The 72,089-nt window shown below is 39.4% G+C and overlaps 1 protein-coding gene across 5 annotated transcripts; it reads left to right on the top strand.

Moving 5' to 3' along the window:
• The first annotated feature begins 11,839 nt into the window (after positions 1-11,839).
• On the top strand, positions 11,840-67,960 carry LOC144244655 (uncharacterized). 5 transcript variants are annotated; one of them, XM_077780026.1, is made up of 6 exons: positions 11,840-11,956; positions 16,975-17,050; positions 44,181-44,286; positions 55,304-55,373; positions 64,394-64,460; positions 67,576-67,960. In XM_077780026.1, exons 2-6 carry the CDS (start codon positions 17,033-17,035, stop codon positions 67,603-67,605), a joined length of 291 nt encoding a protein of 96 aa, XP_077636152.1. In that variant the 5' UTR covers positions 11,840-11,956; positions 16,975-17,032; the 3' UTR covers positions 67,606-67,960. The 5 variants fall into 5 exon arrangements, 1 of the variants encoding a protein (XP_077636152.1); XR_013339015.1 differs by lacking the exons at positions 11,840-11,956; positions 16,975-17,050; positions 44,181-44,286 and adding exons at positions 51,482-51,544; positions 52,526-52,663 and having other exon boundaries at positions 64,368-64,460; XR_013339014.1 differs by lacking the exons at positions 11,840-11,956; positions 16,975-17,050; positions 44,181-44,286; positions 64,394-64,460 and adding exons at positions 51,482-51,544; positions 52,569-52,663.
• The last annotated feature ends 4,129 nt before the right edge of the window (positions 67,961-72,089 follow it).

Genomic DNA, 72,089 nt, shown 5'->3' with positions numbered 1-72,089 from the left:
AGATATTCTATGAGCTTGAAGTCTGACTCTGCAAGCCTGTAGAGATATCATTTCATTAATATGTATATAAGTGAACTATTTAGTAACTAGAGTTATCATGAGTGGAGTAAAACTCCTTGAGCCATAAGGTCCTATTTAAACAAAATGGCTGCTGCCAGAAGGTGAGGCCCATCTGAAACCTGTCAGTTTTGACATCTGATCCAACTGATAAGAAAGAGAAGCTTTCTTTCAAGTTCCGTACAGCTGCCCTGTGGAGGCTGGTGCCCTAAACATTGTTTCCTTGGGAGTGCTAGATATGCAGAGACTTGGGACATGGGAGTGAACAGGAAAGCACTATGGGGGTCGGACCTGTCTCTTTAATGGAAACTCTTTATTTCATTATGAAACTACTGCCTCATTTGGCACAAGTTGAGTACATGCTGGGAATAGCAGGGTAATTGCAGGTCATGATGATCTAGAAGGATTAGTTAGTTTGTATAAACATGTTCCAAGTCCAGCTATGTTTCAGTTAAGCTTCACACAGAGAAATACCAAAGCAGGCCAGTCTTGGTTCAGTGTCACAAACTGTTTATTTGTACAAGAGATCCCTAGAAGTCTACTAATCCAGGAGACAGCCATTTTAGGGAATTAATGGGACCTTCTCTGTAGTGGTTATTTTAAAACCAGATTAGACCAGACCCTTGAAAAAGCAGCATAGAAAATAATTGCATGTGGACTCCTGTTGTGAAGCAGGGACAGTGGATCTTTTGAAAGAACTTGCCTATCACAAATGTCTATTGATTTAGTTTATTCTAGAGGGATGTGAACCATTAAGGGTACGAAGTTGTGGCTTACACATTTATGAGGAATGATATTTATGTGGGGCACTCTTTCTGTGTCGAAAGTGCTTTTCTTCTTCCCTGTTGAGAAAGAACTGTAAATTTCCTGAGGTTCGAGCAGGAATTCAAGGAGCTCCTTTTGCATTTTGATGCTTCTAATGAAAACCACAAATGGAAGCTATACTGGTCATTGTTCACTAAACATTTACTGAGCATTTCCTGTGGCCAGGGACTGGGTTCAGGAGGGGATACATAGATGATAGTCATAGATAACAGGACAAACAATGTAACATCTTCAAGAAAGTTACAGTCTGGGTCTGGAGGGAGGGAGGAGGGAAGAGACAGATATGTCAGCAAACCATAACTGTATGGTGAGGTAAGTGGTGAAACAAAGCTAAGGATGAAGTGCTGGGTAGGTTCAAACTCCACAGGAAAGGAAGCAACTCACTTTGTCTGGGGAGACAAAAAAAAAGCCTTCTTAGGAGAGGTGATTTTGAGGTAGGTCTTAAAGGATGGGTTGGAGTTGGGTCAAGGTCACAAGCACCAGTGGAAGAACAGATAGGTAGAGAGATCAACAGGAAAAGGAACTTGTCCAAATGGGCTCAGTAGGATTGACTTTTGAGCGCCACCCTTTCTATCTTCTATTTAAAGAATACTTTGGTTTCTGTCTTTATTTTTCTGACACGCTGCTTCTCATTTGTTTCCTTTTTTAAAAACTTTTTTTAGTGTTTTTTTAAAAAAATTTTTAAATGTTTTATTTATTTCTGAGAGAGAGAGACAGCATGAGCAGGGGAGGGTCAGACAGAGAGGGAGACACAGAATCTGAAACAGGCTCCAGGCTCAGAGCTGGCTGTCAGCACAGAGCCCGATGTGGGGCTCAAAACCATGAACTGTGAGATCATGACCTGAGCCGAAGTTGGACGCTTAACTGACTGAGCCACCCAGGTGCCCCTCTTTCTTTGACTTTTTTATTATATCTAATCTCCTTTGGCAATCTTGATTAGATTCAATTAATCATTTATTGACATCTTATAATTGTCAACTCTGTATTAGCCCCGTTGGAGACAAAAGAGGTGGAAAACCTTGTCCCAGTACCCCCCAGAGCATGTTCCCCAAGGCTTGGGTGAACATGGCTTTCGTGCCCTCAGTATAGCACTTTGGAAGCAGGTGAATGAAGATTGTCTTCTAGTTCTTAAAAGCCATCCCAATTGACAGTTGATGGCCCAGCCTTGTCTCATTTAGGAGCAGAGTGAAAATGTCTCCAAATATGCTAGGCATGAATGTTGAAGTTTTTGATGTAAACTGTAACTGGAGCTGAAGATGGTGCAATATAAATCCTTTCTCATGACAAACACAATCCCCAGGAGTTGGACCACAAGCTGATTCATTTATCTTTCGTATGTTTTAGGACAAGCACAATTTTTCCAAACTCTAAAATTGTCTATTCTAGGAATATATGCCTGAGGGAGATTTAAATGAAGATATTCCTGGCACTAACATCTCCTGAACTATGAGGGTAAGGATCCGTAAGATAGAACACTAAAAACTGACATTGTTGCATGGCTTTTCTCCATACCTCTTTTATTTTATTGGCAGATCAAGGGAAGGGAAGCACTAACTTAGTTATTAGTTTGACTCAATAATTGTCCGAGGAAACAAGTGACATGAATGATAATAGAATAAATTCATGCTGGCACCCACTGCTCTGCTCTGAGGAATAAAAACTATATTTTGTGTTTTTAAGTATTTATATTATGTATGCCTGGAAAATCTTATCAAATAGAGAGGAAAAGTTCAGGCCACCGCAGTTAAGGTCAAGAGTGATTACAGTGGGTTTGTCAGTACCAGGATGGAAGGGATCTTGTCACCTGCTCAGGACACCAAAGTTGGACCCTTCATATCATAAAAGCTTGGTAAACCCAGACTTTTCCTGCAGCACATGCTGTTCAAAATGTTCAAATTGACTTCCAGCATTCTCCAAGTTACTGGGAGGAAGGATACCACCCAGTGAACTTCCAGCTAAACACTTTCTTGAATTCTAGTGTTTTTTTCCTACCCACTCTATTCCCAGGAATCCAACTGAGTTCACCAGAAAATATCAAACTATTTAAGAAGTCATGTGATTAAACTTTGATACTGACTATAAAAACAAGAGGCCTAACCTCTTGGATTCATTTGTTTGGGAGGGGGGTGGTTTTCGTTGTTTTGCATTCCAGTCATTTTGGCATTTTGCAAGTGACTAATACTTTTTGGTAATATCAGTTTATGCCGAACCCAGGACCTTTCTTTCAGGCCAGGCATGGTCATGATGATTCAGGTATTTCTGTGAGGTTAGCTGGCCCAATCAAAGTTCGGTATGGTCTACAAAATATTTCCTCATTTGTTTTCTTGTTTGATCCTTAAACCTGACTGATGAGGTGGATTGAAAAGGTTTGAGTATTTACATTCCCCAGTTGGGGAAAGTAAGTCCAGAGAGGCTAATTTAGACCCAATTGTACTAATTTAAGCCTTAATAATAGCAAAGCTGAGGCTTACAACTAAGTTTCCCCTCTCCAAGTTCAGACAAAGAAATCGTAGGCTGGGTGTGAATCTTCACCCTGTCAATGGCCTGCTGCCTAACCTGGTTATTTCACCAGAGGAGTCAGTGGCCCAGCCAGGACGATGACCAGCTTCCCCTCAAGTTGATGATCTCTGAATATTTACCTTTACTTAGCGAGGGTGTAGATAAACTATTTTCTGCTAACGAAAATTCAGTATATCTTTGTCTTGAACAATATGCCCATCCCCTTGTCCTATAGCTCTGGCTCCTTCAAGTCAAAAGTGTTAATGGGCCATGTAGAATTCATTAAAGACTAGGTAGAGGAGCATAAGGAGAAGGTCCATACTGCAGAGTACACAGCACGTTACTTGAGAAAGCCTCTTTGGATATCCCCCTCTCACAAGCCTCTTCTCTCCCACCCTGACTTTTTGGTGCCATCCTCTCCAGCTCTGACACCAGTTCACAGGTCTTCTGCCTCCTGAAATCTTTCTCCCTTTCTTTGGAGAGTAACTTAACTTTGTCTCACTGCTTTCTCTCTAAACTTGCATCCTCCTTCTACAGAATAATAGAAATCTTCAATTATGTCAAAGATCATTTTACTGGGAGTAAATACTTCTTTGAACTCAACAAACCAAAGAACCAGGGCTCAGTACCAGACTCTATCTAGTGAAGAATAAGGCAGTAAGGAAATTGTTAAAATATGTATATAAATTTTGTATTGTTATTTGATTAAATTCAAATGAGGGATTAATACATGTGCTAAGCAGAAGTGGGACCAATTTTACATTTCATCAGTTATATAAGAAACCATAGGATAAAACTATTGTGAGTTAACCGATACCATGTCCTCAATCAATTTCAAAATGTTTAAATTCCTTTCCTTATGTTTTTTCAACTCTTTTAGAAGATTGAGTAATTCTAAAATTACCTCAAAATATATGAGGCAAAATTCATAGGATTATAGGGAGAAATATAAAAATGCAATATATCTACTGGATTTCAATACATCTTCCCAATTATTTGAAGGTCAAACAAATACAGAATATTTGAGTGACATAAATAATATACATGATCTAATACACGTATATGCAGAGTCTGCTCCCAATAATTAGAGACTATACATCTTTCTTAAGCACAGATAGAATGTTTTTCAAAACAAAACCAAAGAATTAATATAAAACAATGAAAAAGGAAGAGATGCTGAGTTAACGATTCTCTTTTTAAATTTTTTTCTTAATTTTGAGCATTACTAGCTCTAAGTGAGAACAATGCATGTAATCACTGTTTCTGAAGCCAAGATCACCCTTGTGAAACCCATCCATTTTTCCCATTTGCAGACCCTGCCACGAATGGAGAGGGAACGACTTGAGTCTTTGATAACATAATTGAGTTGTGTGAGCAATCTGATTCAGCTGTTCAAGTTTATGTATTTCAGTTTTATCGAGGTATAACTGACAAATAAAATTCTAAGATATTTAAAGAGTACATTGTGATAATTTGGTATACATACGCATTGTGAAAAGATTCCTCCCGTCTGGTTAATGACCATATCCATTACCTCACGTATTTGTTTTATTTTCTTTTTTGGTGAGAACATTTAAATTCTACTCTCTTAGCATATTTCAGTTATACAATAAAGTGTTACCAACTATAGTCACCATGTTATACATGAGATCCTCAGACCTTATACATCTTATAGCTAAAAGTTTGTACCCTTTTATTAACCTCTCTCCCTGTACCCCTACTCCTAGCCCCTCACAACCATTTTTCTACTCTTTCTAAGGGTTTGGCTTTTTTATTTTTTGTTTTTAGATTTATTTATTTAAGATTTTCCAAGAGTTGAGAGCCACCATTCAGTATTTGTCTTTCTCTATCTGACTTATTTCACTTAGCATCGAGGTCTAACCATGTTGTCACAAATGGCAGGGTTTCCTTCTTTGTCGTGGCTGAATAATATTCCACAGTATACATGAACCACATCTTTTCCCACTCATCCATTGAAACACATTTAGGTTATTTCCATACCTTGGCTATTGTAAATATTCTGCAATTAACAAGAGAGTGCAGATATCTCTTTGATATCCTATTTTCATTTCCTTCAGATATACTCCCAGAAGTGGGACTGCTGGGTCACATATTGTTCTATTTTTAATTTTTTGAGGAAATTTTATACTGTTTTCCATAGTGACAGTAACAACTTACATTCCCATAGTTACTTGTTAATAGTTCTTTTGGCAACTTGTCAGTTAGATCTTTGGTCTTTTGTTAAATTCTTCTCTCTCTCTTTTTTATTTAATTTTTTTTTTTTTTATTTTAGAGAGAAAGAATGTAAGTAGGGGAACAGGGCAGAGGGAGAGAGAAGAATCTCAAGCAGACCCCATGCCCAGTGGAAGGCTAACACAGGGCTTGATCTTACCACCTTGACATCATGACCTGAGTCAAAATTAAGAATTGGATACTTAACCAACTGAGCCATCCAGGCACCCATAGGCTCTTCTTCTAAACATTGGCTTCCTCATATGGAAAATAAGGATAGTATTTACATGCACTGGTTTGGTGAAAATTAAATGAGATGTCCTAATATAATGCATGTAATCACAGTGTCTATTAATGGGAAATAATATGCAAATCTTGCCCTCACCCCTACCACATATGACCACAGTACCTTTCTCTCATCACTCCAGACCCAATTCCCATTAAATATTGCAAACTTTTCTGGGGACAAGACCTTGTCTTACTCTATTACTACTACTACTACTACTACTACTACTACTACTACTACTACTACTACCATTACTGCTACTACTACTGTGATTCATCCTCCTCTTCCTCTTCTTCCTCCTCTTCTCTTACTTTTCTTCCTCACTCTCTTCCCTCTCCTCTTCCTTCTCCTCTCTCCCCTTTCTCCCCTCCTCCCTCTTCTCCCTCTCCTCCTCCTTCTCCTCCTCCTCCTTCTCCTTCTTGACTTAATTTTTAAGGTAGTTTTAGGCTCACCACAAAATTGAAAAATTAGAGATTTCTCATATACTCCCAGCCCCCATATATGCATAGCCCCCTCTATTATCAATACCCCCCAGACCCCTCAACAACACAACATCAAAGTGGTTCAATTGATGAACCTACGTTGACACATCATAATCACTCAAAGTCCATATTTTACATTACAGTTCAATCTTGATGTACATTCTTTGGATTTAGACAAATATATGATGATATGCATAATAAAATGTATAAAGACCTAACAATATTGTGTTTTTACTATCCTAAAATTCTTTTGTTTGCTTATTCATTCCTTCCTCCAACCATGACAACCATTAATATTTTTATTGTCCTCATAGTTTTACCTTTTCTAGAATGTCATGTAGTTGGAATCATAGAATATGCAAGCTTATCAGATGAGCTTCTTTCATTTAGTAATTTGCATTTAAGCTTCCTCCATGTCTTTTTATGGCTTGATTGCTCATTTCTTTTTAGCACTGAATAATAATATTCCATTACCACAGATGTTCCACAGTTTATTTATCCATTCACCAATTGAAGGATATCTTGGTTTCTTCCAAATTCTCATTTATGAATAATGCTGATATAAACATTCATGTGCAAGTTTTTGTGTGGACATGTCTTCAACTCCTTTGTATAAATACCAAGGAGCACGATTGATGGATCATATGATAAAAGTATATTAGTTATTTAATAAACCATTAAATTGTCTTCCAAAATAGCTTTGCATTCCCAGCAGCAATGAGTGAGAGTTCTTCTTGCTCCACATCCTGTCTAACATTTGGTGTTGTCAGTGTTCCAAATTTTGTCCATTCTAATAGGTGTACAGGAGTATCTCATTGTTGTTTGAAGACCTTGACTTTTCATCTCCTACGCTTAGCATAAAGTGGCAAATGGTGAATATAAAGAAGTCACTCAATAGATGTCTCTTACTTGATTTTCCAGGTTAAATAGGTTCTCTCTCTCCCTCCCTCTCTCCATTTCCACACATATATACATGTACACCCACATAAGCATGTATAGATATATATTTTAGCCTGACATTTCATTACAATTGTTAGTAACACACATTTATGTGTTATCTACAGTAAAATATTGTAGATCTCCAATGTAATCTATAATAAAAGTACTATCTTTAGAAAAGAGATAAGTCTTGGTTACTCAACGTGGCAAACCATTGATTCTTATACTGGAGAAAAAGTTAAAATGCCTATGTTCTTTGAAATTATCATATTTGTGGTAAGCAGGATCTTAGTTCTCAAGGTTCCATCTAGAAGACAAAGGCTCCTTTTCCTTACAGGAATGATAGTATCTGCCTATGAAGGATAAAGGGGTCATTTAAGTGATGGAGACCGGAAATGCTGGTTCCAAGAAGTTTTGTTGCAGTTTTTATTAATTCTTCCTCTTTGGATGGAGTATAACTCCCACAACTGACTTTGCTATCTGACTCATGTTTTATTTGACTTCATTCTTAACCCATCTATGAGTGCTTTGTAGATTAGTGTTGTGTTTTGGAAATGCAAAGAGGCTTTTAAAATACAAGTGAGGCTTTTTAAAAATTAACCATTAATTTGGTAAATAACATCTTCCTAGCAAGAATGTTTAAGTTTGGCCTTTGAATATAAACATCTTAGGAAGTATATTAACTAGTTTGCTAATTCAACTATAATTAACATCTTCTATTATTTTCTCTTACTCAAATGCTGCATAATTATTTCCCTTGAGTCTCAATTATTTCACATCTTTTTACTGTGAGCCAGTCCTCAGTCATGAAGCATCTGCTATGTGCTGTGCACTGTACTAGTGAAGAAATCAGTCCCCTAACATTTATAGAGGTTCAAGCTAGAGTACAAATGCAGGCTCACATTGACATATATCTAAATATTTCAAGGTTGCAAATGATAAAATATGATCTATCCTCTCACCATGATTAATATACATTTATAACTACCTAGAAGGCCAAGTTCAACTTTAGAACTTTCTAATTCCTTGAGGTCCCATATCCCAGCTCTCTGCCTTTCTGCCTTCTCCTCCAAATTCTTCTCTGATGTTGTCACAGAACACCTTGCATGCACACTTGTGGACAGTCTAGCCTGTTTATACAAGTTCTGTCCATATGCTTCACAAATGGCTGTGTTGGATGGTCCTTGGATCTAGGAGTGAGCACATGCCTTCATGGTCCCTTCTTGGAGGACAGACCTAGAGAAAGGGCTTGTACCATTTATAGATCAAGTGGGTAGGCAATACACTCTCTGAAAGAAGTTGCAACACAGGCTTCCAAAATTACAGATCATCCTTGTGGCCACATGTTTTCATGCTGATGAATGACTTACTTTATGTATAAAATTTAACCTACCTGATTTAATATTATTTCACAAAAAGTCAGCCTTGCCTACGGTGAATCCAGGCCCCTCTGTTTCTCCGTCTCTATATGAACCCTTCATGGGATATTCAGGAAAAACAGTGACAACCAAGAAAAACTAGCATTTCAAACTTTGGAATATGCAACTGTAGAGTTTCTAAAACCATGTACATTTATGTGTTTCAGGTCATTCTTATCCTTTATTTTCATTGATAAGGAAGAGTTGGCTGTAACTGATTTCACACGTAGTTCTCAGGTTTCACCTCCTTCCCCATCCCAGAAATAATACAAAAAATTTATAGTAGTTTAGTTCATTTCCTCTAAGAGAATAACTCAGTTTTTTTGTTCCTGCTGGTAACAATGTTTCATGTCTAATGATTAAGAATAAATAATGGGGCATAGATCTTGATGGCATTCTAGGAAAGAAATCAGTTGAAAAACTATGCCCTGAATTTCTCAACTATTCTTAAGATTGGATCAAAGTACAAGAAGAAAATAAACTTTTGTTCAAATTCTTGCCCTGCTTAGCAAAATCTCCATTTAGAGGAAGCATATTCAGAGTAAGTCCTCTAACTTGGCTTCTATTCCTATTGGCACATCATGAGATATACTAAATTGCTTAACTTTTCAATATAAGCTCTCCTATCTGCACAAGAGGCATTTGATGATGATCATCTTGTCAACAAGCATTTATTGAGCGTCTATTTCCGTGTGCCACTGTACTAGGTACTACACCAGAATGACTACCTATCAGAGATATGGCAAAGATCAACGAGATAACAAAACTAAAATGTGTTAATGTCCCTGAAAGAATAAAACTGTACCAAACCAATAGATTATGAATTTAAAGATTCATAAAGGTGAAGACTGGTCTTCACAGTTTTCATAATTTTAAATTTAGTTGACATAAAGATAAGGATTAATCCCAATAGGGAAGAGTTAGCACTGCACAGAGAGAAACTATTTCAAGGCCTGGAATATAAATACAGATAACAGGATCTCAAAGGGGATCAGAGTAGAGAGCATTCCTGGATAAATAGCTGCAAATTTTTCATGAATACCGGCAATAGATAAATAAATATTAAAACCATTGCCTATGAAAACCATTATGCTTTATATGCTCCATTTGCCCTTGTATATTAATCCTCTGCCTTTCTTCTCTTTGCTCTATGTGCGAAGCAACTAACCCCTAGGAACTCTGTCACCCAGCCTCCTTTGCCACTGCCTTCCAGTTCAGTTTGGCCAACAGGAAGCACCAGCAGATCAGAGGTGGGAGGGAGATCTTGATCAGGGTGTTTCTTTCTGGCTCCCTGTCTTCCTTGGGTGGGTCTTTGGTAGGGACTGTAGCCTCTATCAGCTTCCAAGGAAATCAAGTAGCACCATTCCCTCCCCTTGCCCTTTAGACATAACAGCGGTAATGGCTTCCCACTGTTACTGGTCTCTGGGTGCCTCAACGTCTCTCGTTTGTTCCTTTTACCTGCCCAGCCTTTGTCAGTAGTTATTTATTAAAATGTCTTCACTGTAAGCTGCTGGGGTGAATTTTGTTTCTTACCAGGATCCTGACTAATGTATGCATGTTACAAAAAATTTTTTTAAGTCCATTGTGAATCTTATGTAGATTCTAAGATATTTTTCATATGAAAAACAAAATACTTAAGTACTTGAATCAATCTCTCCACAAGATGTCCCTGAAATGTTTAGATTTCATTTCTTTGAATTTCTTGAAATACTCACTCAGGGACATTAAAATCCTCTGACAAAACCATTTTTAAGCTAAGAACTCATTGTGAGAATATCTTAGAACGGGTGAGAAACCCCAGAGAATACTTTGCACGTTGTTCTTTTTCCTTTACATAGTTGATGACGTGCATTCTAAGTCAGAAGAAAGGAAAACATTCGGTAATTTTGGCTTTTCTTAGGCAATAATGGGTTTTGCAGGTCTGGAGATAGCATTTTATCAGAGAGGCTACCCTGTGCATGGACTGAAGCTTTGTGTCACACACAGAAAACACAATGAGGTGTCAGCAATCTGCAGTCTGGGAGGAAACTTACTTGATCCAAAGTTGACCTTTTGTGACTCATTTTACCTCCCTTCTGCACTATTAACAAATCTACATACTGAGTGGGGAGCTGTAAATGAGTCCATTTCCTGCAAATAAGATTTTAATGAGACACTCCAGTTGGTCACACACCAACACAAGATGATAAAATGTTGATTATTGATTCCTTCCCTTCTGCCAATGATATAAACCCTGGTCAGTGTTCTTAAGACACACCAAATTTCATTTTAGTCTACAAAATCATAACAGAACTGAAAACTAGGTCAAAAATAAGTCTGTCTCTGGTGGCAGTGACAGGGACTTTTGCACAAAGCCAAGTGATCTCACACTAGGTGCCCATTTCTGCTTGACCTGGTGTCATGGCAAACACAACATTTTTCTAAGAGACATGAGGCATGTTTCATTTGGCAGGCCTTGGCTAATGAAGTCTTCCTGGGCTTACAAATGGTCATTAAGTTGGGTTGGAGAAAGGGGGAGTTACGTTCCAACTTTCTCTCCATGGGAGTTGGAAGGTCTATGTGAAAAAAAAAATTGTTTCCTACCCATCATTTTTCTCTATTCTTTATTTTCAGATATTGATGCGTGAGAAGGGCATGAGGGGCACAGACCTGATGAGGACCCAGAGAGGAGAAGCTGATGGAGGAAGGAGATACAGGAAGAAAAACTTTGTTTCCTCCCACTGCATTATCTTCTCTTCTCAAAGCAAAAAATTGCAAGTTCCAAAAGCCTGAACTCATAGGGACAACTTAAAAACTGCAAATGATCCTGCTCATTTGGAATTTAGCCTGTTGCTCATAACATCTCTTGTTGCTCCTAAGGTTAAAGACAATGAAGAGGATAAGAAGAAATATGAAAAAGATAGGGTTGAACAATAATATTAGCTAATCTACTTCTTTTGATGTTAAATTTATTACTCATTGATTAATTCATTCAACAAATATGTAGTAGGCACTTACTATTTGTTGGATAGTGATATGGATACTGTGGATCCAAGGACAGAACAATCCTAAGTCCCTGCCCTCAAGCAGCTTACTTTTGAGTGGGAGAAACGGACAATAAACTAAAAGACAAGTTGATATATAACATGAAGTTTGCTCTCATAAATCCTAATATGTGTGAGAGTCTACCAAGAATTTACTTACACAGAGCTCCTCTGCTTCTCACAACAGTTCAAAGGGTAAGTTTATCATCTTTATTTTCTTCTGAGAAGAAAGATTCAGTGAAGAAAAGAACTTGATCCAGGTCATCCTTGGTGGAGCTAAGCTCATGTCTGCCTGGTCTCATAATCGGGAAACAACTAGGTAGGATTGTCGGCCTCCCCTGGGCCTATTTATATCTACCTGTCCTGACAATATTTTCCCAAGCCTGTTCTCTCTGTGGCCTCAGAGCATTGCTTGCTTGCTGAACTCATTTAGCAATTAATCATGGATAGCCTTACGGCAACTGCCATCTCTTTGTATTTAGATCTATTATTAAAACATTTTATTTCTATTTGACCTGATTGTGATTAAAATTTTTGTCCCCAACTTTGCTGTAAACTCCTTGAGGACCAGAAACATTTAAAAGATGTTAATCCTTAATGGCTCTCAAGGCATTTACATCGCACCTTGCACACAATGGACAGTTAGTATGGAGTTTACTTAATTGAAAGTCTAGAAGAGGCAGTCCTGGGAATTTACTGAAGGATCTTCATCATTATCTCAAGTCACAAATGAGCTCCTTGCTCTTAATTTCTCACCTCAAGGCATCTAGTGCTAAATCTTAAACCATTTCTTCTTTTAAATGTATAGTTTGCCTTACAACACTTCTTTGGAAAGTAAAACAAACTGGTCCACAGTATTTTAGTATAGCTGTGACAGTAAGATACTCTGTACTATTAAACATCCTATTTATGGAAAAGTACAGAATTGCTAGACTTACCATTTAAACTGGGGATTAAAAAACACACAGGCACAATACAAAATAGAATGATTTGCCATTACAAACCATGTTACAGGAGAAAACATTCTTCCACACATTAGATTCAAATAGCGTCCACTACAAATTTTGCTAACCAATGTCCAGAGAAAGTAGGTCAACTTGAGTCTACTTGCATCAGAACAGGCTACTCTTTTACAAGAGGACTCATCACACACCCTCACATAAAATACCATTTCGACACTGTGTTTCTTAAGCAAGAAAGCAGAGCCAAGCAGCCAAGCAGCAAGTATATATGAAAACAAATACAGCCTTTGTGGATGTGTAAATACTCCAGCCCTGCCATTCTTTCCTCAGTTTATTGGGGCCCAGGAGACCAGAGCAGAAAAATGCTAAAATGATGTTTTCAAAGTACAATCAGGTTTTATTCACACAAATGGGATTTTTCTGAGTTGTTATATGTAGTTATCCCCTAATTTGAGAAACTAACATATATATGGATGTAAGAGCGTTTTATTGGAGTAATTACTTCAGGATGTGAGGTAGCTCCCAATTCTGCTAAGCCCACTTCCCACCCTTTTAAACATTTGCTGGGTCACTGTGCCAGTGACCTCCTCTCTTATTTTTTTTAAATGTTTATGTATTTATTTTGAGAGAGTCGGGGGAGAGAGGAAGTGAGGAGGAGAAAGAGAGAATTCCAAGCAGGCTCCATGCTGTCAGCACAAGAGCCTGACGCAGTGCTCAGTCTCAGCAACTGTGAGATCATGACCTGAGCTGAAATCAAGAGTCAGATGCTTAACCAACTGAGCCACCCAGGCACTCCTGCTCTCTTACTTTGATCACATCAGAACTGGCAGTCATAAGAGGCTCTTCTTAGGAGCAGTTTCAGCCACTTTGAGATTGAGATACTATCCTGACTCTAGAAAAGGAGCACGTATGCCATCATTTCACTGTTTGTACCATGTAAATTGACATCTTTTGGCCGGGCATATTGCCATGATGAGAAACCACAGCACCCAACTGCCATGTGTATGTCCAGTGCAGGAGAGGTGGTTCCAGATATGGCTGATGTCCTGAGTGATACCTCGGAAAACTAGGAATAAATTTGACAGAGTTAAAGACTTAGGTGCAAAATAGAGACACGTATTCAAGCCACTAGGATTAGGATGGGAGAGGATGAATAAAAATAGGGAGCAAAATAAGACACCAAGTGACTAGAGGCTGATGATCAAATTGAGTCAGGAAAATCCTTTTTTTTCTCATTCAAGAAATATTTTTTTGACATATGTCAGGCAATCGCTAGGTTATGTGACTGGAGAGATCAAAGTCAATCCCTTTTGAGGGTCTTCACAATATAGAAGTAGAGATGGATAAAGTAATAGTTTGCAGGACAGCATATTATCTTGCTAGGGCTGCTAAAATACCACAGATTGGCTGGTTTACACAATAAAAACCTATTTTTCACAGTTCCAGAGGCTAGATGTCCAAGATCACGTTGTCAGCAAATTTGGTTTCTCCTGAGGCTTCTCTTCTTGGTTTGCAGATGGCAACTTCTTGCTTTGTCCTCACATGGCCTTTCCTCTGTGTCTGTGTATCTCTGGCTTTTCTCCTCTTCTTATTCGGACACCAGTCATGCTGGATTAGGTCTCACCTTAATGTCTTCATTTTACCTTAACCACCTCTTTAAAGACCTTATTTTCAAATACAGTTACATTCTGACATACTGGAGATGGGGACTTCAACATATGAATTGGGGGGAGGGGACACAATTTAGTCCATAACAGTCTATTATAAACTGTGATAGAGGTTCCTTGGGATGCTTGGGAAGTACAGAAAAGGTGGACAGTCAGAGAAGCTTCACAGAGCATCTGAGGAATAACCAGGTCTTGCAAGATATGCAGCAATTGGCCTGAGTGTAAATGGTGGGCTCTTCCCACAGAAGGAACAGGGTATAAATTAAGAACTCCTGAGTATATAGGGCGTCTGGGTGGCTCAGTCAGTTAAGTGTCCCACTCTTGGTTTCTGCTCAGGTCATGGTCTCACAGTTTGTGAGTTTGAGCCCCGCTGACCATGCGGGACCTACTTGGGATTCTCTCTCTCCCCACCTCTCTGCCTTTCCCTCACTCACATATTCTCTTTCTCTCTCAAAATAAAATAAACTTTAGTAGAAAATTAAAAACAAAGAACTCATGAGTACATGGTGACATTATGTACTATTAGAACCACAACTTATTTTCAGTCTAAAAATTCTACAATGATGTATGTCCTTACAATATAATGACACAAAATAGGGATGTGTGCAAGTGGGAAGGATATTTACTTATTTATTTAAAATATGCTTATTTATTTAGAGACAGAGAAAGAGCACGAGCAGAGGAGGAGCAGAGAGAGAGAGAGAGAGAGAGAGAATCCCAAGCAGGCTCTGTGTCATCAGTGCAGAGCCCCATGTGGAGCTTGATCCCATGACCATGAGATCATGACCTGAGCCAAAACCAAGAATCAGATGCTTAACCAACTGAGCCACCCAGACACCCCAGTAGGAAAGATATTTAGAAACATGAATGAGCTTGAAGTTTAGTTGAAGCAATGCAATGATAGAATGTGAGGGGTGTAAACTGGGTGCAAAGGAAGAGACAGAGCCCAGGAGAGGCCTGGCCATCATCCATTTGTTTATTACCTGATCCTGGGCACTGTCTGAGTGCTTCCTGAGCCAGCAGCAATTCTATATTACAGACAGTCTTCTTCTAGCCTCCTGCCACCAGCGTCCTCTGTCTGAAGCACAAACCAATGGGACCCATGCTCCATTCCTCTATGGACTTTGTTGTTCAGCAGATAGTTTTCTCTTTGAAAGAGGCTTTAATTAATTAATTAATTTTAAATGTTTTATTTATTTTTGAGAGAGAGAGAGCACGAATTGGGGAGAGGCAGAGAGAGAGGGGAACAGAAAATCCTAAGTGGGCTCTGCACTGAAAATGGTGAGCCTGCTGCAGGGCTCAATCTCAGGAACCATGAGATCATGACCGGACCTAAAGTCAGGTGTTCAACTGACTGAGCTACCCAGGTGTCCCTGAAAGAGGCTTTTAGAAGCCAAAGGTTTCTGGATTGGCAGTCTATGGAACAATGTTGAAACTGTGTTGAATTAATAAAGTTGTAGTTTGTAGTAGAGAACTAAAGAAATGAGGAATCTCTCAGTTTATATTTGTGTAACATCTCCGTGATGGATCACAAAAAAACCGCCCTCCATTTTCGCAGCTCAGAATCTGTGACAGTAATAATGATTTGAATTTAAAACTAAAATTGGATAATTTGGGGGTTGGAGAATGGAGGAAATTATGGGTTAAATCAAAGAGTTATATTCCTCAGAGGAAGCTGCAGGTGGGTAAAACAATTCATTTGAGTTTGGTTTTGAGGATTAAAAGGGGAAAATTCTTTTTCAGAGGCACTGAAAAATGTAAGCAGTATGTGATTCAAAGATGTCCACCATATGGATTTGAATGGATCAGCTTTCAGAGAACAGTGACATCAGAGAACAATTCTCAACTTCTGAGGCCCTGTGAGCCCAGGAAGCTGGGGGAACTTAAAATGCCCTGAAATTAATTCTCCTGCTTTTATGATTTTAGCCAGTGTTTCCATTTTAGTATTGATACCCAGAAGCAGTTTCTCAAAGGACCCATTTTTAAAAATCGCATCAAATAAGCAAATGACACTATTCATTTACTTGAATAACTAGAATACAAATTTTAAAAATTGCTGAATTGTGTCAAGTTCAAATGACCAAGATCAAATTTACATACATTCAAGTCTATGAGGGGATTTACTCAAAACTATTACAACTTTGAAATGTGCATTTAAATAAGCTGTAGAAGGAAACAGTGGTAAACCCTGGAATTAAAAGTATGTAAATGTTTTACTTTGTTTTCATTTTTGTCCCTAAATTTCTTTGAGCTTCTGATAATTCTTTGTTTGACTCAGTTTGTCCATTTTTAATTTTTATTATTAAATTTATAAGCACTAACCACATTCAGCATAATGCCACAACAATGCAAAGTTCTATGAATTTTGATATACATGTGAACTTCAATCACAGTCCCAGCAGGAAAATTTCACATTATCTGGTCCATTCATCTCAGTTGTCAAGAAGAAATCTCAGGCATGAAAAGGGGAAAAACATTTCTCACTAACACAAAGTGATTTAGCATCAGAAATGAGCCTCAACAGCTACCACTGCTGGGTCCTCTAGTCTAGCACTTTCTCCCACCTCTCCTCTTCTTCCCACAGTTTGCCTTCCCCGATGTCTGGAGTCTTCTTGGGTCTCCTCCCAGCCAGGACCTGATCAATGGGACCGAGATTAAAGGTAAAGACAATAGAAAAGGATCATGGTCACTACTGAGGTGAGGGATTTATCACAAATCAAAGCTAAATTCAGATGAGTTTTGTATGAATTATAAACCGTTTTTCAGTTATTCACATTCCTCCGTCGCTTCATTAAAACAGACAGTGAAAGGTAAAACCCACTCATCAATCTAGATTTTCATACTAGACTGGGATAAGGAGTATCCTCACTGCTTCTCTATCACCTTTACAGATACTAGGGGCCTTTCCTTGGCCAAAGTTCTGTATGAAAAAGTCTTTAAATGTGGCGGTCAATTTCCTTCTTATGAAAAAAATTATTACTCATCTCCAATTATGTGCATAAATAATAGTGGATATTGTGGGGATCCAAAAATGTATGGAAGTGCATGGTCTCTGAACTGACAGCACTTATAATAGAAATTTTAAGTTAAAAAATGTAACTTTTCAATTCAAAGAACATTCCTAGGCTGCCAGTTAGTAATGGTTGCGTGTTCTTCTTTTTGCATTTACTGGAAGGAGAAATCCTAATAGTTTAGTGGGAAAAGGCATCATTGGGGTTTTCCGCCGGCCTTCTGGAAGGAAGCATGCACTATTTCAGACAATACAATAATGTTCTTCCAGCAAGAAGGAGCTAGTTCAGTGCCTAAAAGTGGTTCAAGGCAAAAGTTCCTGAGAGAAAGTAGCTTGAGCGAGACTTCAGTGGAATCCTAAGGGACCAACTTCGCTTGTTGTTTCATAATGCTGGAAGAAAGGGAAACCAAAAGCTTTTCCCCCCTCCCACTCTTATCTGGATTTCCATTGGCTGGATGCCTGTGACTGACAGCTGACGGCTGCCTTGCTTCCAAGGCTGGGGCCGGCTTTCTCTTACTTGGCGCCAGGTGGGAGTGGGGGCGTGAGATGACTCCTGCAAGTAGGATCCCCTGGGTATAATAAAATTATTTGCTGCAATTTTTACTTATGAACATAAATTATTACTTTCATAATGGTAAATGAAATTTTTATTCATGAATATGAAACGTTAACTTGTGACTATGTAATGCACCCTGTCCCCCGGCAAACACCGGCAGGCATTGATTGCTAGTGTCCCACTCTCCTCGCGTCAACCCCTGCTGGCTCCCTTCCCCAGGTATCTCTCCCTACTCCTGTTTCCTCTGGGAAACTGGATTCTTCGGCCTCCTCAATCATCATGCCAACAGGAACCCACTGCCCTCAGGAATTAGCAACCACGAGTCACACCTTGACTGAGCAGAATCCTTTTTCAGCCAGCTCAAAATATTAATTATAAAGGAATAGAAGCAACCTACCCAAGACCTTCAGAGGTAGGTGAGAATCGCTATTCCGTTTGTTAACGTAGAAACATAGTCATGAAAGTAAGGACAAAATTGGGGACATTCAAGAATAGGGTGACTCTAAAGACAGTTCAAATGGTTTAAATATGTATGTTAAGTTTGGTGGCAACTCTGTGCAGAGGTGAAGTTACTGTGGCCTAGAGTTTTAGTCTGGTAAAGGATAACTGTAGTTATTTTAAAATAAAAGGATTCAGGGGCACCTGGGTGGCTCCTTAGGTTAGGCATCTGACTTTGGCTCGGATCATGATCTCAGGGTCATGAGTTTGAGCCCCACGTTGGGCTCTGTGCTAACAGCTCAGAGCCTGGAGCCTGTTTCAGTCTCTGTCTCCCTCCCTCTTTCTCTGCCCCTCCCCCACCCACACTTTCTCTCAAAAACCAATAAATGTTTAAAACAATTTTTTTTTTTAAAAGGATTCGTTGGAATGCTTTGGTTCTTTCCTCATGATGATTTAACAAGTTTGGCTCCTTTGGAAAGAAATGTGTAGATCTGTGCCCCTTTTAACAAAGCTTTTCTTTTATATTTGTAAAATATAAATAGAACCACTTAAGGACAATGTAGAAGAGAAACAGTCTTAACCAAGGTTTTCTGAGTTTGAAGTGTCTGTTTTTGCTCTGTACTTTGGTCATGATGAGCAGAGGTGGGGCTTTCCTGGAAGCTACTTGTGAAGAACTGGCCCAGACCTGGCCTTCCCCACTCACACCATGTGAGCAGACCCACGACCTCACCACCACCCTGCTTCAGGACAGCAACAGAAAGCACTCTCTCTGTCACAATAGTTCTATTTAAATCCTGCCGGGAGAAACCCGACCTGAGAGTAATGGTTGGTGGAGTCAGTGGCAGACTTGTGCGTGTCTTTCCTTTCCTTTCCAGGGTCAATCCCTCATGTTTAAAGTAGGAGACTCTCAAAGTCAGGAAACTAGTCAGACGTCCAAACTATGCAGTGACGCTGAGGGCCCTGTGAACCGGAAACAGACATTTACAGTATCCCTTTCCAACTCAAGCGGTTCCAAATATCTACCTCTGATGCTAAGGGGAGTGAGTTCTTGGCCCAAAGTCTAACCTGGGCAGAGGCAATACACAGTTCACCAAGGTCACTTTTATTTTTCATTTTTACTGTTTAGAGGGGTGGGTGTATAATGTTGGCACTTTTACAAGAGGCTGGTAAAGGGAGAGGAAAGAGGAAAAAGTAAGACTGTTTTCAATTCACAAACTGCTGCTGATTTCAGAATAATAAACACAAGTCTGTTTCCTTGATAATTTTATAAATAACAAATATTTGGGTAAGGAATTTGATAAGTGCACTGACTATAGGAATTATTTACCAAAATGAGGCATCAGTAAAACAAACAAACAAACAACAATTTAAAAAAAAAAAAAAAAACCCCTTCAGTATTTCTGTGAGATTCTTCGGTCTGGTTCCCAAGGTTCTTAGTCATCATTTCCCTCATCTTTTGAACTTGATCAAAGCAACACGAGGGCCTCTGAGGGGAAAGATTGGTTCCATTATGCAAAAAGCAATAAGGTAGTGCCCTTCCCAGCAGTTAATAGACAGGAATGTTGTAAAATACCGTGTGGTTTTCGAATACCAAGGCGGAAGTTTTCTGGTTTATAACCTTCCCAGTCATCCTGACTGGCCCCCTGTCTTTCTCAGGCATTGCTGACTGATTCCATGCAAAACCAAACTGGTGAGGCTGGAGACCTGCTGTCCTAAGTAGACCAGCCCTCTGCCTGGTGCTGAACTATGGTGGTCCTCAGAGCTACCCAAACTAGACTTCTCCTCCAGACCCCAGCCAAAGGTCTGGGATTTCCACAGCGCCGAGTTACTGTAAAAGCCTCCCGACTTAAGTCACTGACCCAAACATGCAGCAAATTGCGTTAAATGAGCAACTCAGGCCCTGAGGAAAATAGGAGGGAAAATATAAACTGTGGTCACTGCATTCTTCTGATATTTGAAAATTAAAATGGAAATATTTTGTCCATTTGGATTTCTGGGAAATTTAGGATGGGAAAATACTTCTGAAGATCTTGCAAGTAGGGTATCACTTTTTTAATTAAATAATTGCCAAGGGAAGAGTAATGAAGTAATATTTTATTTGTTTATTTGTTCAACAAATAATTTTTGAGCAGCTATCATGGCCAAGGCTGAGACAGGTTCTAAAGAGATGACCCTGAACAAGAAGGATCTGGTTTAGTGGACTGAACCAGAATGGGAAACACAGGGCTACGTGGGGGGCTCAGTAAATTAAGCATCCAACTCTTAGTTTCAGCTTAGGTCATGATCTCACAGTTCATGAGTTCAAGCCCCACATCAAGCTCCACGTTGACAATGTGGAGCCTGCTTGGGATTCTCTGTCTTCTTCTCTCTCTACCCCTTCCTCACTTGTACTGTCTCTCTCTGTCTCTCAAAATAAATACATAAACTTTTTAAAATGGAAAACATATGCCACTGGAATGATGGTTCTCAAGGTGAAGAACCTCCTTACCATGGGTAAAGGGAAGCACAAATGAACCATCCACCTCCCAGAAACCTCCGATTTCTTAGAGCTAGTTTTCAAACTAGAACCCTAAGAAATTACAGCTCATCAGAGCCTATACCCTGACCATGCTCTGTCTGGTGATTCCAGAGTCCTTGGGTCCCCAGAGACCAGTTCAGTGTTGCTTGTAGGTGGGAGGGGGGATGCTCTCTGCTTTTGAAGCATAACATTTCTTGTGAGGGAATATGACTCCAGCTGTGCAGCAGGGATCCCACAGCCCTTCGAGACAGGATTAGATGGTTTGGGTTTCTAAATGCCTCCTTAATCAAGCTTGTGAAGTTGGTCCCTAATCTAAATCAGGAAAATATCTGCTTTTAACCACATTTGTCTCGGTGTCTTTGAGTTACTTGATATATCCTTAATCCAAATAACAGATTGTTCTAGGAGACTCAAGGACTCAAATCAGCTTCAGTGTGGCACTGGCAGGCAGAAGACTCTATTTGTCCAGTTTATAACAAGACAAAGAGGGACAGGAGTGTCCAGCAGCCCAGAAAAGAACAGGTAATGACTGATGGGATGTGAACAGAAGAGAAGAGGCTCCCGGGCGACGGTCGTGTTTTCATAATGGGTTCTTTTCAAATGATACTTCCATGTTACACACAAATTTAATCCATTTGCCCAAGAAAATAGATTGAATTTAGAAAGCATTTTTCTTTTCAGTGGCTCAAAGAAAACACACTGTTGCATCTAAGACTGGTTATGTTGGACACTCTCTCCAAGAGAGCCTGACATCATGCTATTTAAGTGGAGGTCAGAACAACTTTCAAACTTTGTAAAACCATGTTATCCTTATACAATACCTTCTGTTTGAGCCCTTATTCTCCTGGTATTTCTGCAAGGGTGTAGATAATTTATGGCTTATTTTATGGGTAGAGAAACTGAAATGGCTAACCATTAACAGGTTGTGTTTTCTCAAAGTTACCCAGTAGGTAATTAGTAGATTTAAGAAAACAATCCAAGACTGCAAATTCCCAGTTTCTTGGCCTTTCTGATTAGACCTTTATATCTTAGATCCTAAATGCAATGCCATAAGAATGTGAGAAACCCTGTATTAAGGACCCAGGAGGCTATTGCCTTATACCTTATCACCGTCACAGGACATTTTGATAGGGAGCTTGATGGTTACTGTGTATGATTTTCTTTCAAATTTCATACTGCTCTTGAAGCAAGACAAGAAGGATTCTTGCCCTGGTCCCCTAGATTTAGAGGATACCACATACTACAATTACCCATGCATATTAAGCAGCATGTGGATGCTCAGTGATGGTACAACACAGCCAATACCCCTAAATATATCTGCCCTGATGATTAGCACCGGTCCCAGTGAAACTGGGTCCCAGGCCCCAGGGAAACACTGTTGTACTTCTCTTGCTCTGTGTTCCTCAGGACAAAAGAACTGGGCAAATGCCATCCAAGCTTGTGGGCTGTGCCACTGCTGACATCAGAGGTAGGCACTGCTTCAGAATATGGAACGTATAGGTAGCAAAAGCACTTGGGTATAAGAAAAGACAAAGACAAATTAATTTAGTCAAGTCCCTTTTTCCAGATTGCAAAATCAAATATCACTTCCTGGTAGTACTGAGCTCCCATTTTCTGGCTCCTTTGTGGGTTCCAATTGGTGGTTCCAGAAAAAGAATTTAGTGTAATATTCACTGTTGTTTTAGATGGTAGCTGAGGAACATTCTGCAATCCTACACAACTTTTGTGTCTTAAATTTGTACCTTGATAGGGCTGAATGTACCGCTTGTGAATCATGATATTGATTCTTTTCTTGAACATAAATATTAAAGCATATATAACACAGACCTCAGTTTGTACAGTAGACTCCATAAATACTCTCTGTAGACCTGTTCACAGGTTATCATTACCTTACTGTGGAGCCTTGAGCTCATTGTAATTTCTATGAGTTTGTGTTTCCCCATTTGTAAAAGAAAAGTGTTGGGCTAGGTGTTCTGTAAAGTCTCTCACAGCCCTAAAAATTATTTTTTAAATTATTCTGCTTATTCATAAATACATATGCTTCCAATGAAACTTAAACAGCCTTATAAAAAAACAAACTGTAAACTTTATAGAACCTCCTATAACCTTTGCAAAACTTGTATAAAAATATAAGCCCTTCTTATTGCTCATTTTGCCTTTCCCACCTCACTCACTCATTCATTCATTCATTCATCAGGCATTTATAGGGTATCAAATATCTGACCAGTATGGTGCTATACTTCAGGGGAGAACACAACAATGACGAAGTCACAGTTCACATGTTCAAGCATCTCAGAGGCCAGAAGACACACAACGAGGCTAGTAGGTTGTAATAAGGTCAGTGCCCTGAAGGCTGGGCCTGTAGAAGGAGACGGCCCACAGAGCAGTGGGGTCCCTTATCCACCCTTATCCCTTATTCGTTCCTTATCGCTCCCCTTCTCTGGTGGGTCAGAGAAGGATCTTTGGAGGAGACAGTGTATGAGTTGAATCTTAATGAATGAACCATAGTCACCCTAGCCAAGGGAACACGGAGGTAGAGAGGGCAACATAAACAGGCACAGAGGCAAGAGAGAATGAGGAGTGTGAGGAAGGCACATGTTGGCAGAGTGCCTGGCATGAGGCATGGCCACAGGAGGCAGGGCCTGGAGCATTAGGCAGGCGTGTAGATGGACTTTATTCTGTAGGTGATGGAAACGTTTCAAAAGATTATAAATAGGGGAATGACCTAATAGATGTAGGTGATGGATGGATCACATTTTGGCAGTGATCTAGAGGAAAAATAAATGAGAGGAGGCCAAATTAAAACTAGAGGTGCCATTTGGGGGCTTCAGACATAACTTAGGTGAGAGATTCTCAAAGCCCAGGATGGGACAATGGTGTACAAGTGGAGAAGTGGGGCAGGATTGGAATCATATTTTGGAGCACGGCAGAGATCCAGTTCGGTAACAACCAAGTTCAGAGTGTCTATGCCTATGCGGGTCCGTTCGATTCTCCGGTATGAACAACTGGGAGAAAACTTTCCCTGTCCCATGTTCCCAGAGTTGTATCTTTAAGATTATAATTGCCACTTGTTTCACATTAGGGAAGTTGAAAGAGGGACATGGACTCCTTGCATTCCTAGAGGCTCTTTCACTGATCCTCGTCAGCTTTGGAAGCCATGAGCAACACATTTCTAGCCTCACTTTGTCATCCCTCATGCATGCTAAGAGTGCTTTTGTGGAGGAGAGGTTAGCACCAGGAAACAGGACTCATGCCATCTACCACATAGGTTTTCAGTTTTCAACACAGAGAGAGCCTGTTCACAGCCAGGCACGGCAATCACTTCAACTTAGGCATCTGCAAGTCTCTGTGCCAGTGAGTCAGAAGCAGAGGTTGGTTTTTCCTTATGAAAGGCAGATGCCTTTAAAACTCAGAGGGGCAAATTCTTAGCACAGCAGACAGGGTGAGATTGCCCCCAACTCCCCAGCAACTCCCGAAAGCAGTGATAAGACTTAGCCACTCAGAAGGCAAATATTCTGCCAGGGAACCAGCGGCTGCCCTCGGAAAGCTCCAGAGGGGAGTAAGGCTGTGGTCCCAGCTAGAGCTCTGATGTCCAAATGGCATTTACAGGGCTCTGTGATTTACACAGATTTATATAAGATTGAAGGCACTTTATGAAATCCGTTCCTACAATTACATTTCCCAAGAATTACTGGGGATTAGAACGTCACTATTCTCAAACACTCTGCCACATAGTTTTCTGTAAACAGTTTATACAGAAATAAAGGAGAGGGAATGATCGGTTGCCAGTTTATGTGAGCTTTTCCATACAGAGCTCACTAAGGCCAATTCCATCTGATTTATGTACCAACTGCCTGTAGCCAGCTGGACAACAGTCATCCTGACTCCTTACCACTTTTAGAACATTTTAAAAGTAAGCCCTAATAAAAGGCTTCCTTTCTATTATCCCTGTCCTTTGGGATGAGGAAATTTCCCCACAGAAATTGTACACATTTTGCAAAAGCCATAAATTCTAGAGGTGACATTTTAATGTCCCAAAGTCAGTGCATAATAAATGTCTCCTGTTATAAGTTAGAGCCTTTCTGGGATGTGTTGACCTTTGAAGTCTCTCCAATAGATAAGTTTCGCTTTTATTCAGGGCTACCATATATTGGTTTTCATTTCTGTTAGCCACAAAACTATGGTTAAAATTCTTCTCAAATAGAATTACTGGACTTTTTTTAATAGCCTCATATGATGCGCAAATTCAATGACAAGGATTACTTTGTTTTCCTAGCACTGAAGAAATAAAAACCAAAATCACATTTGGGGAGGGGGGATATCACAGTGAATATGCTGGAGAAATTGTAGTGTCCATAAGAGTTCAAATGCACACATTATTTAATATTGTTACTTGGCTATTTCAGCCACCACACACACACACACACACACACACACACACACACACAAATAATTTTGAAATTTACTAAAACAATACCACTGAGAATTTTATGAAAATTCTTTATTCATAATCTTACTGATTATTCAGAATCCGCTTCCTGCTATCAAAGTTGGATTTTCTGTTCCCACAAAGATTGGATATATTTTACACATTGCTGGACACGAGGGAAACTATAGCTCAGTTAAGTTCTGCTGACGTCTTTGACCTCCTTATTCCCTCTGCAGCCAGTACACACACTCCCCTATTGACTCTGGAGCACCACATGGTTCCTACACCCAGAAACAGGTCTCAAAGCTGCCTGGTGCCTATAAGAGGAAGCCCACATGGTGATCCTGTGAGATCTGTTGAGCACTTGGAGCGGAGGGGTAGTTTGTTTTTTATTTTTATTTTTTTCTCTGAGATTCTCTGACTGGAGCAGAAGACCCTCAGGGCTTCCATGTATCTGTGAACCAGACAGACGTGGTCTCTTCCCTCTGGATGCGAGCTCTTGTATCTAAGTTAAACACCTTTTAGTACAACTGAGAGAAAACTAAATTTAATACTGGAGACATGGAACTTGATAGTGCAATTCCATTGGTGTGAAAAAAAAATAACACAGGAGTAAACAAGTATATATGCATACATTTGCATATGCTTAAAAAACATTACAAAGACCAGAGTAATACTGTAGAATGGAGAAGAAAAGGGAAGCATTTTTTTAAAATGTTTATTTATTTCTGAGGAGGTTGGAGAGAAGCAGAGAAAGAGGGAACAGAGGATCTGAAGCAGCTCCATGCTGACACCGGCAAGCCCGATGTCAGGTTCAAACTCATGAACTGTGAGATCGTCACCTGAGCCAAGTCTGACACTTAACCAACTGGACCACCCAGGACCCCCGAGAAGGGAAGCATTTTTAGGTTCAATATATCTCTCTATATTCTTGGCTTTTATTCTGTGTAAAATAATTTTAAAGAAATTTGTCTTAAAAATCAAACACAGTATCAAGGTATATCTTTATAAACAAACATAGAAAGGTGTATTGTTGAATAGAATGAAAAAGCAACTTATAAGTGTATCAAGGAAGATTCCATTCTGTAAAAACTAGAGATAGGTAGATAGGTAATAGATAGATAGATGATAGATGATAGATAGATACATAGATACATAGATAATCGGTGGGAAATTGGAATGGGAAGTTACCTCTAGGGAATGTACTGGAGGGAAGGCCTCTCCTTTTCTATGTTGCATATTTCTGTAACATTTGACTATTTTCATGAGCATGAATTGATGATCGGAAGAAAATGATCTTTTAAGTAAAAAATGTTGTGATATGTTTTATGCCAAACCACTTTAGCTGATTCCTTTTCATTTCAATAATAAAAATAACTTAGAGAAATCAGAGCAAATAATATATTTTTTAAGCATAAACATTCTCTTTTCCCCTTGTAAGTCCTAAAGCAGAAAGGATTTCATATAACTGTGGCTCCGTTTGGAGCCAGTCCCTCTTGTGGGGGTGTCAGAGAGAAAGGCTTGGATGAGGTACAGTCCAGTCCAGCAGTGGAAATTTAGATCCCATGCGGATCACTTGGCCTTCCTCTGTGCCGCTTTTCCACAGCCATACCCCAGGGAGAGGCTACTTCATCAGTCTGAGGGTCTGTCTTTAACCCTTCAGCTTGACCTTGGACCCCCAAACTTTTGCTATTTCAGGGGCCTCACCAGCTTGACCTTGGACCCCCAAACTTTTGCTATTTCAGGGGCCTCACCAGCTTGACCTTGGACCCCCAAACTTTTGCTATTTCAGGGGCCTCACCAGCTTGACCTTGGACCCCCAAACTTTTGCTATTTCAGGGGCCTCACTGAGATGTGGCAAGCAGATTCAGTTTTCATTTTACTTTCCGGGCACTCATTTGAAGCTTTTCATTTTGAATTGGCCTGAAATTGGGTCTCAGACCCACACACAGTGGCAAGCTCTTGCATGGTGGAGGTGGCCCGGGCTGGCTTGTCTGTACTTTCACTTCCCACCCAGATTCCTGAGTACAGACCAATGGGAGATTGCATCAGATTCGCCAAGGCAGACCAATTAGACAATCCTGAAATCCCCTTGATGACACAGCATGCATGAAAGCCTGTTTGTACCATATCGCATTGTTAAATTTAGATGCAGTCTGGCTATTTTACAGAAAGAGCTCTTGAAAAGAGGCAAAGAGCATGCAAAGAGATCAATCCAAGGATACAGAAAACCTGCCTGGGCCCGTTAGTCTTCACTTATTTTGTAATGCAGACAGAGGAGGAGTTCATTCCAACCTCAGCCAGTTGCAACAGAAACATTGTTTCCGTGAAGTGAGTCTGGAGAAGGAAGAGCCTTGTAGGTGCGAGGAGCTGATGTTTGCCAAGCCCACACAAGATGTAAACTGGGAAGGGTAATTGGTATCCTGAAAAACAAGAAGTCAGTTATCCAGCACCAAATTACTGACAAAATCATGTGAGTGCTTATAACAGAGCAAATACCAAGCCTATGGTTAAAATCAAGTATCCCAAAAGGGACAAAAATCAAAGAGTACCAGGGACATCATTTGTGTTAGTAAAGTCCTTAGAATACACATATCAGATAGACCTTCTAATTCATGTAAAAAAAATCAGACTTTGGGGATATGTTGTGGTCTATAAACCAGGAAGTTTTAAATATGCCAACAAAGGCAACATCATCCATTTAAGACTACTTAGTGCTTTGGAGAATGTCATAGACTGTCTTTTCCAAGTCAAGTTGCAAAAAATTATCTGGGCATGTTAACCATCATTTGCTTTTAGAAGAGCCAGTCTTCTCCTGAGTCTTTCCAAATATTTGTTTATAGAATAGTCTTTCCATTGCTCTGTACTATGAGGCTTGAAAACTACAATCTAAGATGTACTTAAAGCTTTTTGCATGTTGGCACCTCACAGTGCTTCTTCCCCTGATGATGCCTTGATAGATAACATCTCAAAAGGGTGGAGAGAAACACAGACAGAGGTAAGGATGCATGTAGCAGAGTGGAACACAGAATGGAATTCTAGAAAGCTTTGAAAGACATGGAAATCCAAGAGCCCTAAGAAAAAACTGATGAGGCAAACCATAAGAGACTCTAAAATACAGGGAACAAATGGAGGGTTGATGAGGGGTGAGGGAGATGGGAAAGTGGGTGATGGGCATTGAGGGAGGCGTTTCTTGGGATGAGCACTGGGTGTTGTATGGAAGCCAATTTGATAATAAATTATATTTTTTAAAATGATGAATAAAACAACAGCAATCAAAAAACACCCTAATGCTTTAATAAGGATGTCAGGTATTGGGTTCACCTTTTCCACCTATCAGTCAGGAAGGCACTGGCCCCAAATGAATACACAGACACCGAGACTGAGGATTTGGGATTCCAGAACCTATAAATTTATCTCTGAGTTCATCTTAAACAAAGTACTGAAGTGAATTACACAAGCAAGAAAAAGAGGGGAGCCCAAAATAGAAGAAAAAGAAATGAATTGTATAAGGAAGTAAAGAATTATCATCCTAAATTGGATATCATGTTATAGTGTGTTATTTTGTGTTGACATTTTATGTTAATGAAGCAGAGCACTTTTATCAACATTTCTTAATTTTTAGACTCTTCTTTTAAATATAAATCTGTCCTGAAGTATAGATTTTTCATAATATCCCTTTTTGCATGGTTCTGATTTGTCACCTATATTCCAAAGTCCCTAACAAGCTTTTGCATTCCATTTGTAGTTCTGCTGCTTCAGCCACATTTCTAAAATGACAAGAAACCAGGGGTGCCTGGGTGGCTCAGTCCGTTAAGTGTCCTACTCTTGATTTCAGCTCAGGTCATGATCTCACAGTTCATGAGTTCAAGCCCCATTGTCGGGCTCTGTGCAGACAGTGGGGAACCTACTTCAGATTCTCTCTCTCTCTCTCTCTCCCTCCCTGTCTGACCCTCCCCAACTTGTACTCACTTTCTCTCTCACTCTCTCTCTCAAAATAAAGATATTTGAAAATTATTTAAAAAAATAAATAAAATGATAAGACAAGTGAATTGGTGGAAACAATTTGAAAATGAATTTGTCAGTTTAAAACAATGCCTTAATGTCAAATGTGAGTCCAAGGGAGTCATTGCCCAGAAAGGAAAGTCACACACAAACTCACAAACACAGTCACACACACACACACTCTCACATACACACTTTCACATACACACACACACACACACACACATACACACACACAGAAAAGAAAAATATATCACCATCATTCACTTTCCAAGAATAAATGAGTCACCCTTCAGTCCGTATGCCACATACATTACAGAACTTGAATATAAAATGGTATTTACCTTTCAATAACAACAAAAAGCCCCTACGGTCTCGCATTACCTCAGGTTTCCCCTAAACTTCTCAGCATGTAACCCTATTACCCTTCAGAAGAGCTGATCTGAGGAACTTGAATAGACAGGGAAAAACAATCAATTACTTTTCTACTTTGTCCAGGTAACAGTAATAGTCACTCTTTGTGTCCAAAGCCCTTTTCCCTTTCACTGGGAGCTACTAAACAAGCCAGTCAATGAATCAATAACTTTCAAGGAATGATTACTCAGAAGCCCTTATTTTAGAGCTGAGTATGGATCAAGGTGCTGCCTAAAACTTTAGAAGAAAGGTTCTAGAAAAATGCAGCAAATAATAATTCACCAGTTCCCTCTGGAAAACACCAGCAGCTTTATGCTTGTTTTACTTGGGGTTGGGGCCTGTTGACAATTTAAGCTTTTCTCTCAAGGAGTGGAGAGGAGCTTTCTCTCTTCACGTGGTCTCTGTGACCTTGCACTCTCCAGCTTCTGGGTCAAAAAATCTGGATTTTGTATTATTAAAGTGTACAGAAAATGAACAAGTGGGGAGATACATTAGCTTCATATTTATACATGAAGCAAACCCTGACATGTCAGTGTTGGCCAATATTTGTTATATTATTTACTGTATCCTTCCTATCTATTTTATAACTTTTAAAACAAACACAAATCAATAAAAGAGCTTCGTGTTTCTACTGAAAAAATTTTTACTTTATAAATCAATGAAATAAATATCCTTCTAATGTTTTTACATAAGGAAAGTTTGCCACAAGTATTCCATCCCTAGAACCAAGATAGAAGTTTTTTTGTGTGTAGAGTATCTGTCAAGTATTTGCTGTTTAAGATCAGGAAGTATTAAAGGCTATTTAAAAGTTCACAGAGGGGCACCTGGGTAGCTTAGGTGGAGGAGCACTAGATTCTTGATCTTGAAGTTGTGGACTTGAGCTCCATGTTGGTATAGATATTACTTGAATAAATAAATAAACTTAAAAACTTCGTAGAGAACATTGTACAGCAGGATTAAAAACTTAAACAAAAGCTATCAACATGAAAAAGAAAGAAATCTGGATAAGTCTAAGTTCTGCAGCTAACTTACTATTTGTCTTACCTTTACCTGGGTCTCAGTTTTCTAATTTTAAAAGTAGAGATGATAATGCCTTTCGAGCTAATGCACTTGGCTTTTGTGAGGAAGAGATGTATAAAACTTTCAAAGAACAAAGCACTGTTGGAATGTTTCATTAAAAATATAGTATCTTCTCCTGATTTCCTTCTCTCCCAAATGCCATTAATAAAAATTATGGTGCGGGTGAGGAGACTGGCATTAAAAGTACATTCCTCATCCAGGCGCTGCCAATTACAGTGCCATGGGCATCTGGGCACTTAATGAGTCTTATATGGTGGTCATAATCCACCTGCATACACAAAGAGATTCATTCTCTCAAGGCTTGATTCTAGAGTGACTTCCTCTTTCCATGCTGGAATTTTATTGCACCTGACATCCAAATGGAAAAAGGCAGAATGTTCCAGAAGTGCTTGATAGATCCACTTTAAATATAAGTTAAGTGTGTGGTGATTAATGTCCCCTGTACACATTCTCTCTAATTTGTAGTCTTTTTAACTCAAAGTTGCCCTAACTACATTCCATGAGGTTCCCTTTTACATCCAACAAACTCACACTAAATTGGATTTGGTTGGACCCTTGTTCAGTGGGCATCTCAGTCACAGATGTCATAGAGTATCCTAGTTCCCAGTGGAGTACAGCAGTCAGTTATAACATCCTGGGAAAACAGTCAATTAGCCTGTGATTCATGTTGGAATAATGCATTGCTTTCTAGTAAAAGATTCCTTGGAGTTGTGTCTAGAGTTTAATAGCAGACGACTTTTACAAGAACATTTTGTTGAACAAAAATTCCCTTCATAACTTTTAGAAACTGAGTTTGCATAAGAGTGTTTGAATAGCACAGACATTACTGAAGAGTGGCCAAACCCAGTGCAGTCATGTCACATAATTTTCCAACTCTTGAATAATAATATTCAGAGCTGAGGGTGAGATTCTACTCTCCAGTGTGGTTTTCTGTTCTGAGGTGGTTTGTTTTCCTCCCTGCCATTCATCACATTTTACATCCTGGGAAGGGAATCACTGACCTCCGTGAAGAGAACATTTTTAGTGACGTTGGCAGTTCTTGAGATGCTTTACATCTCATGACTAAGCAATAGACTTAAAACCATAGGCATTGTGGACTAGATTCTCAGGTCTTCCTTTAGGTGCTGAGAAAGTTTAGGCAGATCATATATTGTACTCCTGCCTCAGTTTTCTCATCTGTAAAATAGGAGAACAGTACTGATCCACAACACAGGGTTATTCTCTAACTGTAGGGGGAAATATTTATCAGAAAGTACTACCAGATTATTAAATCAAAATATTTGATTCTGTGGGGTCAGTGTAAGCATTTTGAAACTTTCATTTAGAAGAAAATCTTTATTAAAATGAGGAAAATGTGTCATTTTAAAATTCATTTTAAAAAGTAATTAAAATTCATTTAAAAAGCTTTTTGATTGTATTGAGGTAACCAATAACTCCATCATGATTAGGAATCAATCTACCTGTAGAAAATGGCTAACTTTGAGCACATGTCCAAGATTCTTCAAGGTGCTCATCATTAACCCTATCTCAATAATGCCACGATAATTCTGGTGACATTTGGTACCTATAAAACTAAGGAACGTGGAGGTTTGGGGACTTTGCCTTACTAGCTGATACACGGTATAGGAAATAAGACCAAGACCATTTCCAATTCCATTGTTCCAGGAGAACCAATTCCATTTTCTGTGTACCAGGCTTATATAGGTATTTGAAATCAAGTCTCAAAAAAGCTTATTCTGTAGATCTGGAAAAGAAAGTGTGGTATTTCCTTTCAACACACTTAATATGCCTCAGCTCCATTACCTCATTAAGTCACCACTCATCTTGGTTGAATTTCTGTGGTGTGATATATAATATGGAGTCATTGCATTCTATGTTACATAAAATGTTAATATTTTGGTAAGCAATAATTGTACAAGAGGCAGGCAAAGCCTCTGCCCAAAAGATACAGATCTTCTAGAAGAGGTAAGACCTCGATCCTTCCCTGGCTCTCCTCCTTCATAAGGAGGGACCTTTCCTCTGCCCTCCTCCATCATCCATACTTACTATACTGCTTGGTAGTTTTGTGCGCCTGTATCTGTTTTCTTTACTAAACTGAGAGGCTCTTACCATAAAGCCTGTACTCGGTGGATACACAAAAAACTGTAGGGTCTCCTTTTTTCCTTCTTTTGCCCTTCTCTTTCATTAATATCATCCATTCTTTTATCCAACAAATATCTTAAGCACCTACTATGTGCCAGCCACCTAAATGCCTTGTCTTATTTAATCTTTACAGCTCTACCATTACTCCCACTTTAAAAATAAAGAAATAGGGCACCTGGGTGGCTCAGCTGGTTAAGCATATGACTCTTGATTTCAGCTCAGGTCAGTTCATGAGATTAAGGCCTGCATCGGGCTCTACACTGAGTGTGGAGCCTGCTTGGGATTCTCTTTTCTTTCTCTCTGCCCTCCTCGATTTGCACACATTCTTTTGCTCTCCCTCAAATAAACCCATTAAAAATAATAAAGATAAAGGAATAAGAAATTCGGTCATTTGCCTAAGTTCAGTGAGAAAAATTTTTTAAAAAGGAGGAAACCAGGATTTAAAACTAGATCTCTCTGGTCTCAGAGCCAATGCTTTTTCTCTATCATGTTTCTTCCCAGGTCTAAGCTTTTACATAAAAAGCTGGAAATAATGGAAATAATACTGAAGGAAGAGTATGTCTGGGCTTTTTATTTGGGAGGAGCTGGATGGCAATCTGAGATAATGTGGAAGGCTTAGGCACCTATGGTGACTGACAAACACTAAGTAGATATAATACAGTGCATCCTAATGTAGTTTGCCAACCTTTAAATAACGCTACAGCAGGTCAGTTCTGTCAGTTCTGTGGAGATCCCCAGAGAAGAATCCAGTATAAGGGCCACTAGAAGACAGGATAATGCAGAGCCTGGGGATGGGGCTCCAGTCAGGGCTAGAAAACAGGACAGTTTCAGAGAAAAGACTTTGAAGTAAAAAAGTGCCCGTAAGGCTGATCTCTACAGCTGGGAAAGGAGAATTCAAGACTTACAGGAACAGGTACCAATTAACTTTTGGCAGGAAGGCAAAAAAAGCCTCAGGAAAATGCCAAGGATTTCATCAGGATAAACTTGTACAAGAATGTTAAGTTCAAGAGTACTAGATGGCATTTTCTGAGTTACTTGCTTTTATAAACAGAGATTTCTGATACAGGCATTTCCTCAGAGACAAGAAAAGTCGTCCACAGAATTTTATTTGAGGACTGATAAGTGGCACCAAAGGAAGCCACATACATATGACCATTCCTTGTGGAGACATGAGCCAAACAAGGAAACCAATTCCCTTCTGCCTGGATTTGTTTTCTTTGGTTTCCTTAAGGCTTGTAGGTAATAGGCAAGCTCAAAAAAATAAATAAAGATTTGGTATCTTTTAGGAAACACACTTTTCATGCCTCTCTCTGGAAACCATCCTTTCATGAATCTGGAGCTCTTTATGCTATCATTCTATCTATCAGAGAAGATAAGATTGAGATTTTCTCCTGGTTAACGTGTGGCATAAGCAGAAAGCTTTTGAGGCTCTCTGAGTAATTTGGAAGAAAGCATTAGAGAAATTTATTTCATTCTTGTTAATAAACAGCCAGTGTTTTTCAAGATGCTAAAAGTAGGGCATTTGTTTCTCTACTGTTATACACAAAGGTCTCCTGTATTTTTGTGCTTCCACACTCATTTCCTTTGCTCTCCGTCTCGGGGCCCCACCCCCTCACCCTGCCCAAGCCAGAAACATCTTCTGTCTCCTCCGGTCCCTTTCTAACTTCCACCTCTCTGTAGTCTTCCATATGGCCCCATATGTTTCAAATAAAAGCCCATTGTCCATCTGACAAGTCGCTTTTCTCTCTTTCATATTCCTCCTTATGAGTCACATCCCCTGGAAGTCCATCTTCCTTTTGGATGTCTTTCTTTCTGAACCACTTCAGATCCTGAAATGATGAAGAGAATCATAACAATACCATATTTTCCTGACTTCTTTGTCATGTAAACACTCTCTGAAAACTTCCTTTCAGAGGTTTTCCAGCCTTTTCCTTTTATGATGTCCTTTGAGGGACCGTTAGAAGTCCAAGAGGCAGGGATGCTGTGGGATTTGCTTAGATTCCTAAATGTCACTTAAGATATGACTGTAGTAGCAGTAAAAGAAGAAACAGAGAGGATAGTTGATGAACAAAAGCACACTTATTTATAAAATGCATTGAAAAGTCCAAAGGAGCCCATCATAGTTCAGAACACACATGTGGTGAGAAAGATCTAGACTGGGGCTGTCTTCCACTGAGGGGAGACCCGCATAGACTAGAACTCCAAGGAGGGGAGACAGATGTAAGTTTGAATCTCAGCTTCACTACTTAATAACAAGTTGACCTCTCAAAGCCTCAAGCTCCTCTTCTATAAAATGGGAATAATAATCTGACTCAGAAGGTTTAAGTGAGATAAAGCATGTGAGTTGCTCAGCATGCTGCTCACTCTAAGGTGGATGTTCAAATAAAGAGGACTACGGTTATTAGATGCCAAAAGGGGCATCTAGAGAGTATGTGGATGTTTGGGGAGTCAAACAGCAACACACAATCTAACATAAAGTATCAGGCATTAGAAGCAGATGGGGGTGGTTCTCCACTCTCTGGGAAGCCAAGAACCTAGCCCAGAGAAGCTGCGAGAGTAGTGCAGTGCTGGCAGTGACTCAGCCTCAGCCCCTGAGTCAGGGATGCACAGATGGGGACCTGGTCACACAAGGCAGAAGCCCATACATCGGAACAAGGAGTCAAGATCTGGCGGGACAACCTAACCGATGCCTCCATGCTGAGTCCCATTCAAGCTCCCTGAGTCCCTCCTGCCTCAGACTAGGATTGATTTCAAGACTGGAGTGGGCTGGTGGGGCCCAGGAGTCAACTGGCAGGACCTTTCCTTAAAAGTCTGACAGACTCTGTTTCTTTTCCTCACGTGGCAAATACACAAATATAAAATTATGAGAAAATGAATCACTAAGAGAAGGCAGTTTGAATTTTGTCCAAGACAGATGTGTTTGAAAAGACTGTTTCCTCAGAGGGAAGTTCTTAGGTTTCATTATTCCATTCTGCCCAACAAGTTCCAGAACTTTCTCTCCTTTATCTTGGTTGCCTGCCTGATCTGTCTGCTGGTCACTCCTGGCCCAAAAGAGTTTTAGGCTGCTCTTTATATTTCATTCATTAACATTCTTTCTGATTCAGAAGCATACAGATGACAAACCAATATAATTTAAGTGTCCCCTTGAGTATATTTTTTATTAATGTGACAGAGAAGCATTATGTTTTAAAAATACTTATTTAGGGGCGCCTGGGTGGCTCAGTCAGTTAAGTGTCTGATTTTGGCTCAGGTCATGATCTCACAGTTTGTGAGGTTGAAGACTTATGCTGACAGCTCAGTCCTATGCTGACATCTCAGATTTCTGTGCCGCCTTCTCTCTCTGCTCCTCCCTTGCTCACACTCTTATCTGTCTGTCAAAAATAAATAAACATTAAAAAATGTTTTTAATAAAAATACATGTATCTAGTATATCAGGTGTTTAAGAGCTTATCTTTGCTGACAAATAAATGAATACCAAATCTTATGTGTTTATTTTTCTTTTTATGTTGATATGTGTTTAGGTAAAACAAAAGAACATTTCATTGAACTATGACACCCTGGAATATACACTGACTTGTGGTGAGTTAAAATATGACATGTTGGAGCTCCTGGGTGGCTCAGTCAGTTAGGTGTCCGACTTCGGCTTAGGTCATGATCTGACATTTCATGAGTTCCAGCGCTGCATTGGGCTCTGTGCTGTCAGCTCAGAGCCTGGAGCCCGCTTCAGATTCTGTGTCGCCCTCTCTCTCTGCCCCTCCCCCATTCCCACTCTGTCTCTCTCTCTCTCTCTCAAAAAAAAAAAAATAAACATTAAAATTTTTTAAAGAAAATTACATATTTTATAGAAGATTTCTTTTATTATATAGATGTTATGATAGACTATAATATTAGACTATATGTATTAGACTGTAGATCTATGTGTATTGACATATTAGACTTTATATAAAGGAGTATTTTCTGAAACCTACATAAATTTTCTTTTCCTGAGTGTTCTGAATCTTGCAGCAAGGCACCTAATCTGCTGGTGGTTGTTACTGTTGTTTTATAATCCCCCCAAAATGTTTCCTGCCAGCCTCTTCCTGTATACACTGGTCACTCAAGAAATACTATGAACAGACTGACAAAATCTGAACTGTACATTCACAATGATTTGCTTTTTGTTTTTGTACTTACTTACTGGCAATATTTGAGGAAATGTCTACTTGACTTTCCCCTATAAAGGAGAAATAGCTGTTACCTGTAAATCAGGGGAAACCCTGGAAAATCCATGAAGTGGGCAGGGGCTAGATTAGGACAGAGAAGGAGTCAGGGATTCTGCTGGGCAAAGTGGCTTAGGTGTTTCTCCACAACTGTGCTTACTGAGTGTTTGGGCACTCTACACCTATCAACCTGTCATCTATAGCCATAGAGTAGAAAGCTTGTTTTCAGGAAGTGGCTAGTGGAATGTCCCAACTGCAGACAGATAATCTAGTAGGTGGGGCAAGTGGAGAGTTGCTAAGCACCTGTAGGTTATGACAGAGAGTGTCCATAAGTCTTCAAAAGGGGCACATCGTCATAAGGGATTCATTTTCCTAAACAAGACTGAGGAAACCAGTAATATTTCCAAAAGAAACTTAAGTTTTAAAACCCCACAACCTTTAGGTGCTGGAATAGAAAGAGAAAGAAATGACCCCAAACCAAAAGAGTACAATTCAAAAACTGGTCAGTGGTCCTATAAATACAAAGAACAAACTGATGGTTGCCAGAAAGGAGGGAGTTGGGGGGATGGGCAAAATGAGTGAAGGGAGGTGGGAGATACAGGCTTCTGGTTATGGCATGAGGAAGTCACACAAATAAAAGGCACGGCACAGGGAATATCGTCAACGATACTGTAATAGTGTTGTATGGCGACAGATGGTAACTACACTTGTGGTGAGCACAGCACAACTTGTGGAAAAGTTGAATCACAATGTTGTACACCTGAAACTCATGTAACGTTATGTGTCAACTCTACTCAAATTTAAAAATTAAAAAGCAAACAGGTCAGTGGTATCTGCAATAATGGAAGGAAGAGATCACTCCTTCTAGTATATCTTTATCTTTTTTGTCCCTCCTTTTCATGCTTTGTAGTGAAAGTGAGCAAATTTTATGCCCTTGATATACTTTATTTGTTGAGTGGGAAGCAAAACAATCGGGCTTTAATTGTTTTGCTTACTTGGAGCCCCCTGCTGATGCTCAGGGCCCCCAGTGCCCACCGCATTGGATGGGAGAGCTTTCCAGGGCCTCTGCACACAGTGCCTGCACCAAGTACCGCACTGCCCCTCTGGACAACCTACGGGCGTGCCCTCTCATTGGAAAAAAAGGCCTCTCTGTATGAGCAGGGAAAGGTATTTAAAATACCGAAATACTGAAGAAGACAAAACTCAATGATTTATTTTCTCAAGGAGTGAAGAAAAATAAAATGGAAAAAAAAAGTTACTTTTCTCTTCCAAATGAAACCATAATTAAAACTGTTTGGGAGGCATCAAGGTTTCATTCCACTGCTCTTACTCCAAATCTGTATCACTTGTACAGGTCAAGGAGGAAGAAATTCATCCACAGAAAAAGGTTTGCAAAGAGATGTGTTCAGATTCCACTGCCAGAAAAAATTCCCCACAGACACCTAAGTCTACATATTTGGAATCTAAATGGTGAGGAAATGCAGAGATCTTTGACTATGAATTTCTAACTCTTGCGTGTATCAGGTCCTCCAAAAATTTCCTCCCAGGTTAATAGTCTCCGTGGGCCCTATTCTGCCCTTGACACAGAATTTTCACCTGACCCTTTCCCTCCGTGGAAATAAGCCCATCAAAGGAGGCATTATTTTATTTGAGAACAGACGTCTAAAATCAGACTTTCTTGGTGAACTTATCTATGTGGATAAGAAGCCTTCTAGAATCTTGACCCTTGTTCACTTTGGCTCTAAAGCTCCTGTCTTCAATTTTCTAGGCAGACTTTCTGACTGCCCCTTTTGACACCAGTGAAGTCAGGCCAGAATATATTTATTTAAGTGAAACGTCTTGTTTTCTCCACCAAGTAGCCCAAAGTAATTTACTATTTGCTCCTGAGTTTACTTTCTTCCTTTTTCTATCCTTTCTTCCATCTTCTATTATCCCTTATCCCTCAGCTTTAATTCTTGATACCGTAGGCTTCCTGTGTTTCCCTTTAACCAGCCCCACCCCATTCCATACCATCATTTTGTCTGTATAAATGTAACTCAGTAATATAAATATGATATAATATAAGTGTACCTCAATGACAATGAACGACTTAAGCCTTCTCTTGCATCTTCCCTATGAGACAACCGAACTGAAGACCATTATGAGGTTTGCTTTGAAACCCAAACCTCCCCACTTCAAAAATGTTAACATTTGATTGGACAATAGAATGAGAGGAAAAATGATCACTCTGTAGCTCCGATTATTATTTCCCACTCTTTCAGGAGATTAAACATACCTACATTTTGAAAATCTCCAGCTACCTTGTTGCAGGATTCTCGCACAGAGAGTCTTGACACCGAGGCCTTTCTTTCCAGGAAGCAACTTTACTCGTGCCGGCACCTCTCAGTTGGGTTCGTACCCAGAAGAACTGAGCGGCCCACATCACATGGCATAGTTTTTTTATACATTTTTTATTTCTTTGTCTCCCATATATGGTAACACACATAAACATGCAGTCTGATTAAGTTGTTTCAGTTTACAAGAACATGGGGGATGTAGGCAGCTGGACCATATCTAGGTGACCTTGAAGTCTTCTCTCCTCTCTTCTTCATTTTTTTCTTTCTCCTTAGGGAGGGATTCCTACCACGACCTGACCACATGACACACTAGCATCTTATAAGATATGTAAGAACCACACCACTGTGTCATCAATATTCATCAAGGTTTATATCACATAGAAAATCCTTAATGTCTTTCAAGTTAAACTGAAGAAAACTAGGCTTATTTGATCTGCATCTGCTACTCCAATCTGTCCATTCAAGTTCATCCTTGTGCTATTATTATTATATATGCTGAGTGAGGGGCATTGTCGTATCTTCCCTCTGTTTAGCGACGTATACTGCCTCATATAAGCATAACACTTTTCTTCTATTATGACCCTTGATTTTAAACTTTCTTTTCCCTGGAGGAATAATTTGGCAAACCTAGGCGAGTGTTATAAGAATTCACAGATGCTGCTTTGAATAAAACAGTTCATAATGGTTTAAAAGAGGCTTTTGCCTCTTAACTTTCATCTCAACATATGAGGTGGGTGGTGGGGGAGGGAGGAAGTGGATCAATGGCCAAAATCAGGTTTTGATCCCAGCTGTAACCCAAGCCCCACCCACCATCTAAACACCATCCAAAGCAAGATCATTTGTCAGCACTTCATTCATGAGCATCGTAGTTAAGATGCCACAGTTCACTTCTGGTATCAAAGGTTTGTTTCAGTGGAAATAATTTATATAGCATCTCCTCTGTTAAGAATCAGGAAGGTCCATTTGGAATCTAGACTTTGAACACTGTGGTCTGAACACAGCCCTGTGCTGCAGAGCGGAAAGCGCGTGCGGCCCCCGCGGGATGGGAGCTACAGATGTCACACAGAACCCAGTGAAATGAAGAACTTGAGCAAGTTAGGAAAGAAAGTGAAGAGGAATGTTTCCCCTACTGACATATCTCTAACAACTGTGTCTAACCTGAAAATGTGGCTCCAATCCTTTTCAGAACTATTATTTTCTTTACGGCAAAGTTCTAAAAACTTGGTTTCTTTTGATTTTTCCCCCCGGCAGGAAAATGACACATTTGGGGCCAAGGCATTAAAGCATGGTCTCTTGGGAGAAGGGGGAGGGATATTGCTTTCCAGCCCACAAACAGTTGCAGGTGCAAAAAATGTGCACACGAAAAGGGAGGTCTGGTAGAGGCCTTTTTTAAATTGCGGCCTTTTAAGTTCAATAAATCTCTTTGCTCTTCCCTTTGTGAGCCGTGTGCTTCCCTCCCACGCTCAAATGCACATCCCGATCCTCAATGTGGCCTCCAGAAGGAATCTTCATGTTTGTTGTGAAGTTTTCCGTAATTACATAATCAGTGAAGTCTGTGAGTTAGTGTTGAGGAGGCTGAAAAATGCAAGCCTGAGGATTACAGTAACATAACTAGATGGCTTCCTGGAAGAGCCAAGTGATTTTTTCCCTGGGCCAGACTCTGATTGGCTACCCCTGGAGGCCTTCCTCTTGCCCAGTGAATCACAGCTCGATGGACATTTCTGCCAGCCAACCGCCCCAAGGTGTTTCACGGCGTTTGTGTGTGTTGTGGGTAAGCTCTGCATACGCACTGTATGGTAGACTTGATTAAGAAGGCAGGAGCCACAAAACCAGAAGGCTGTGGTTTCTTGAATGCCTTTTGTGTCTGTGTGGTGACAGGACCAGTGCTTAGCTTGTCTGGGCCGCGGTACCTTGACTCATCCAGCAGTGTCTAGAAGCCCTGATTCCTTGCCTTGGGGTTTTAGGGGCAGGAAGAAAGAGAAAAAAAGGAAAGACCACAGCTGAGTTTTGGGTGTGTGATAGAATTTGGTACCTGATATGCATCATTTCTTGTGAATTTTTCCCAAGTCAGCTGGATATTGGCAATTATATGTTAAAAATCAAGGGGTGGCTGGGTAGCTCAGTCGGTTAAGTGGCTGCCTTCAGCTCAGGTCATGATCTCATAGTTCATGGGTTTGAGCCACACATTGGGCTCTGTGCTGACAGCTCAGAGCCTGGAGACTGCTTCTGACTCTGTGTCTCCCTCTCTCTATGTTCCTCCTCCACTCCTGCTCTGTCACTGTCCCTCAAAATTAAGTACACATTACATTTTTTTTTTAATTAAACAGTCAGAAATAACCTTTTATTTATCTGCCATGTTGATCCCTTAGAATCCACTTTCCCGGTATCCAGAAATCTTCTGAAATGATTCTCTATGGGCTCTCTGGATTCTCACTCTCTCTCTTTCCCTGATGTTCAGTTTTGTGTGTATGTTTTCTCCTTCTGATTAGTCATAGGACACACAGAGACTCCAGGAATTTTTTAAAAGCAGAGGCAAAGGTGTGACAGCGGCTGATTGTGTTCTAAATGAACATAATTGTGTCATATAGAAAAAACTTTACACAGCTACCTTGTTATTTAGCTGATTTCCATAGAGCTTCCATGGAAACCACCAACTGCCCATTAGAGATCCCAAGCCAAGGGAATAGCTATAAAATAAGGAAAGATGGCTATGAGGGCAATCTCTCCCTTTATTTTGTTCAGGAATAAAGAGCTAGAACCTGAGATTCTGTAAGTGATGCCAGAATTTAACATTTTATTTTACTTTATTTTTTAAGTTTATTTAGCATGCATGCACGCAAGTGGGGCAGAGGCAGAGACCTTGGGAGAAAGAGAGCATCCCAAATAGACTCTGCACTATCAGTGCAGAGCTCATTGTGGGGCTCAAACTCACAAGCCTTGAGATCATGAGCTGAGCTGAAATCAAGAGCCAGATGCTTAATCGACTGAGCAACCCAGGCACCCCTAGATTTGATTTGGAAGAACACAAATGGGAAGAAAAGTAGGTCTCAAATGAAAACAGTTCAAAAGTATGAGAACTTGTTCAATTACCAGGTATTGTACTCAGCAAGGACAAAATCCCCTGCAGCAGACACCTGATTAGAATTTGGATCCTAAAGTAAAAATTTTGTGGAGGTCCTTCTTCATTCTGTTGCTCTCACAGAATCTCTTGACTTGCTCTCTGAACCCCTTATTTCTGCGGCCATCAACATGCTCATTCATTCTGTTCAGTTTGCTGTCAGTTATTCTAACTTCATTAAACTTTTATAGGAAGCGTACTCTCTGTTTTCCTACATTCCCCTTGAGTTTAAATAAAATAAATTAGTTTCTTAAACACTTGAAAGAATCTCTTGGAAGGTAAATTGAACCCTGTGTCTTTTCTGAGAGATAACTCTTTGGTAACACATTTTGTTTTTTGAAAACAGCTCTTCTTGACTCTGTCTTTACCAAATTTGAGCTCCAAAGGATAACAGTTAATGATATCTATATACTAATGTTTGCCTCTTTGTTTTATAAAATGAAAGAAGATAACAAAACTTAAATTTTCAGTATTTCAAAATGGGGGCACCTGGGTGGCTCAGTCGATTAAGCATTCAACTTTGGCTCAGGTCATGATCTCACAGCTTGTGAGTTCAAGCCCCACGTTGAGTTCTGTGCTGACAGCTCAGAGCCTGGAGACTGCTTCAGTTCTGTGTCTCCCTCTCTCTCTGCCCCTCCCCCACTTTCACTCTCTCTCTCAAAAATAAATAAACATTAAAAAAAGGGTTTTTTAAGTATTTCAAAATGATTACAGTTGTTCTTTTATTAACCAAATGTATGATAAAAGAAACAACTTGACAAATCAAATAAGAAGTTTGGCAAAATGTTACTTTAAAAAAATTTTTTTAAAATATTTTATATCTTTCTGAGAGAGAGAGAGAGAGAGACAGCATGAACAGGGAAGGCCAAAGAGGGAGACACAGAATCAGAAGCAGCCTTCAGGCTCTGAGCTAGCTGACAGCACAGAGCCGGATGTGGGGCTCAAACCCACGAATTGTGAGATCATGACCTGGCCCAAAGTCTGAGGCTTAACCAACTGAGCCACCCAGGCGCCCTGGCAAAAAGTTACTTTAAACATGATTCAGGTTAGAAAGAGGTATACTCACTCATGCTTATGCGCAAAGATTAGTATGATAACTGTTAACAGAATAATGAGAGGAAAAAAGATTTTTTTCCTATAAGTTTAAATGTCCTTGTCAAATGGTGACATTTGTAATAGATGTTATGAGTTAAATTAATGATTTTTCAATGTTCTGAATGTCCATAATATATCCTTATTTGCAGGATAATTAGTGACTAAATCCCTATAAAATTGATTATGTATAAAACCTCAACAGAAGAGAAAACCTCCACTCTCATATTGCTATATAATAACATATTAATATAATAAAAATTATTAATGTAAAAACAAACCAGAACAATTTAGTCTTATTTTATCTAACTGTTCAACAGTTATTGATATCTGTGTAACAAGTTATCCCAAATCTTTATGACTTAGAACAACAAACATTTATCTTACAGTTTCTATGGTTCAGTAATCTGGGCACGGCTTACCAGGATATGTCTGGCTCATTGTCTCTTACAGGTTGACAGTCAAGATGTTGGTTGGAGCTCAACTGGGAGAGGATCCCCTCTGAGTTCACTCATTGGCAGGATTCAGCTCTTTATGGACTACTGGACTAAGTACTTAGGTACTTGCTGGCTCTTGTTTTCTCAATAAGTGGGCCTCTCTATTGGGCATCTTACAATATGGCAGCTATCTTCCTCAGAATAGGCCGGTAAGATGGTAAAAAAGGGCAAGCAAGATGGAAGCCATGTGCTTTTTGTATTCTAATCTTAGAAATGATAGTTCATCTCTTTTGTTATATTGTACCACTTAGGAGCAAGTTACTGGATACAGACTGTACTCAGATGAAAGGGATTACATAAGGGCACAAATATCAGGAGGCAGGGATCATTAGAGGCCATCTTAGAGGCCAACTACCAACTTATCATCCACAGAGTTTTTTTGTTTCTTTTTTATAATTAATTAAAGGCCCCAGAGATCATCAGAAATTTAGTCTTCTGGAAAATATAGTAAAAGATTTCACTAAAAGGCAGCATTTTAGCTTTCTACTAGTCCAAGATTCTAAATTGTTAGTAGATAGTCCTCTCCAGTAGTTATGGTACTTTCAAAACCATTGCTCTTGACAATTAGCAGATGTTGGAGTAATCCTAGAGACACCAGCAGACATAAATCATCCATATCCAAATTAAATGAAAGTCCACTTGACATTAGCTATCATATTAATGATATAATAAGTATTGTTACCTGTTTCATTAGTTATCTCTTGCTAACAAATTATCCCAGACTTAATGGTTTATTTATTTTTCCCAAACTTAATGGCTTAAAACAAACAAATAAATACTTGTTTTCTTACACAGAATTTTTTTTTTTAACTTTTAAATCCAAGTTAGTTAACATATAGTATAATAATGGTTTCAGGAGTAGAATTTATTGATTTATCTTTTTTTTAAACATTTATTTACTTGTGAGAAAGACAGAGAGAGAGTGTGAGTGGGGGAAGGGCAGAAAGAGAAAGGGAGACACAGAATGGGAAGCAGGCTCCAGGCTCTGAGCTGTCAGCAAAGAGCCCAACATGGGGCTTGAACCCATGAACCATGAGATCATGACCTGAGCTGAAGTTGGCCACTTAACTGACTGAGCCACCCAGGCGCCCCTGATTCATCATTTATGGATAACACCCAGTGCTCATCCCAACAAGTGCCTTCTTTAATGCCCATTACCCAGCCCCCCCCCCCAATCCCCACAAACCTCCTCTCCACAACCCTCTGTTTGTTCTCTGTATTTTAAGGATCTCTTATGGTTTGCCTCCCTCTCTTACAGAGTTCTGTGGATCAGGAATTTGGGAGTGGCTTAGCTAGGCTGTTCTGGTTGGTGTTTCTTAGGAGGCTGTAATTATCTAAAGGTTCAACTGGGGCTAGAGGATCCACTTCCAAGGTGGCCACTCATATGGCTGGCAATTTATTGCTTGTTCTTGTCAGAAGACCTCTATTCCTCACCATACAGGCCTCCACTGAGCTGCTTGAGTATCTTCAAGACACAGCAGCTGGCTTTCCCCAGAGAAAGAAATCCAAATTGATTATGAGATTTGAAATTTGAAACATACTTCAAATTTTTATAACAATTCTTGTCATAGTGTTTGTACATATTGCAGACACAAATATGTGATCTTTGGAGTATTAAGTTTTACTGTACAGGAACTACCATGCCAAATGATTCAACAAATGTTCATCCTCCCAAAAGGACAAGAAACCCTGTTGCTCCTAGAAGTCAAAAAAAAAAAAAAGAACTTCCATAAAACTCTGATATTTGATCACCAACCATCAAAGTGCAATGCAAATTCATTGGACCTATTCCTGTCTCCTGCCCTGTGAATCTTTCAGATGTACCATAGGATTGTCGATACACAAACAGCAGAGGAATGGCAAATCAATACTTTGGGGGTGGCTTTAAGAGAATGAGTACAAGTAGCCAAAATGTATTGGGAGATCTTATCCATAAGGTAAAATAAGACCAAAGCCAAAGGGCACAATGAAATATTTGGAGCTACATTGGTAGTGAGACTTGGCTTGTCATGACAGGTAGATTGGCTTTGAACCAGTGGAGACTCAAGACCAAAGTGTGATTATCAGTAAGAGTCTGTCTCTATAGCAGCAAGGTCTCTGATAATCTGTTTATTAAAACTCTGTCCAGAGACCACCAGAAACACATGTAGTAAAAGAAAAAAAAGGTTGATTTACCCTACTGGAACAAGAGACAATACAAAGCAGAGGAACTGTGGATGGAGTCAAAAGAAGAGGAGCTNGCGGGGGCCGGGGGGGGGGAGGGCAGAATCAGTCTTAAGATGGTCTTGGCATGGATTGTTCAGGATTTGTAAACCAAAGCAAGTTGCTGAAATAGTCAGTGGTCTTAGTTTTAGAACATATGACCTTTGCAGAGTTACTGATACGTCATTCTAGCAATGGTCCTATCTTGGAACCGGTGGGCCTGAACAAAGACGTATTATACACTTTGACCTTAGGCCATTTGCTTACTTTACTAGTCATAGCGCAGACTATTTTTTAAGCTACAGTTTGCTTCGGCTTTCATCCTCAATCTCTATAAAGGAATCTAAATTAGCCCTCCTTCATGTTGTATGAGGAGGCCTTTTATCCAGGTATATCTGATGAAAAACTCCCCTCTCTTTACTCATGCTGTTTGCCATTCCTAACAAAACTCACTCCCAGGGCACCTGGGTGGCTCAGTCAGTTGAGCATCTGACTTGGGCTGAGGTCATGATCTCACAGATCGTAGCTTCAAGCTCCACTTTGGGGTCTGTGCTGACCGTGTGGAGCCTGCTTGGGATTCTTTCTGCTCCTCTCCACTTGTGCTCTCTCTCTCTCTCTCTCTCTCTCTCTGAAAATAAATAAATAAACTTGAAAAAAAAAAACCTCACTCCCAACCTGATGGGAAAGGAAGAGTTTGAAGCTGCGTTAATTCTATCATTGCCTTTGCACACAGTGTTTTCTCTAATCATAATTCCGTTACAAAATTCTACTCTTTCTTTAATATCCAGCTCAAAATCACATCCATTAAAAAGCATTTTCCACTGTATTTCCCTCCTTTCCTCCCCATCTTTAGCCCTCCATCCCTGACTTGGGAGATAAAATTATGTTCCCTTTTTGTATTCCTGGTGCCTAGTAGGGTGTTTGGTACATAGTAGATGCTTGGTAAATATTTTTGAATTCCATTGGTAATATCTAATTAATTTGGCAGTGGGTACTATTAAAATACTTTGATATTTCTGTATTTCAGCTCCTCCTCACTCCTCTTCTCTCTTATCTCCTATTGCACAGTTTGGCATTGTTGTTCTCTGATGGTTTACAGATAATAGTTTTGGTTTGTTTTTTTTCTTTTATTGTAATTATTAATAGATCGGAGATTCCTAGGGATTGGGATAATTTATTTATTTAATGTCCTCTACCATATTCCCATGCCCCTTCAGACTTAAGATAATTCTCATACTCCCCAAATATTTATGGGTTTTGATTATATTTTGAAATATTAACTTACATTTTCTCCTGAATTTCCTCCACCCCTCATTTACTCCCATTCAATATGGAAGCTGGCTCCAAACTTCATTGCCTCAGGGACAGGTTGAGGCCAGGTATGAAGCAGGAGTAGAACAGTGAATGGAGAGAAAGTCTGGTGTGGTAAATGAAGAATGGGATTTCTAGGTATAGACAGACCAACTGAGTAAGTGGGGAGAGCAGATGATTGTCAGGTCCCTGTTTCACTGCCCCTAACTTCAAAAAAAGATGGGGCTGAGAAATTGAGAGTAGAGAGGTTTCCAAGAGTCTGGTATTGGTGTGGACTCAGATCCTGCCTGGAAGGCAGTAATTCCAAGCAGGTAGAAAACCCTCAAAGAGGAATGGATACAAGGTGTATCTAGGCTGACTGCATAGGGACAGTCTATTTTTTTAAGTTATTTTTTATTTTTTATTATTTTATTTTATTTGCCATTTTAGAGAGTGAGAGCAGGCGGGCAGGGGAGAGGGGCAAAGGGAGAGACGGAGAATCTTAAGTGGGCTACACACTGAGCTTGGAGCCCAATGTAGGGCTTGATCCCACAACCCTGGGATCATGACCTAAGCTGAAATCAAGGGTCAGACACTCAATCACCCAGGCTCCCCTGACTAGGGACAGTCTTACAAAAAGCCCCTCCACTCATGGTATCATATTAGGTCCCTGGACGGTGTGAGATGCATTCTTGGGGTAAGTGAGGATGCTAGAAAGATTAAGAATAACAGGCTAACAATAAAAAATTAAGCTGCTTTAATCCATAGGGAACATGCTGTTCTTGCACACCTGAATATGTGAGAATTTATATCTGCTACATTTGTTTAGTTGATTAATCTGTTAATTGTAAATTTGGCAAAATTACTGTCTATCACATCCTAGAAAGGAAAAAAAGTTTATCTCACTATGTTAAAAATGAATTGTTATATAATTTTGGATCCTAGCTCCGTCACTAATAGCTGTGTATCTTTGAAAAATGTATTTCACTTTTTAAAAGTTTCAAGTGCATCATATGTTTTAAAAAATGGCTAAAATAGGGGCGCCTGGGTGGCTTAGTCGGTTAAGCGTCCGACTTTCGCTTAGGTCATGATCTCGCGGTTCGTGGGTTCGAGCCCCGCGTCGGGCTCTGTGCTGACTGCCAGCTCAGAGCCTGGAGCCTGTTTCAGTCTGTGACTCCCTCTCTCTCTGACCATCCTCTGCTAACGCTGTCTCTCTCTCTCTCTCCTAGAAATAAATAAAAAACATTTTAAAAAAATGGCTAAAATATATTATCTACCTTGTTGGGAATGACGTGAAGATAAATGGAGATTAATATCTATAAAGTGCTTTGGGCAAAGAGACTGCAATGATAACTAACATATATTTACAGTATAGACTTTTTTCTAGGACTGAAGAACCTTAATATTCATGGAGGCCAATTAGTAATGATTTTATAATATCAAATATTTACAATAAAAATCCTTTTCCTCCTGTGTATTTATTTTTCTTTCAATAAGTAATTAATATTTTCAAGGAAAATTCAGCAATATTTAAGAATAAATGAACAAAAAGTGTCTTAATTTTTAAAAATCTTGACTAACAAATACTGAATAGGAAGAACGTTATGCATCAGAGACTTTTTGGACATTAAAAACCTGTAGATAAGATGAAAACACAAATAAGCTATGAGATACTACATATTATAATTAAATTAAGACTGAACTAAGTTGCATATACTCTCATATTATATGTCCATGCCAGAAAAGTAGTCTTATTTTTCCATGATGAATTTATAACCTATATGTCAATGAAGTCTAAGGTTTTGCTGATAGGTAGAATGCCATATATAATGATGAGGAATACACTAAAAGCAAGAGCAGTAAATGGCAATCTTCTGACTTACTGTATATGTCACTGAGAAGAATGATTATTTCTCACAAGCAGAGGCGAAGTCAGGGACTATTATCGTCCATATTTAAGTGGTTTTGCTCTTTTCTCCCACATCCACCAACTTGATTAAATAATGATTTGGCTCACGAAAGACTTGAGCTTGGTGGTTCCAAGTTCATTGCCAGTCAGGTTTGTAAATGTCTCTGGTGTGTGTTCAGCTTTAGAGAAGTGCAGAGATAAGCAAAGGCTCCACTAAGTCAGCACCAGACAAAGTTACCCACCCCTTATCCCTACCCTCCCCCTGCACCCAAGGAAATAGCAGTTTCAGTCTTAGGGGCAGCAAGTCACCAGATAGAGAAGGGGAGTGAGTAGGTAGAGTCAGAAGGCTTGAGTGACAACTGTAGATTGGCCTTTAACAGTATGTTTCAGAGCTGCAGGCAAATCCTAACGTGCTGAGGGGGAAGGGGGGGAAGGGCGGTGCTTTAGAAGCTACCCCTTAAGGAAGAATGCTTTGAAATCCTCTCTGACTCTGAGGAAAATCCAGAGTTTGATGGAAGATCCCAGGAGTTTCACAAGATAATCAAGGGAGACAATTCTCTGGTGGTATTTGATCAGGTCTCCAATGAAAGCCTGGCAGAAAGTATTCAGAGTCACATTTCTGTTCTGGCATTTCAATGAAGAAAGACCAGAGTTTCGTTTTCCAACAGCTGTGATTGTCATCTGGTATTTTAATTTTACTGCTAGTGGGCCAGAGGTAGAACGTTATCTTTTCACCAGGAGGAACAGAAAGTCTTAGAATGGCCTAACATTAAAGAAGCTCAGAAGAGGTATGTGATATTGTGATTTAGAAGAACTATATATTTCGTTCTTCAGGTTACCAAAATATATTTCTCGTATATATTTGATATTCATCCACAGATACTGTCTCAGCTCCCTTTTGCAAATTTCAGAACAGTAAGGGCAATGGGAGCATCTTCTATTATAACATTTGGTCTTTTGTCCTCAGTTCCTGAAAACCCATCAGAGCCATAAGGGTGAAATGGGTGTCTTGTTCCTAACAACCCCCTGTCTACTACAGCAGAGTTTATGTTAATGAGGTGACTTTTGGAAGCACCTGAGGATGGGGGCTGGTTGCCAGAGAACCAGCCATGATTAGAGGGTGGGAGCTTGATTCGATTTGCCAGTGGCTAATGATTTAATCAGCCATGGCTGTGAAATGAAGCCTCTATAAAAGCCCAAAAGAGGAGGGGGTTCAGAGAGTTTCTGGGTTAATGAACACCAGAAGATGAGAAGAGAGTGACATGCCTGAAGAGGGCATGGGAGCTTTGAGCCCCTTCCTGATAACTTTCCATGTGCATCTCTTCCATCTGGCTGTTCCTGAATTATATCCTTCTATTAAAAAGCCCTGTGATCTAGTAAGTAGATGTTTTCCTGAGTTCTGTGAGCTGCTCCTGCAAATTAATTGAACCCAAGGAGGGGGTTATGGGAATCTCTGATGTCTAGCCAATTGGTGAAATGTACAGGTGACCATCTGGGCTTGTGATTAGCATCAAGGGTGTGGGACAGGCTTGTGGGACTGAGCCCTTAGCCTGTGGATAGTGTCAAAATTGAATTGATTTGTAAGACACTGCTCTGGTGCCAGAGAATTTCTTGGTGTTGTGTAGGACTCACTCTCCACATACTGGAATTAGTGATAAGAACCCCTTTAAAATGGTTGTCTGAGTGTCTTTTTCTTTTTTAATGTTTGTTTGAGAGAGAGAGACAGAGAGCGAGAAATAGAGAGAGTGTGAGCGTGCAAGCAGAGAAGGGGGAGAGAGAGAGACAGAATCTGAGGCAGGCTTCAGGCTTCCAAGTTCCAGGTTCCCAAGGCTCCCAGAGCCCAGTGTGGGGCTCAGACTCACAAACAGTAAGATCACGGCCTGAGCTGAAGTTGGATGCACAACCACTGAGCCACCCAGGTGCCCTTGTTTGAATATCTTTTTAAAGTCTTTTAAATTTACCACCATAAGACACAGTTACTGAACTTACACTGTGTTTACGGTTAGGCGTCAAGGTTCACAATGTTTAAATGTCAGATGTATTTCAGAACTCTAATCTAAATTCCTCTTCTAAGTCAATCTCAGAGAAAGTGGAGAGGGAGAAGGTATCTGTAGGATATCAACATTTTTTCCTGAGAACTGCTCTGTGTCCAGTAGTTTTTATTTTTAACATATTATCTCATGTAATCATTATAAAGTGCCTTCTGTTGGACATATACCACATTTCCAGATGAAAAAACTGAAACTCAGAGAATTTAAGTTTATTTATTTGTTTTGAGAGAGAATGTGAGCTTGGATGCAGGGGAGGGGCAGAGAGAGAGCAAGAGAGCATGTGCCTGAGAGCAGGGGAGGGGCAGTGGGAGAGAAAGACTACCAAGCTGGCACCTTGCTCTCCTCTAGGAGCCCAACTCAAGTCTTGAACTCAAGAACCATGAGATGATGACCTGAGTCAAAATCAAGGGTCTGACACTTAACTGACTGAGCCACTCAGGTGCCCCTGAAACTCAGAGAATTTAAATAATGAGCTCAAGGTTCTACAGCCTAGTAAATTGAAGATAAGGAATCTGTAGCCAGAACTCTAATTTCCATAACCATGTCCCTTCCTCCATAACTATTGCCTCAAATAGAACAAGGGAAGGATCTTATGTTATCACATGATAATATAATTTTGGATTTTGGGGTCATTTCTCACTTTAACTCCTTTTATTTCATATTTTGATTAATAAAAATCTTGCCCCATCACTAAAATACTATGATTTGATAAGATAGTGTATTGCTTCTTTTATAACCCAGGCCAGTCCCTATTGATCAGCTATAGATGGTTAGAAGGTACATTCTTTTTTTTTTTATTAAGTTAACCTTAGAATTGATTTCTTAGAAAATACTTACAAAGATTTATAGTGTCTCACCAGCTTTTTCCTGCTCCTTTCATTTGGGAGACCAGACATTCAAATCCACTTAGGAAAGAACATTTGGTATTACAGCCTTACCTTCATAATGAGGCGTTCTGATACACAGGAAAGTAGATACCTGAAGTAGGTGAGTGTTATAAAATATACAAAAAGAAGTATACCATATTTATTAAGAACATTTCTAAATGACTCATCTTCATGAGAGTACAAATTTTTTCATTTTTTCTAACTAAATTCCTTAACATATCTTACTAAGTCTAATCTTAGTTCATATATCTGTTTTCTATTATGAAAGAAGTCATTTTATTTTTTTTATTTTTTATTTTTTTTCAAATAGTTTATTGTCAAATTAGTTTCCACATAACACTCAGTGCTCATCCCCGCAAGTGCCCTCCTCCATGCCCATCCCTCCTCCCCCCCACATCCATCAGTCCTCAGTTTTTGTCAGCATTCAAGAGTCTCTCATGGTTTGCCTCTCTCCCTTTCGCCCACCATTTCCCCCCTTCTTCTCCCCCATGGTCCTCCGTTAAGTTCCTCCTAATCCTCCTATACATGCAAACATATGATATTTGTCCTGAAAGAAGTCATTTTAAAATGACCTATTGCTGATATAGATGATAATGGATAGCTCACCTTTGTCTTTTATAATGAATAACGTACTCTTTTAACAAGTTAATTTCTTATTCCAGGGGTTGTGTACAGATATTAATATGGTTTGCAAATAAAGATAACTGCCTTGAGAAACAAAAAAGCAATCCCTGACCTCCAGGAGCTGGTCTGGTACTACAAGTCAGGCCTTGGTGTTCTTCCATTAAATATACACGATTTCATAGAAAATTAGCATCAGACAAGGCCACACTGTGATTATCATGAATCCAGACAGAAACAAGACCACTCTGTAATCCTGTCTGAGCACAGACAAAACATGAGCAATGTCCAAGCCACAAAATACCAAATATATTCCTATTTTGACTAATATTATGTGATTGTTGATTTTTACCAGTTACCGCTCTACCCTTGGCCCAGTCTCCTATACCTCTAGAGAAGATTTATTAAGGTAGCCACTCACATAGTTAGCCCCATTTCATGACCACATCCTGTCTACTGTTAAGCTCTGCTTCCTTAAACCCACCCCAAAGTCACTTGACAGGAGCCAAATTACTTAAGTCCTTTTTAATACCTTGTAAATGAGACACTCCATGTTCACCATTCGTTTCCTTTGCCAGCAAACCTCCTCTCTCCCTGCAAGGAGTGATAAGACCAAATTGTTTAAAGACAAGTGTGTTCCTATGTTCCTGGTGGTCTTTGTGTGGAGGACATTGACCATTTCTTCATACCAACTTTTTTCTTATTTCTTTTTCACATCTTATTGCATGGACCAGATTCTAAAATAACAAGGAATAGTGATAGTGACAGAAGACATTCCTGTTCAGAGGGGCTAACATGTTTACCATAGTATTACTTGCTTTCCTTTTAGAGCTGGTTCCTTTGTCATATTCAGAATAGTTCTAGGGGCACGTGGGTGGCTTGGTGTGTTGAGTGTCTCTTTTTTGGCTCAGGTCATGATGCCAGGGTTGTAGGATCAAGCCCTGTATTGGGCTCCATGCTGAGTGTGGAGCCTGCTTAAGATTCTCTTTCTTCTTCTGTCCTTCTTCCCTACTTGCACTCTGTCTCCAAAAAGAAAAAAAAAAGGATAGTTCTGCTTATCTTGACAGTGATACAAAATTTTAATAATTTTTTGTCTATGAACTCTTCTTTTTTAAAATATTGTAATAGGATATTATTTTGATAGATTTTCCTTCCATGAATTACTAGGATAAATCCTTTTGGGTTGTGGTTAATTGTTCTTTTAATGAATTTCACCTTTAATACGTTATGTAATTTATGAATTTTATTCATTTAACAGATATTCTTTTAATATCCACTATATACCAAGCTCTATCTTAACTCCTAGACCTGTTGCAAATTAAGAAGTCATAGGGAGGGATGGGAGTGTGGCTATAAAGAGGTATCCTTTTAACTGAACTGTTCTGTATCTTGACTGCTATGGTGGTCACACAAATCTCCATGTGATAAAATTGTAAGGAACAACACACACACACACACACACACACACACACACATATACATTAGCACATGTAAAACTGGTTATCTCTGAATCAGGCTGGAAGATTCTAGTGATGTCAGTTTCCTAGTGTGATCTTGTACTCTGGTTATTCAAGTTGTTGCCATTAGAGGAAATTAAGGACGCTCTGTACCATGTCTTATGACTGCATGTGACTCTACTATTATCTTAAAATAAAAAGGTTTTAAAAATTGGTAGTCCCTGACATCATGTAGAATACAATATAATAATAGACATAGATCATAAGAAAAATAACTACGTGATAACTACTATTCCATAGAGGATAAGTATAAGGCGCTGTAAGTGCATACAGTATTGGAATCTAGTCTGTACTGAAGGGTCAAGGAAGGCCTTCCTGAAGATGTAACATTTAAAGTGAAGCCTAAGAATGAGTAGAAATTGGTCAAACAAAAAAGAGGAGAAAAATAGAAGATTGTCACATTTCAGAGAGTGGGGTTTCAGCAAAGAATCATAAGGAAGGTTGACAGAAGACAATGCTAAAGAAAGAGTTTTGGGAAACAAGTCATACTGGACCTTGGAATTATAGTAACTTTATTAGGAGAAAGAGGATCCACTAAAATGCTTTAAGCAAGGCAGTAATTATTCAGCTTTATATTTTTAAACTATTACTTCGACTTACAGGTAGAGAACAGTCTGGTTGGAGAAGATACCTGGAGCTATGCAGAAAAAAGGAAGCGGTCATAGAGTCCAGGTTAGTGATGCAGTTCTTGGAATTGGGTGGGGTGGTGGAGATGGGAATCAGTGAATGGACAGATTTGGTAATGATTTGAATGTGAGCTATTGATGGCATAGATTATACCCAGATTTTGGCATGGGCAATGGAGTGAATGAAGAAGCCATGTTCTCAGGTGGGGAAGATTAGAGGAAGTACAGTTCTGAAGTGGGGTAGGGGTTGGTTTGGTTCATTCTTAAATCTAAGATAAGATGCCAGCAAGAATCCCAGGTGGAGATTTCAAGGAGGCAAGTAGGTGTCTCCAGCTGGAACACAGAAATGGAGATATGGGCCAGAGATAAAAGCTCTAAGTCTTTGGCATCTAGATGATATTTAAAGTCAAGGGGGTAGCTGCAGTCATTAAGGGAGAGAGGGAAGAGAAAGAAGAGGCTCAGATGAAATTCCTGAAGAACTTGAACATTTAAATGTCAAGGAGACTTAGAAGGAGCAGTCAGAGAGGAGTTAGAACCCAAGAGTGATCTTTGGGAAGCATAAGTTAAAGAGTATTTAAGGAATAAATAGTGAACTATGTTAAATCATCTGCTGAGAAGTCAAGTCAGATGACGCATAGAAATGACCACTGGATTTAGGAACATGAAGATCTTTTGTAACTGGGGGGGAAGAAGGGGGAAAGGAATGTAAATGGAGGTAGGCTTGCTAATTTGGAGGAAGATGAAGGAGCTGTAGGCAGCCAGGTCATACTGACTTTTCTCTACAAAAGTATAGACCCTGGGAAAGGAGATTTAAGGAAACAGAGGAAGATGTAAAATAATTGTTGTGAGAGAGAACTAGAGTAAGTAGTGAGCAGACTAGAAAAACAATTCGGCGACTGAGGTATATATTTTTATGTTTAAATAAATGGAAATTATCCAAATTTTCCCTTGGATAAGAAAACTCAGTATTGTAAAGATGTTAATCCTCTTCATATGCATCATTATATTTGATGTAATAATCATAATTTTATTAAAACTACTATTACAGCTCACACTATGTATCAGACACTGGGTTAAGTGCTCATAAAACTCTAATCAAAGTCACAAGTTCACGGGAATTTGCAAAATGACTGTAAAGTTTGTCTGAAAAATAAACATGCAAGAATAGCAAAGAAAATTCTGGGAAAGAAAATAACAAGTGTGGATTAACCAACTGTAATTGTGGTTTGCAACAATAGAAAGTTCAATGGAAAGAACTCAGAAATAATCACAAGTTTATGACAGGGTGACTTCAATAAAGCTGGGTTTTCCAGAGAGTGGAGGGAAAAAACGGGTTTACAGTGATTGTAAATTGGGGATGCCTAGATAGCCATTTGGAAAATGATAGAGCTAGATCTCTACATAATTTCTTATCCCCAAGTTAGATAAATGTGAATGTAAAAAAATTTAAATTCTAAAAGAATTAAAACTGTAAATATTTTTACAATGTGCTGAAAAGACTTTTTTAAAATTTTTTAAATATTTATTTAGAGACAGAGTAAGAAAGCGAGCAGGGGAGGGGCAGAGAGAGAGAGAGAATCACAAGTAGGCTCCACGCTGTCAGGCACGGAACCCAATGTGGAGCCCGAACTCATGAACTGCGAGATCATGACCTGAGCCAAAATCAAGAGTCAGGTGCTTAACAGACTGAGCCACTCAGGTGCCCCATGAAAAGGCCTCTTAAAACATAGAATAATATTCATCCTTGACATGGCAAACACACCCCTACTCGGTGCCAAAAGAAATTGTTAAACTAGGGAAAATATTGTCAATTTTTAGGATGAAAGATTGAGCTCTCGTAGATCAATTACAAAAGTATGAAAAACCCAATTTCGATAAGAAGGGCAAAGGAAATAGCTCAGAGCAAAAGAAATGATTAATAAACATGTGAAGATGCTTATTTTGTCACAAATTTTAAACCACAAAACCCAGAACAACAAAGTGGTATTTTTATCAGATTAATCATGAGTGCCTACTATGTGCCATGTGTTTTTAGTATTTTCCTATCAGTATATCTTCCATAATATTCTTGCAAACGTATTTTCCATAATAAATTACCAAATTTTTAATAATATGGTCAGTAATTTGAACGGACACAGATGCTTCTAAAGAGCTTGGTAATGCTTCAAATGTGGCATATTTTTCTCAAGTCAAACTCCACAGTCTTGTTTATATGCTTTATTGTGCATTGTATGAAAAAGTATTAATCTTTCAGAGCAACGTTTTTTAATATGCTCACAGAGCTAAGGTTTCCTCTCCCATTTGAGAATTGACAATATTTCTGAAAGCATAAAGTTAACATTTGAATGTTAATGGCAAACCAAAGCAGAAACACAACATACTGATTGTTCTTTTATCAGCCAGAGGTGAAAAGAGCACTTAGTGGGGCTAGTACTTCTTTATTTCGTCATCTCTTCATCCTTTCATTCAACAAACATTCATTGAATGTCTACTCTGTGCCAGGCACAGGGGGTAGGCACTGAAGATATTATAATGCACAAGAGAAAGAGAATATCTACTCTCAGATTTTACCATCTAATTGGGGCTATAGGCAATGGGAACACTGTTGTAAGAACTTGAATTTGTATTAACTGAAATTTCCCCTTGCCTCCATTCTTTCAATCTGGAAACAGTGTAGTGCTGCCCAGGGTAGCTTCCTTCTGTGACTATACTAGATACTGATTTGTGGGTGATTGAAAAACCTTAAAGTATCTTTCCAAATAATATGTCAAAACTAAATTCAGCCAGGTCATGGGCTTCCTCTAGATTAATAAGGCTAAACGTTTTGGCAGCATAGAGATTTTTCAGGTCTAAATGAATCATTAGGAATGAGTAAATCACAGACAAAACGAATGTTCTCTAATTAAGAAGATAAAGAGGTATGTTAAGAAGCATCATAAATCTCCAAGTAACCAAAATGTTGTCCATTTGTCTTTGTCAACAAATACTGGAAAGAACCCAAAGAAACAGGCAAACATGTCATTCCAAATAGTTTATACTTTTAAAAAAATATTAAGCTAATATGTACTCTTAGAAAAAAAATGCCTCATAGACTAAAGAATTAAAATAGTTTCACAAGTTACTTTATATGGTTTCTAAATTAGACTGAATCATATGAATTGCCCAAATTTGATTTATTTTTTACCTACAAAATTTGCAATTTCATGTGGTTCACTCTACTGGAATGACATCATTTCAATTCCTAAGAGGATATCTTTGCATAATGAGTAATTTATAGAGTTCTCATTATGAGCCACACTGCATGAAGCCTTATCTGACATCAATCCAAGGTTTTACCTGGGGCCAAGTTATGAGCCTGGAATTAAGGAGGGTCTTTGAACTTGAATAAAAAAAATTCAAAGAAAAATTGTTACTAAACTTTAACTGGAACTTCACATTTCTTTCAAATATAGACATGAGCAGTAAACTTTGATAGCATTACCAGCACATTTTTGTCACCATTGGGATTCAGATATTTTCAAATTTTACTTGGTTGTACCGGCTGTCTCAAAATAACATTTATACTTATCACAAACTTAAAATTTCCTGTTGCTATTAAACCTAACTTTAGGTCTTATTATTTAATGCATTTATTACTAATTATAAGTTTGATTTTTAAAATACTTGGATAACTGAATTTAAAAAAAAATTTTTTTTTTTTAATGTTTTATTTATTTCTAGGAGAGAGAGAGAGACAGCGTGAGCAGGGGAGGGTCAGAGAGAGAGGGAGTCACAGACTCTGAAACAGGCTCCAGGCTCTGAGCTGGCAGTCAGCACAGAGCCCGACGCGGGGCTCGAACCCACGAACCGCGAGATCATGACCTAAGCGAAAGTCGGACGCTTAACCGACTAAGCCACCCAGGCGCCCCGGATAACTGAATTTTTATTAGTTTGCTTTATAGCATTCTATCTTTTATGTATTTTATATTATTCTGTGGGGCTCCCAGGTGGCTCAGTTGGTTGTGTGTCTGACTTCACTTTGGGTCATGATCTGGTGGTTTGTGAGTTCAAGCCCCGCATCAGGCTTGCTGCTGTCCGTGCAGAACCTGCTTTGGATTTTCTGTCCCCCTCTCTCTGCCTGTCCCCTGCTCACACTCCCTCTCAGAAATAAATAAAAACATCTAAAAAATTTTTTAACTATATTATTCTGAGAAAAGGTTCCAAAGGCTTCCACCAGACTGTTATATGGGTCCATGGCACAAAAAGGTAAGGACTCCTAGTACCATTTTAAGATCTACTTTTTTAGCAATTTTCAAATATACAATATAGTATTATTAATGATCATTACCCATGATGTACATTACATCCCTGTAACTTATATTTATTTACTGTAGTACAGTTAACATACAGTGTTATATTAGTTTCAGTTATGATTAGAATCATAATATAATGATTCAGCAATTCTATATTTTCTCAGTGCTCATCATGGTAGGCATACTTTTAATCCCCTTTATCTATTTCATCTGTCCTGCTACCTATCTTACTCTGAGAACCACCAGTTTGTTCTCTGTATTTAAAAGTCTGGCGTGTTTTTGTTGTTGTTCATCTCTTTTTTCTTTCTTTTGTTTCTTAAATTCCACATATGAGTGAAATTATGTGGTATTTGTCTTTCTCTGACTGACGTATTTTAATTCGCATTATACCCTCTAGATCCATGCATGACTTATTTATTTCACAACTGGAAGTTGGTACCTTTTGACCCCCTTCGATTTTGCTCATCCCTTACCTACCCCCACCACTAGCAACTACCAATCTGTTCTCTCTACGTATGAGCTCAATTTTTTTAAGTTTCCACATATGAGATCATTCCGTATTTGTCTTTTTCTGTCCAACTTATTTCATTTACCATAGTATCCTCAAGATCCATCCATGTTGCTGCAAATGACAAGATTTCCTTTATTTTTATAGCTGAATAATACTCCATTGTGTGTGTGTGTGTGTGTGTGTGTACACATTTTCTTTATGCATTCATTTATTGATGGACACTTAGGTTGTTTCCATATTGTGGCTATTATAAATAATGCAGGTATCTTTTTGAGTTAGTGTTTTCATTTTCTTTGGATAAATACTCAGAGGTTAAATTGCTGAATCATTTGCTAATTCTATTTTTAATTTTTTGAGGAATCTCCATACGGTTTTCTGCAGTGGCTACACCATTTTGTATTCTCACCAACAGTGATGAGGTTTCCCTTTTCTCCGCATCCTTGTCAAACTTGTTACCTCTTGACTTTTGATAATAATCATTCTAACAGATTTGAAGTGATATTCTATTGTGGTTTTGACTTGTATTTCCCTGATGATTAATGATGTTGAACATCTTTTCATTTGTCTGTTGACCATCTGTATGTCTTCTTTAGAGAAATGTCTACTCGGGTCCTTTGCCTGTTTTTAAACTTGATTTTTGTGTATTAGGCTGTGTGAGTTCTTTATACATTTTGCCCTATCAATTCTATCCTTTGCAAATATCTTCTCCTATTCAGTAGGTTTTCTTCTAGTTTCACTGATGGTTTCCTTTGCCATGAAAAAAAACTTTTTCATTTGATGTGGTCCCATTTATTCATTTTTGCCTTTGTTGCCATTGCCTGAGGAGGCAGATCCAAAAAATATTGTCCAGTGTTCAAGATCTTACTGCTTATGTTTTCTTCTAGTATTTTTATGGTTTCCAGTCTTCCACTGAAGTCTTCAATCCATTTTGAGTTCATATTTGTATCTAAGAAAGTGGTCCAGTTTCATTCTCCAGTTTTCCCAACTCCGTTTATTGAAGAATTGTTTTTTCCTTATTGTATGCTCTTGCCTCCCTTGTTGAACATTAATTGGCTGTATCAGCATTTCTAGATTCTTGGTTCTGTTCCATTGATCTATGTGTCTGTGTTTTGTGCCAGTACCATACTGTTTTGATTACAGTACCTTTGTGGTATAGTTTGAACTCAGGGAATGCGATACCTCCAGCTTTTTCTTCTTTCTTAAGATTGATTTGGTTGTTCTATACTTTGTCGTTCCATTCAAAGTTTAGGATCATTTGTTCTAGGTCTATGAAAAGTGCTGTTGTATTTTGATAGGGATTGCATTGAATCTGTAGATTGCTTTGAGTAGTATGTACATTTTAACAGTATTAATTCTTCCATTCTATGAGCACAATATATTCTCTGCCCATTTTTAAATTAGATGGTGTGTATTTACATAAAATGGAAAAAATTATAGATTCAGAGTAAGGCAGATTCCCCACCTAATCAGGAAAGCACTAGAGATTCCACACATACCATTTCTTCAGTTGTTAGAAATTCAACTATTATTTATTAAGTCGTGAGCCAGTTACTGGTGATTCCCAAGTACCTTTCAGTCTTACCAGGATAAATTGATATTCACAAGTAATACCTTCCCAAACTCTACTCTTAACTTGTGCAACAGAAGATGTAGTTACGATAGCATCTTCACTTTCCTTAAAGAACAATAAGGATCCCCTGGGAACCTCATGGGGTATCATAATGTCCCCCTGGAGACATCATGGCTGCGGAATAGCCCACTAGGCTAACATAATGAATGAGCTCCCACTTACCTCTCCCTTTTGTTAATTCACTGCTCCCAACAGTGAAATGGTTTATAGAACATGGTTCTGTATTCAGATGACCTGTGGTTGAATTCCTACCTCTGCACTCCTAGAGAGATGGCCTTGGACAGGTCAGGCACCTTAGTTTCTTCAAACTGTAAATGAAATTGATAATATTACTCTCTTCATAGGGATGTTGTGGCTATTAAAAGAGATGTTTGCAAAATAGTTGACATATAGCTTAATAAACATTAGCCATCTTTATCATGACTAATGATAATACCACTACTTTCTCTATGTGTCTTTTCCTCTTCAATCCTCATGTCATAAACGAATGCCACTTCAGTAGGAAAGAAAGGGCTCATGAATTGATATAGCAGGGAAATTTCTTTTGTTGATTATAGGCCTGTTGTACTAGAGGAGATAATGAGGCTAACTTCCCAAGCTACTTGGAGAGAGAGAAGAATGGCAAAGAAGGGCTGACTCTCTCAGCAGTGGAAAGATGTGCTTCCACAAAGAGTCCCCCTCTAAGGTGGTGTGAAACTTTTGTTTCCAAGGCATTGTAGGTTTTCATAGTTATGCTAACATAAATAATTAATCCATTTTGAAGCTATGGGTATGTAAGCTTTATTCTCCTGCTGCTCTTGTGGTTTATATTCCAGGATCAGGGGATAGTTGAAATTATACAATAATTATGACCTTCTGATAATTCAAGCCCCTTTGGTCTCAAGAGGTTGGAAAATCAGCATGTACTGAGTACTTAACTACATATCAAGTGCTATGTGTAGTTTTTTTTTTTCATATATTATCTTACAGATACAACAGCTCTGACATAGGAATTGTGGCTCCATTTTAATAAATGAGAAAATGGAATTTAACAAAACTGAGTAACTTGTCAAAAAGAAGACACAACCAGAAAGAGGCAGTATTGGGATCTCGACAGCGGTCGGTGCAACTGCAAGGCCCATGTTTGGTCACATACCACCACCCTGGTTACCTATTGTGTTAAATGTGCTGCTAACATAGCTGTGGCATATTAGCTTCATATGTGAAAACTGCCTTCCCTGCCCCTGGATCACAAGATAGCTGATATACTCATCACCTTTGAATTGCACAAACCTGCATGAGGTTCAGATCATTATTAAATTTAACCTCATTAATAATACCATAATCTTTGCTCAAGCTGTAGCCACATAACAAAATGCTATGGTCAAAGGTTAAGCGAAAATTAGAAAGTGAGTGATTTAACTAAAAAGAACATGCTGACTCTTAGATTCCTCTAGATAAGAATAAAGTGGTTCCGGTAGACTCAGAACTTGTCGTTTGTCAAAGTCCACAGGAGGGAAGGTGTTATCTTTTTCCGCCGAACTCCAGGTTCACCAGACAAGGCTTATTGCAGAAAAAGAAAGTCAAGAGGTTATCTCCCACAAACATTAAGAAACTCTCAATAGTCAGGGAATGGTGCTTTGGATGAGATTCTCAAAGATCTTATCATTGGGCTAATGGTTTTAAAAGTGAACTTTTTCCTTCTATTTGGCATTCATGAATCATATCATAAATGAGGGTCCTGGATTGTAGTTAGCATGGGTATTAACCATTTCATAGCTCTGTGTCTATGTTTATTCATGAAGCATCCCTTCTCAGAAACTAATTTTCCATGTTATGTACTCCCTGCTGACTATAAAATAAAATTCAGCTGAGCTTTGAGAAGTTCCTCTGAGTTCATCCAATAAAGCTAATCCCATAAAGTCAAGCACGGATGAAAATGCATGGCCCATGGTATTTATCTTCATTGCTGATACATAGTATTTTTCTGATCTGAATTCTCTACCTGAAGATAGTTTGCTCCTAAGTTTGCTTCCTTCCTACCTAAGGAAGTAGGTTCCATAATGACATTTATTCATTTTTTATCTGATTAATAACCTGTTGTTTTCTGGCAATGCCAGAGAGGATTTGCCCTTTCGTGTGGGAGGGATGCAGATCAGCAGAGCACCCACAAGCAAACTCCTGTGATGACCACTGTGCTGGCAAATAGCCTTTAAAGAAAGCTTGACTAGTGGATGAGGTTGTCACAGAACAGTTTAGCTGTGGAGCTGAAAATCCTGGCACCTTCCTCCTGGGGAGTGAGTCTGAATAAAAATACAGTAAAGCACCCCTTTAGTTAAATAGTAACTGACTATCCAAAATAAAAGTCTTCAGAACCTCCATAACCAAAGAAAGGCCAACTCACTCACCTCTCTGGGTCCTTTTGTCTGCTGTAAAAAGGACTGCAACAGCACATCTCTAAGAGGTCCCTTAGAGGGCCTGCTCTCTCTGCCAGGGCTATAGGCTGACCTCATAGTAATCTAATCCCAGAGCAATCTGGAGATTTTATAAGCAGATAAAATGGGAAAAGATAATTGTAAAAGATTTGAGAGAAGTTAAGAATCCACATCTCTCTGGACCTTCTTTTAGGGGCCTATTCATTCTTTCCCCTCCAGTTGGGATTTGGAATGGCACAAGAATCGTTTTATAAATAGAGAGCTGGGGAGAAGGCCAAGTTTACAAGTGAGTATCACAGAACAGACCTTCCCGGCACTTATAAAAGCCAATATCGTATGTCATTTCACTCAAGTAATATATTTTTTTAATGTTTTATTTATTTCTGAGGGAGAGAAAGAGAGAGAGATAAACAGCATGAGCAGGGGAGGGTCAGAGGGAGAGGGAGACACAGAATCTGAAGCAGCCTCCAGGCTATGAGCTGGCTGTCAGCACAGAGCCTGACGCAGGGCTCCAACTCACAAACTGTGAGATCATGACCTGAGCCGAAGTCAGACACTCAACCGACTGAGCCACCCAGATGTCCCCACTCAAGTAATATTTACCAATGCCTTTTATCTACTAGACTCTGTACACAGAAATAAGACTTATCAAATCAGGGTTTAAAAGAATGAGAACTTACCCAGTTTTGTCTCATAAAAGGCAAAGATAACACAATTTCTCTGTATATAGTCATCCTGTCTACTTTCCATTTTTTACATTATTTTTTGACCTCTTACAGATCAGAGAATACAAACAGAAAAAGCATCATTCCTCAAGGGTACTTTGAAGTAAAAAGAGACCAGATAGTCTCCAACTCAGTCATGTGATGACAACATATTGACAAGCTGCTCAACCAGTATTTCAAAGTCTTCACCCAGTTTTGAAATCCTAAAGGGCCACGTCTGTCCTTGGCCCAAGCGTACCATTCACATTAGTAGGAGTGGGATATATTCTGACCGGCAAAGGGCAGTTTGTAGCCACAATTCTGCCAGAAAAAAAACATGATTCACATTGACATTATCTTAGGTCCTGGCTTCTCATAAGCTAACTTATCTATCACACACCTTGACAAGTTTTCTAGTCTGACTACACAGTGTTTTGTCTAATACTCTGAGATGATAAGAACTTTCGTTTGCATAAGCTTTTTTTTTATGCCTTATTTGATATCAAGTAAATCCAGACAGAACATGATCAGAAAATGGTTGAGCAGAGCCTGGGAATGTTTGTGGAGTAATGGTGTCAGGCAAAGACAATCCATTTTAGGAAAATAACTATCTGCCCTCAAAGATACCAGTTAGATGCACAGTTCACCTCATAGTCTGGGGGGTGTGGTTCACTTGGACCAGCGCTTCACTAAATTTTCTGTTCAAGGGTATCCCACCAATTGACAGGAGTCAATGCTATGGGGAAAGGAGTAGTTGTTGGTGTAGGGAAGAGGTTACTTTGAAAACACTATCCTTTCTCATAATATGAAAGTGAAGGAAAGAAGAGAGAGAGCTATGGAGCTCAGAATATATGGTAAACTCACTACTGTAGGAAGTGTAGCTTTCAGGATGAGTGAGTGTGTTTCCAGAAGACAGAAGGAAGGCACAGCAGAGAGGAGAGGGAGACAGACTCCCTCGCTCTGATGGCAACTCCCAGGGAGGAAAGGCAGAGGGAAATCAAGACCGTCAGACTCCATCAAGTTTCCTAGCACACCGTGTGGACGCAATGATCTCGTTTGTAGCGAGTGATAATAGCAATGCTTGGTAACTATCAAACCCTCTAGAGTTTGTATGAGCTTTCACAGCATTATTTGGACGCCCAATAAAAGATAAATTATAAATTAGGAGTTATTTATTTCCATCTTATTGATGGAAATCCTGAGACAGAAAAGGAATTAGTAGCCCGGTCACAGTCACGTGGCTAGTGTGTGACTCAACCGTGTCTCAAACTCATCTCTTTTATTCCACATCCTTTGTACTTTTCACAGAACCACAGTTGCTGTAGCCATCCATTCTATGGTCTGTTCTAGGGAATAGCATTCACTTGTAAAAGTTTCAAGTGCAATTGTGAATCTAGCATCTCAGACAAGGGGAGTAGGCTGACATTAGATAAGATTTCCAGTCTTCTAATGGCTTTATTGTGCTATCCTCATTCTAGCCCCCTAAAAGACAAGCTAAGAGAGACAAGCTACTCACAGCTTCAAAACCATCTATCTGCCAAGCAACAACACTGAAGGATGGGAAATTGAGGTAGCGTGCCTCAAGCTATGGAGGCAAGGTGTGTGTGTGTGTGTGTGTGTGTGTGCGCACGCGCACGTGTGTGTGTGTGCATGTGTGTGAGAGAGACCGGCAGGCTGAGGAGAAATGGTAGGAGACAGTGCAACTTAATGTTTTCTCTGCTTCCTCGTTTTTCTGATGTGTTCAAAGAAGACACAGAAAAGACACAGGAATAGTTCAATTTTACAGTTAAGTTTTCCCGCATGGCAAAGAAAACTTCTCTAAATGCATGTGTTTGAATTTCAGTAAAGCCCTGTCTCCTCTCCTTCCACAACTTTTCTCGTAATCAGAGACAAAGTGGAGTGGTGAATCCTAACTGACCACATGCTGATTTCCTTCTTATTTCAGTGTGCTCATCTTTTCTGTGCTGGGGGCAGATGCCCAGGGAGCTTAGCTGAGGTCGTACACAGCAGCTCGCAGTCCGGGAAAGTAGGATGACTGTGGCGCCGCGGCACGCGTCAGCTGACTTGTAAAATTTCCTGACAGCACACTTATTGCATGTTGTAAAACCCTCGGACATGTAGTTGGGGAAAGCTCTTACGGCCACAGCAACACTCTATGTGCCCAAAAGTTCTTTCCAGCCAAGTCAGTGGCATCTGTGGTAAAGTGAATTTGCTTCTCAGGGAAACTTGAATTAAATGCCCGTAAAATCCAATGCACTTTAAAGAACCACATGTCTTAAAAAATAGGCAGTGTTGATACCAGTAACATTGTTCACTGTTATCAAAATTCCCTCCCCGAGGGCTCCTATAAGTGATTTTTCTAGCAACAGGAATTGATTTGGAATTTTCTTTATTATGATAGAGGAATGATCTGTATATGCTGCGTCTATTACCTTACTTTTCATTTGTTCTTCAAACCAGCACACTCCTATGTTTCACTTCTCCTCCCTCCCACTCCACTGAATTGGCTTCTCCAAGATCATCAGGAACCTTCCCTTGCTGATGACAGCGTCCTTTCCTTTGTTCACCTTTTAAGCTTTCTTCTCTCCTTGGCGTTGCAAGCCCTACATTCTAAAACTCTTCTCCAGTCTTCCCTGCGTGCTTTCCTGACTCCTCATTATTCTCCAAGTTTGCAATTCAATGTTGTTTTACCTTCAGGTTCAGGTTTATGGACCCTTGAGAACCTGATGGAGTTACGGACACCTTTCCCACCTGAGTGCACATGTTCCAACATGCACAAAAGCTTGACTGCACTGAGATGAGACCCACACCTAACGGATAGCAACAACAATACCAAGCACCGGCAAGAAGGCAGAGGAGTAGAATTCTCACTCACTGCAGATGGGAAGGCAAAATAGTATAGCCAATTTGGAACCCGTTTGACAGTTTCTTGTAAAGTTAAATATACACCTGCCATACTACCCAGTAATCCCACTCTTTACTGTTTACCCAAGAGAAATGAAAATTTATGTTTTCCACAAAAATCTGTATCCAAACATTTACAATGGCTCTTTTTTCCATAATAAACAAAAACTGGAAATGACCGGTTTTTGACTGGTCATTTGACTGGTGAATGGATAAACAGATGGAATTCCACATGATGGAATACTGCTTATCAATAAAAAATGACTATTGATACTCATCATAATTTGGATGAATCTCAAGTATGTTACACTTAAAGGAAATCAAACTCAAATGGCTATAGACTATATGAATCTAGACAGATCAGAATCTGTCAGAATCTAGACAGAAAAGTAAACATATAGGGTTAGAAAACTGGTTGTTGCCCAGGAGCATGGGTGTGGGGAGAGATTAACTACTAGGGGAATTCAGGAGTTTGGGGGTAGAAATAGAAATGCTCCACATCTTGCTTCTGGTGTAATTAGACTACTGTACGTATTTGTCAAAAGTCACAGGACTATATATACCAAGAAGGGTGAATTTTACTTCATAAATTGGTACTTCAATAAACCTGACCTTAAAAAAAGACCAACCACTTTTCTCTCCCCTCTGAATTTCAGGATTATTTTGGTTCAGGGACGCCAGGGTTAATGTTCTGCCACAGAACTCCTCTTTCTTCCCTTTCTTTCCTCTCACTCAGTACTTTCTTTCTGGGCGCTCATCCACTCTGTGGCTTTAAACACAGTCTCACACCGATGACTTTCAATTATATATCTCCTGAGCTCCAATTCAAAGTATTTGTTGGCGATTCAAAACTCCCATATCTTAAACCTATAATTCTTCCGGAGAGTTTCCTTCCAGAACTGCAGCTTCTCCTGTGTTTCCTCATATACTTCATTTAATCCTCCCTGCACCAGGCCACTTTGACCGGGCTCATTTTTAACTCTCTTTTCTGCTCATATCCCATCAGTCACTAAATCCTGTTAATTCTACATTTTAGTTCTCTCTTAAACAACTCTCTCTCTTCTGTTCTATTTCTCTTGCTACTTCCCAAATCCATGCTGTTATAATCTCTTCCTTAGACCTTTGTAATAGCTCTGTCTGCAACTGAACTTGTATCTCTTCAATCCACACCTCATTAACATGACACAAGGTTGGGTTACATATTTCCTTTGCTCAAAAACCTGCAAAGTCTCTCACATCCCACAGGATATAGGGTGACCTTAGCCTGATGTGTGAGTCTCCTAGTGATTGAGTTCGAACACCTTTTCAAGTCATATCTCCTACCACATCTTCTCACACACATCCCCTCCAGAAACGCTATCGATATACTAGCAGAGCCCTGTAGCCACCACAGTGCTTATACTCTCCTGGCTTTTGCAGAGCCTCTTCCTAGAATATTCTTCTCTCAAAATTATCCGGCTGGAAACAAAATTCCTATTCTTTGAGAGGTGGTCCAAATGTCACAGTCTCTAGTGAACCCACCCCCAGCCATGCCTCTCAGAACTAATTAATCTCTTCTTTGGCAAGTCTTCAGCATGCATGGGTATGTGTATACATGAGTATGTATACGTACGTGTGTGTGTGCACATATTTTAATAGACTTAGTTACCAGGTTGAAGTTATTTATGGAATTGCTTGACCTTACTAGAGAGTCCATCCCTTCAGGATAAGAACTGTGTCTTAGTCATTTTTGTAGATCCCACAGCTTACTAGTAGGGGCTTCTTCTAGGGAAGATAGTAAATATTTGCTGAACTAAATTTAATATGGGCCATCTTCTAAAATTAAAAGAAATTAAAGCCCACAAATTAAAGCTTAAATTAAGGCTCATATAGCCTATAAACAAGACTTGTGTACTGGATCTGCTATGTAGACCACTCCATTCCAAGTTTTAATCAAAAAAATATAGAAAATCCTTGTCCCAAGATGTCTCCCCTATTAGCCTTAAGTTGTACCATGTGTAATCAGAGCAGCACTATCTGACATAGAAGGAAGACCTCCAGGGGCACCTGGATGGCTCAGTTGGTTAAGCATCCAACTCGGGCTCAGGTCATGATCTCATAGTTTGTGGATTTGAGCCCCAAATTGGGCTCTGCTGACAGCTCAGGGTCTGGAGATTACTTCAGATTCTCTGTCTCCCTCTCTCTCCGCCCCTCCCCCACTCATACTCTGTCTCAAAATTAAAAAAATAAACATTAGAAAACAAGAAGAAAAGGAAAGCCTCTGGTACTCATGGAACTTGGGACTGGCCTTCTTCAGTAATGAAAGTAAAGGCTATTAAACCTTTTGGATTTAAATCACTTTTAGGTTTCTGTATAAGGATCGCTTTGTTCAGGTATATTTGCCTAAGACTCAATACTAAAGGTTTCTGTGTTTCAAATAAGGATGAGAGATTAGTTCTCTGGTATCAGTTCTCTGAATGTTAAATAGAAAAAAAAAATAAAACCTCATTAGTACTTCAAGTCAATCAACAGGAATCAATTGAGAATTTTCTATGAAACCAGCATTGTTCAAGACAGCCTACAGGGTATGGACATTAAGATATGCTCTTCATTTCCAAGGGGAAATGAAAAGCCCAGACCCAAGAGAAGGGAGCAAACCTAGTGTGTGAAAGATCAGACACTACCATCCTCATGGTTAGGGATGATGAAGTACACTCCGTTGGGAGAAGGCAGAGCTCTCCATGGGCCGCTGTCATGGACGAGTTTCTCTAGAGCAAGGCCCACATGTCTTGTTTGAGAAAAGGGACTCAATGAAACAGCCTGGGTATTAGTTTCCTAGGGCTCTGTGATAAATTACCATGAACAGGGTGGCTTAAAACCACAAAACTTCTTTCTCTCACAGTTTTAGAGGCAAGAAGTCTGTAACCATAGTGCCTGCCAGGCTGTGCTCCATGCCAAGGCTCTAGAAGAGATTCTACACCATTTGTCTTTGGCTTCTGATGGCCTGAGGCTTGTGGCCACATCATTCCAACCTCTTCCCCTAAGGTTATACTGCTTCTACCTCTTCTCTGTGTATCTGCCTTCTAAGGATACACATGATTGCATTTATGGCCCACCTAGATAATCCCACACAAGCTCCTCCTCTCAAGATCCTTAACTTCATCACATCTCTTGCCATACAAAATAATATTCACCCTTTGGCCACAGAAGGGTATATTCACAGGATCCAGAGATTAGGAATAAATATGCCATTTGGGGGACCCCCACTCAACCCACTGTAACCAGCAACATAAATTTTCAGTGCCCAGGGCAAAATGAAAATGCCAGGCCCATATTGGAAAACCATGTCTTTTAAGGCACTAAAAACATTTTTCTTTGCTGGTCTCCTAGTCTCGACTTGTCCTGGCTGTTCATTTGCTATTGTCATTTTAAGAAAATTTAAATTATTTGCATGAATTTATCAGTCACCTTCTGTGCAATGATCTTTAAATGTAAATATAATAGGCTTTAACTCATATGCAGAATCACCAAATTTACATGATTTGTATTTCATAACTAACACATGCATATATATTTCATTCTTACCAGAGCATCGGAATGCTGCACAAAACTACATCAACCGTTTTATTCCATTTCTTGACACGCATACTTTCTACCAACACTCTCTCTTTGTCTCACTGATGAGTAAGGAAGGACTGAAAGGAAAAGGAACTCTGGGTTGCCACATCTTTCCCTTTCTTTCTATATCATCCTTTTCAGCCTAAGTGGTTGGCTTATACAGGGAAGTAATATATGTAAGAAAGGATACGATTAGACCACTTCAGAATCTGTGTCACTGCCTTGTTTCCCATTTGAAGCAAATTCAGGCTTAAATTGAGAGCACGGTTTCTCAAGGCTGTGAACACCCCTACTTAGTCATAGGCATAGCACACTTACCTTGTACTCACTTTGAGTCTTGCTGAATGCCCAGAGGGGTTGTGTGACCACCAGAATTCTGTGCTCATAGGGCACTTGGAATGCTGGATGTGAATGGGTGGCAAGAAAGAGCAGACATGCAGAGTTCATGTATCTCTGCTCAAGTTCATATTCTATTGTCCCGTTTGACTTCACTTCCAAAACACATGTTCAGAGATAAAATTATTAAGAATTTCAAAATGACGTCAGAGCATTAAATCAAGGGCTCCTCTGAGCATGAGACCCTGTGCCACTATAGAGATTTCATGAGACAAACCTTCCATAAAGGACCCTGTGACAGCTTTCCAGAGTGTAATAAATGGGAATAGCCATTTGTGGGGTGTGATCCATTGGTTGTGAAATCAATCTAGCCA

Source organism: Crocuta crocuta, unplaced genomic scaffold (assembly GCF_008692635.1).
Source record: "Crocuta crocuta isolate KB4526 unplaced genomic scaffold, BGI_CrCroc_1.0 scaffold147, whole genome shotgun sequence".
NCBI classification, from domain to species: domain Eukaryota; kingdom Metazoa; phylum Chordata; class Mammalia; order Carnivora; family Hyaenidae; genus Crocuta; species Crocuta crocuta.
This window is presented reverse-complemented; position numbering and strand designations above follow the sequence as displayed.

Excerpts from the sequence above, each read along its gene's own strand:
- LOC144244655 (XM_077780026.1), top strand. Across the intron at positions 55,374-64,393 it reads GAAGCGGTCATAGAGTCCAG|TTGGGATTTGGAATGGCACA; the intron begins GTTAGTGATGCA and ends TTTCCCCTCCAG. Across the intron at positions 64,461-67,575 it reads GGAGAAGGCCAAGTTTACAA|GTTCAGGTTTATGGACCCTT; the intron begins GTGAGTATCACA and ends TTTTACCTTCAG.